This window comes from Panthera uncia, chromosome C2 (assembly GCF_023721935.1).
Source record: "Panthera uncia isolate 11264 chromosome C2, Puncia_PCG_1.0, whole genome shotgun sequence".
Lineage (NCBI taxonomy): Eukaryota > Metazoa > Chordata > Mammalia > Carnivora > Felidae > Panthera > Panthera uncia.
Window position 1 is genome coordinate 82,094,491 of NC_064810.1, and position 64,013 is coordinate 82,158,503.

The following is a 64,013-nucleotide window of genomic DNA, read 5'->3' on the forward strand; positions in this document are numbered from 1 at the left end:
TTTTAGGCCAACAAACACAACTAAGGAGAGCGCTGCGGTGCCCGCTGCCTTGCTCGGCCCTGCGGGGGACGCGACTAGTTTCCGGGCGAAAGCAGAGCAGGCGAGGGAAGGATGCCTGCGCACCCCCTCCCCCGAGAACTGACACTGGTTCTAGAACACCGCGGCTCCCCCGCTCGGCCGGGCCTCCCCACGCCGCCTCCATTCCGGGCCCGGCCTGCTGCGGACGCCGAGGGCCCGGCCCACCCTCCAGCGGGAAAGCAGCCAAGGGGCCGCCTCGGAGCCTGCGGATCTGCCACTGGGGGTGGGGGTGGGGTGAGATAGGACCGCCTTCCAGAAGCCTGAGGAAGGGCCCACGGCCTGCCCGCGGAGGCCACCCTCCCGGCGAGGGCCGCTGAGAACCTGGGAGCTGTTTCACACGCGTCAGCGTTAGCCCTGGGGACTCGGCTCAGACGCCCGCGAACCTCGGGGCTGCTCCACACGCGCCTGCGCGAGCGCCGGGACTCGGTGCAGTAGCCTTCGGGCTGTTCAGGCGCCTGCGCGAGCGCCGGGACTCGGTGCAGACGCCCGCGAACTTCAGGACTGCTCCCCACGCGCCTGCGCGAGCGCCGGGACTCCGTGCAGACACCCGCGAACCTCGGGGCTGCTTCACACGCGCCTGCGCGAGCGTCGAGACTCCGTGTGGACACCCGCGAACCTCGGGGCTGCTTCACACGCGCCTGCGCGTGCGCTGGGACTAGCTGAAGACGTCCGTGAACTTCGGGGCTGCTCCACACTGGCCTACTCGAGCGCCGGGATTTCGTGCAAACGCCCGCGACCCCCCGAGCTGCTCTACCGCTCCTGCAGAGGTTAGCGGAGCCCAGTCCTGCGGGGTCCTGCCCAAGGTTTCTCAACGTTGGCATTTAGACTTTGGGGGCTGGATAATTCTTGGGGGGGGGGGGGGGGGAGGGGGGACTGCCTTGTGCAAGTGTTTGGCAGCATCCCTGGCCTCTACCCACAGATGCCAGTAAAACCGCTCTCCCATCCACTCTCCCAAATTATGACAATCAAAAATGCCTGCAGACATCGTCAGATTTTTCCTGGGATGGGAGTGGGGAGATCCGTTGAGAATCTTCTTTGCGAACCTTGGAAGAGCAGAAACTACAGAGGCAGCCCTGTGCTCTTCTCCCTAAATCCCCAAAAGAATGTTCCTGTGGTGTTTGCGTTACTTTGTAACGGGATTGTATCCTTTCAGAGAGGGTTGGTTACAAATGTTAACGTCGGAGGTAGTTCGTTTTTAGATTTATTAGTTTTTAAATTAGTTTCAGTTATTTTTATTTTTGTTTTATTATTTTTCGTCTAATTTTACTTTTATTTATAGTTTTCTAGTTATTTAATTTTATAGCTTTAAAGTTATCTGTTTATAATTTTGTTTTCAGGGTTATTTAGTTTTTGAGTTATTTTCAGTTTCTTATATACAGTTATTTTAAGTTATACATTTCCAAATTAGCTCTAGAATTATTTTTAATTATCTTTACAATTATTAGTATTTGAGTTATTTACTTTTATAGTTATTCTTTTTTTTAGTTATTGGAATTTTCAAATTATTTTTAGTTTTTTGTTGACTGCTAAGAATTCACTAAAAGTTTTAGAATTATTTAAAATTATTTATTTCCAGACAAAGTGTCTTTAGTTATTTTAGAGGTTTTTCCCTTGTTAGTTTTAGAGTTACTTATAGTCACACTTATTTTTTTCAGTTTAGATTTGGGGTTATTTTTACATCCATTTATTTATGTTAGTTATTTGGTTTTAAATTATTTTATTTTCAGCTGTTGCATTTTTGAGCATTATATTTCCTGAATTTTTTATTTTCAGAGATTTGGACATATTTAGTTTTGATTTATTTTCGGTAACTTATTCTCTATTTCTTTTTAGTTACATCTTTGCCATTTAAAAATTTTTTTCTATTTTGTATTTTTACTTATTTTATTTTCAGATTTATTTTCAGAATTATTTACTATTAGAATTAGTCTAGGGGATCCGAACAAGAGAAAGACACAACAGCAGTTATTTTAACAGAGAGAATTTAGTATAAGGAATTGTTACCCAGTTATTGGAGATTTTAACAGGAGAAAACATGGTAATGTGAGATCATGGAGATGTTAGCCATAAGGAGCAGCTACCAGCCCACTGGCTGAAGGAGCAAAGGGAAGAGGTTGGATGGAGGTGGCCCACAGTCTGAGGGGGAGGTGCTGCCCCATGGGACAGGTGTCCCATGAGTTGGAATTTGGTCCAAGAGCTGGATGCAGAACTCTCCATAGAGGGTGCTGCCAGCTGGTGCTGGAGTCTCTGAAGGCGGGGTGATGAGGCTGCTTGTGGAAGTGTTGGGAAAATGGCAAAGGGCAGCTACTGGAACCAGCTGTTGCTCTCAGTGTGAAGAGCAGTTGCCAGGGGGAAGCTGGCAGGAGGTCAGCACACGGGGGTTGCTCTCCCCTCCTTGGTCCTCCCATCAGTCTGCCCTATTGGCCAAAGCTGACAGGGAGCAAGCTGGCAAAGGAGGTGAGTGGCCCTGGGGCCACAAAGCAGAGACTAGAAGGATGGCTGAAAGCTGAGAAATATGGCAAATAAGCAACCCACTGAGCTCTGGAGTTGTTTACTTTTAGAGTATTAGTTTTGAATTTAGTTAGTTTGGGAATTGTTGTGGTGATTTGATTTCAAGTTTTCACTGGACATGGGATCTAGCTAAGTTTTTGGTCCCCTGATTTGTTTCCAAAATGGAGTGGGAACTTTTTTCTTAAACACCTGAGGACTGTCTCCCATGTGACTTAAGAAAATAGTTCTAGAATTCAAGAAAACAAAAATAAGTGTCTCACTGTGTTCATAAAGAAGCCCTTGGACTTTTATGGCCAAAAAAGGGCAGAGACTAAGGGACAGACTATCAGGGAAAGGCTCTTCACAATTGTCCAGCAGAGTGTTCTTTGAAAGTTTTCAGAAAGTTATATTGTGGAGCTACTCTCTTGTGCCCCTTTCCTAATGACAAAGTATCTTTCTTGATGGAATGTGTTTCAAATTTGTAGACTATGGTATTCATTATTTGCACACTAAAATAAAGTTCTTCCCAAACCTATAGGAAATCTTATTTCCTTCTACTTGCATTATTTTCCAACCTACATTGTTCCATTTTGGCTATAAGAACATTTATTTATTTGTTTGTTCTTTCTACTCAACACCTATTTCCTGAGCACCCCTGTCCTCAAGAAGGTGTTGGCATCAGAAGAGACCATGGAGGTGTGAAGGTGAGTGAGAAACTCTCAGTGCAGTTGAGAGAGACAGATGTGGAAACAGATCATCACAACACAGTGTGACAAATACTATGGGGCACGGAACCCTGCCACTGACTTCCTGATGTAGTCAGGGATGGGCTGACATCTGAGCTGGTCTCCTGGAGCAAGCGTTTTCTCTAAGTGGAGAAGGAGAAGGATATCCTGGTCATGCATAGGCACGGAGGCACGGAGGCACAGAGGAGGGATGCATGGCAGAGAGAATGCATTGACAGAGGCCACTGGGCCACAGGGTTCAGAAAGTCCCTGGTGCTTGACAGGTAGGACCTCATTTGGTCCTCACAGCCAGTCTGCAAGAGAGTAGGGAGCGACATCAGGAGTCAGTGCTCTTCCTGATCTTAGGGTTCCAACCACAGCTTACAAGATCCTCTGACTTGTCATTCCTGGAATTCTTCATCTCATTCCTGGCTTTATCCTTGGTCCATTCACTCCTTCCCACTCACTCTTGGAGGTGAGTGCCTCCCTCTTCTATCTTTTGATTCCTGCTTCTTAAACATCCGTGGGGAGAGAGGAGGGTTGAGACCAGCCAGCTGTGAAGCGCAGGTGATGCCAGCTGCAGAGGAGGCAGAGCAGAGCAGAGCCCCTGCGGGGTCTCTTAGGGGAGTTCTGCAGACCAGCACCGTGGGAACTGAGCTCTTGTTGAACCAATCGTAGCCTGTAACTGCATTCAGCACCCCTTGAAAGTTTGTGGGGATGCCTTCCCAAAGTGGGGAACCTGCTTCAGATCCAGCCCAAGCTTGTGAATCAATAGAGAGCTTTTAAAGCACACAGAGCCCTTTGCTGCATTAACAGCACTGGACATGTCTACCAGGTCAAAAGAAAGTATAGTCCTTCACGATCTATGATGGCATATTTTCACACTTTTTATAGAACACATTCATTCAGTCAGTCTTGAATACGTTTCTCAGCATACTTCTCTACTTTGGTCTCTCCGATTGTCTTACCCATCACCATATCCATTTCTCCGTGAGAACATGTAAGTACTGGGGCTGGACGGAAGAATCTTCTGGATTCTGACTATTAGAATAGTCAGAAAACGCATCACCTGGATCCTCTTAAACACTTTGACTGTTGACGAGCCCACTGCAGAGACAGCCCAAAGCTCTCCCAATCCTTTGGGCCCCGATCGTTTTCTGTATCTACAAAATCAGCCACCCTCGCTGGTGCTGGCAGAGGTCAAAATGCCCAGACCTCCCAGGCCTCACGTGAAGAGCCTCTCCACAAATCCTGCATCACAGGTGGGTGACAGAGGAGCCATTTCAGTTCCGGACATCATTGCTGATGCTGCCCCCAGGTGCTCCATAGTAGCCTGCTGTGACTTTCCACTCTGGCTTCTTTGCCTAAGCCCCACACAGCTGCTCTGCTTATCGGTGTCCTCTGAGAGAAACAAGAAAAAAAGTGGCTCTTTTATGAGTGAAACTTATGTCATCTTTCTATTTGAGTCAATGGAAAAGAATTCAAAACCATCAGATAAAATCTTGCAACCACGTTCCACTAGTTATTCAATTCATTTATAGCTTTATAGTGAGTGTTGCCTGTTGCCCACGAGAGGGATGCATTTCAACTTGTTGCTGAGGTGTGGGAATGCTATAGCCCTGGAGGAAAGTGCCCTGGCTGAAACAGTTCACTAAAAGCAGTCTGAGTCTGTGAAATCTGGCTGGAGTCTGAGTCTGCACTAAACACCAGCTGTGCCTTATCAAATAATTAGACAAGTTCGAGATCCTTTAAACCAGCATTTCCCAGAGCATATTTTGCAAAGTAGGCGGAAGAGTGTAAGGGTTCAATGAGTTAATCTCACAATCAAAAAAAAATTTTTTTTATGTAGGTTTCATGCTCAGCACAGAGCCTAACGCAGGGCCTGAACTCATGATCCTGAGATCGAGACCTGAGCTGAGATCAAGAGTCAGCCACCCAACTGGCCAAGCCATTCAGGTGCCCTGAAAAAAAATTTCTCTAACCTATTTTTAAAATACTACATATTCGATTTCTCATTTGGTTGATACAAGTTAGTGAATTAAAGGAACTGAGAACTCTTTCGTGAAGGAAGTCTGTACATTTCTGTTAAACTCATGACTTCTCAGGGTGCCTCGCTGGCTCATTTGGTAGAGCATGTGACTCTTGATCTCAGCTTCATGAGTTCAAGCCCTACATTGGCCATGATGCCTACTTAAAAGCAGAAAACAAAAAACACTGCATGATTTCCCAAACTTAGCTGACCACGGAATCCTTCTCTTTGTGGAACATAACTTAAAGAATATTTATGTCTCACGAAACAGTGTGGGTTATGTGTGTAGGCTGCTCTGCTCCACACGTCATTTGGTGTCCCAGGTTCGTTCCTTCTGATGTTTCCTTGGGAACCTAGCTGGGAAGCTGTTGCCCAACCACAGCTTTTTTTTTTTTTTTTAATGTTTATTTATTTATTTTGAGAGAAAGCATGAGCGCAGGGGAGGAACAGAGAAAAGGGGAGAGAAAGAATCCCAAGCAGGCTCCACACTGACAATGCATAGCCTGACATGGGGCTGGAACTCACAAACTATGAGACCATGACCTAAGCAGAGATCGAGTCAGACGCTGAACTGATTGAGCCACCCGCGTGTCCCCCAACTACAGCTTTGACAACTTTGTGTCACTGTCACCTACCAGCCTGAAGTAAAGCAGGGACTAGAATCCATGTCCTCTAACCCCTAGGCTAGGGTTCTATTACCACACTAGCTTTTGCTTACTCAGTCGACATGTTTCAAGTGTCTCTAGTGTTCCAGGTTTACTATCAGAGACAACAGAAAACACAGCACCAATTCTCTGTAAAATATTTGTCAATTGCATCTTTAATCTGGTAGCATTCTTTATGTATGGGTAAACTTTCAAAAATGGCTATTAAAGTAGCAAAAATTGTAGGTTTATATCATAGTATTTTAATTTACCAGAGAACACATACTATGGGAATAAACAAACATTAGAAGAACAGAGTAGAGAATCTTGAAATGGACCGAGATACATCTCAGAATTTAAAGCATGAAAAAAGGCATTTCAAATTAGTTCTGAACAAAGAAGATGAATTGTGTGTGAAAGTGGTGCTGGGACCACTGTATAGCAGTTTGGGGGCGGGGGTGGGGGGGAGGGAGGATAAGCCCTTAAAACTATTCATATTGTTCAATTATGTGACTTAAAGAAATCATGCAAGTCAAAACGTTTAAAAATGATTTTGAATAGAGTAGAGCTTTTCTAGGCAAAAACAAAAACCAGAAGCTACGAAAGAAAATCTTGACAATTCAGACTACATAAGAGGCAAAAACAAATATAGAAAAAAAGAACAATTAAAGATTCAAAACAAATACATTTTCAAAACATGGGCATAAAACTAATTTTCCATGATATATAAAGAGCTTTTACAAATCAGCAACAATAATAGAAAAAATGGACAAAGGACACAAATATACACAGAAAAAGAAATTCAAGGGGCACCTGGGAGGCTCAATCGATTAAGCATCCTACTCTTTATTTGGACTCAGGTCATGATCTCCTAGATTGTTGGTTTGAGCCCCACATCTGTGCTGACAGCCAGAGCCTGCCTGGAATTCTCTGTCTCCCTCTCTCTGCCTCCTCCCCCCACCAAAATAAATAAATAAAAAAAAAAAGAAATTCAAAATCCAACAAATACATGAAAAGAAGCAAAACAATGATACTCATTTCTCGTTACCAGACTGTCCAACATTTAAAACTCTGATAATAGTATTGGAGAAGATACAAAAAAATGAGCACTCTCAGACTGTTGGTAAGAGTGTAAATTAGTACTAGCTTTTTAAAAGACAATTTTTAATAGCTTTCAACATTTTAAAATATGTATATGACTTGATCTAGCAATTCCACTTCTAGGAATTCATTTTAATGATCTATTCATACAAATGAACAAGTTGTACAGGTGTTCATTTTAACACTACTTTTAACAGGAAAACAAGCAGTGAGAGATAGGGAACACCCTAAGTGTCTGTGATAGTGTTAAAATTTATCCCCAAATTGATACTCCTGTCTTCAAAGAGCAGAGTCCAATTACCCTCCCTTTGAGTGTGGGCTGTACTAATGACCCTGATAAATAGAATGTGGTGGAAGTGGTGGTAATTGATTTTTCACACTGGGTGATAAAAAGCATTTTGGCTTCTTCCTCATTCTCTCTCTTGGATTACTCACTGTGGAAGAAGCGAGCTACCACACTGAGAGGACAGTGAGGCAGCTGTATGGAGAGACCCACGTAGCAGGAACTCAAGCCTCCTGCCAACAGTCATGAGCCACCTTGGAATTAGATCCTCCAGCCCTAGTCATGCCTTTAGATAACTGTAGCTCCATGTCTTAACTAAAACTTCATGAGAGACCCAGAGCCAGAAGAATTCAGCTAAGCTGCCCTTGAATTCATTACCAGAGGACCATGAGACAATAGTCGTTTTCAAGTGCTAAGTTTTGGAGGGTAGTTTGCAAAGCAAAAAGAGATAACAAATGTATTACATAATAAAAAGCTGGTTAATAAAGTATCATACTGGCATACGAGCAAATTCTATGCAGTTTTTAAAAATAATGTTTTCTGGGGCACCTGGGTGGCGCAGTCGGTTAAGCGTCCGACTTCAGCCAGGTCACGATCTCGCGGTCCGTGAGTTCGAGCCCCGCGTCAGGCTCTGGGCTGATGGCTCAGAGCCTGGAGCCTGTTTCCGATTCTGTGTCTCCCTCTCTCTGCCCCTCCCCAGTTCATGCTCTGTCTCTCTCTGTCCCAAAAATAAAATTAAAAAACGTTGAAAAAAAAAATAATGTTTTCTGCTTGAGATGTAGGAAACTATAAAGAGCACCATCCTGATACTTACAAGATCAAAAAATCTGGAAAATATGCAGATTCACTTTTCTTGGACCCATGAAAGAGCTCAGTTCATAGGGCAACCACATGACCTGAAATCTAAGAAAAGGCACCCACAAAGAGAGATGGGGCTCAACCACTTGCTTACCTGAAGCAGGCACTGCTATACACTAGCAGGGAGAATTTAGTTAATGGCCTAATATGAGCTTGCAAGAGAAAATGAAAACCCTGGGGCTGCAGATACCATGGAAATTTGCATCCACTTGCAAACTTTTTCCAATAACCCCAGTGGGCACTCACAAAAATGATTAGCAAAAGTCCTAAGAAAGCAACCCTCCCGTCACAGACCAGGAGAGGGGAATATCAGTTGCTGTAGAAAAGGCATGCAACTATGCTCAGAACCTATTTCCTTATCTTTCCTACAGAACAAAAGCAAAACCAAGTGCTGAAGGAAGGGCAATAAACACAGCCTTAGAAGGCTGATAAATCCAACTGGAACTGAGGAAAGACAATAGAATAAAAACCAAATCTCTGATCCTGAGGGAGAGGCAGGAATATGTGCCAGGTCCAGAACTGCTCATAGGGGGAGGAGAGAAACTTTGAAGATCACACACAGCCTCCCACTCCAAGACCTGGGGGCATAGTGCCCACATGATTGAGAATCAGAACAGAGCACTCACTCTCCAGCCCTCACCACCAGGCCGACTGACAAACATTCAAGCAACAGTGGGATACTGCAGGAAGAGCCCAAGGTGCATGCTGAGAGAGGCTTTCTGACATATACCAGGGAAGACCTAAACTGAGGGTGGAGTGGACATGTCCATACCCTAAACACAGGTAACACTTGAGGAATTGGAAGTAACTATAGCAACAGCAGATCAAGGATCTACACAGAGGAATGAAGACTACAAGAAATCATAATCACATGAGTAAGTACAAAAGCTTTTTTCCCCTATTATTTATTTCTCTTTAAATGGTGATTGATGGTTTAAATAAAAAATAACTATATGTTGTGGAGCTTATAATAAATGCAGAATTAAAATGTATGGCAACAATAGAACTGAGGCCAAGAGGGAAGAAGTTGAAGTATACTGTTGTAAGTTTTCTATATTATAGGTGAAGTGTTAAAGAATCATTTGAAGATCTGTTGTGATACCTTAAAGATATATACTGTAAACTCTAAAGCAAACACTAAAATAAACATGCAGAGTTTTAAAAAATAATCCAACAAATGAAATAAAATGGAATTTAAAATATGCAACTAATGCAAGAGTTGGTAGAGAAAGAAGAGAAATGAAACCAAGAACAGACAAGAAAAATAGAAAACAATGGCCAAGATGGTAGATATAAACCTGACCATATCAATAATCATATGGTCTTAATACCTCAGTTAAAGAGGAGTGATTATCAGGCATCTGGGCTGCTCAGTGGGTTGAGTGTCTAACTCTTGATTTCAGCCCAGGTTATTGACCCCAGGGTCTTGGGATCACACCCTACATCAGGCTCCATGCTAAGCATGGAGCCTGCTTGAGATTCGTTCCCTCTCTCTCTCTCTCTCTCTCCCTCTGCCCCTCTCCCTCACTCACTCTCTCTCTGTCTCTCAAATAAATAAGTACTTTAAGAAAAAAAAAAAGAGTGATTGTCAAATGGATATTTAAAAAACAAACAAAAACACCACCCTTGTGGCCTGCTTAAAAAAACACACTTTAAGTATTGTTAGATTAATTAAACAAGGAGCCCATTAGACTAAGGTGGCTTTAATGTCTTAGTAGCATAGGCAAGCAAACCAAAACCTATGCCTATAATGCCTCAAGATTAGGAAATTGAAACCTAAGCACAACCAATCACAAACAGCCAACTCAATTTTCTCAAATAATGCAACCAATTAGGCTATAGCCAATTCAATAATTTCCTTGCTTTGCTTCCACCTCTTCTCTATAAACATCTTTCCACTAGTTCCTGACAGTGAGCACTCCTAATCACTTCTGGTTTATCACTGCCCTACTTGAATTGATTTTTGCTCAAATAAATTTTTTTAAAATGTTTAACATTTATTTATTTTTGAGAGACAGAGCATGAGCAAAGGAGGAGCAGAGAGAGAGGGAGACACAGAATCTGAAGCAGGCTCCAGGTTCCGAGCTGTCAGCACAGAGCCCAACGAGGGGCTCGAACTCACAAACCATGAGATCATGACCGACCTGAAGTCAGATGCTTAACCGACTGAGCCACCAAGGTGCCCCTCAAATAAGCAAAAATTTTAATATGCCTCAGTTTATCTGTTAGTGGTATAAAGACACAAATAGATTAAAAGTAAAACAATGGAAAAAGTTATACTGTGTTAGCACTAATCCAAAAAACAAAAACAAAAACAAAGCTAGAATGACCATGTTAATATAAAACAAAGTAAGTCCCAGAATAAAGAATATGGCAGACTTCAAGCTGTATTACAAAGCTGTAATCATCAAGACAGAACAAAAACAGACATTCAGATCAATGAAACAGAAGAGAGAACCCAGAAATGGCCCCACAAATGTTTGGCCAACTAATATTTGACAAAGCAGGAAAGAATATTCAATGGAATAAAGACAAGTCTCTTCAGCAAGTGGTGCTGGGAAAACTGGACAGCAACATGCAGAAAAATGAAGCTGGACCACTTTCTTACACCACACACAAAAATAAACTCAAAATGGATGAAAGACCTAAATGTAACACAGGAAGCCATCAAAATCCTCAAGGAGAAAGCAGGCAAAAACCTCTTTGCGGCCACAGCAACCTCTTAGTCAACATGTCTCTGGAGGAAAGGGAAACAAAAGCAAAAATGAACTATTGGGACCTCATCAAAATAAAAAACTTCTGCACAGTGAAGGAAACAATCAGCAAAACTAAAAGGCAACCAACAGAATGGGAGAAGATATTTGCAAACGACATATCAGATAAAGGGTTAGTATCCAAAATCTATAAAGAACTTATCAAACTCAACACCCAAAAAAACATAATCCAGTGAAGAAATGCACAAAAGACATGAATAGACACTTCTCCAAAGAAGACATCCGGATGGCCAACTGACACATGAAAAAATGCTCCACATTAAGGGCACCTGGGTGGCTCAGTTGGTTGAGCGTCAGACTTCAGCTCAGGTCATGATCTCACAGCTAATGAGTTCAAGCCCTGTATCGGGTTCTGTGCTGACAGCTCAGAACCTGGAGCCTGCTTTGGATTCTGCTTTGGATTCGCTCTCTGCCCCTAACCCACTCGCATTCTGTCTCTGTCTCTCTCAAAAATAAATAAACATTAAAAAAAAATTTTTTTAATGCTCCACATCACTCATCATCGGGGAAATACAAATCAAAACCACCATGAGATACCACCTCACACCTGTCAGAATGGCTAACATTAACAACTCAGGCAACAACAGATGTTGATGAGGATGTGGAGAAAGAGGATCTCTTTTGCATGGCTGGTGGGAATGCAAACTGGTGCGTCCACTCTGGAAAACAGTATGGAGATTCCTCAAAAAATTAAAACTAGAACTACCCTACAACCCAGCAATTGCACTACTAGGTATTTATCCAAGGGATACACGTATGCTGTTTTGAAGGGGCACATGCACCTGAATGTTTACAGCAGCACTATCAACAATAGCCGAAGTATGGAAAGAGCCCAAATGTCCATCGATGGATGAATGGATAAAGAAGATGTGGTACATATATATAATGGAGTATTACTCGGCAGTCAAAAAGAATTAAATCTTGCCATTTGCAACTATGTGGATGGAACTAGAGGGTATTATGCTAAGCGAAATTAGAGAAAGACAAATATCATATGACTTCACTCATAGGAGGACTTTAAGATGAAAAACAGATGTACATAAGGGAAGGGAAGCAAAAAAAAAAACAGGGAGGGGGACAAAAACATAAGAGACTCTTAAATATGGAGAACAAACAGAGGGTTACTGGAGGGGTTGTGGGAGGGGGGATGGGCTAAGGGGGTAAGGGACATTGAGGGATCTACCCCTGAAATCATCGTTGCACTATATGCTAACTAATTTGGATGAAAATTTAAAAAATAAATAAATAATTAAAAAAAGAATAAAGAATATAACCAAAATAAAGATTATTAAAAAATGATAAGGTGGTTAATCCATCAAGAGGATATAGCAATCCTAAACATTTACCCATCATTGACAGAGCTTCAGAATACACAAAACAAAAACAGAACTGCAAAGAGAAATAAACAAATCCATAATTACAGTCAGATACTTCAACTCCTCTCTTGCAAGAATTGATACAGCAATAGAAAATCAGGAAGAATATAGAATATTTGAATAACACTATCAACCAATTTAACCTAATTAACATTTATAGAACATTGAATACAACAGAAGAATACACATATTGTTCTTAAGTGTACACGGAACATTTAACAAGACCATTGTAATGAGATGGATTGTGTTGTCCACTCCTGCCCCCCCCATGTTGTGTTGGCCTTAGCCTAGAAATGCCTGAGGCACTCACCTGAACTGCATTACTCATAGAGAGCCCCCACAAACATTTCTTCCTACAGGTGCTAATATTGTGGTTGGACAGGCCCTTGTGGTTCTTACTATGACTCCAGGATGCACTTCAGCAAGAAACCATCAGGGAACTTTGCAGATTTATTACTCACAAATTCTGGAAGGTACATGGGATACCTGAGAGCCACATGGGATACCTGAGATCATGGGTAGAGAGAGGAAGAGAGCACAAACCTGGGTCTCTGCTTGGGTTAGGGTCCATGGCTGGAATGTCTAGATTCACTCTTTATTTGCTAATTTTAAGCATAAGAGAGAGAATTAAGGAATGGGAAGGGAGAAGCCTAAACAATGTTGAATAGAACAAAGTTGGAGGGCTAACAATACCTGAAATCAAGGTTTATAAAAAAGTTACAACAATCAAGACAATTTGATCTTGACATAAAATGGTAACAGTGGAACAGATATATATGGACAACTGATATTCAACAAAAGTACAAAAGCAATAGTGTGAAGAAAGGATAATCATTTCAATAATTGGATCTGGAACAGCCAGTTTTCTCTATGCAAAGCAATGAATTTGCATCCACATCTCAAACCATATACAGCCCTCAGTAAGATTAATAGATTTCTCATGAGAAATCATTGAGGCCAAAAGGTAAGCTGATATATTTAAAGAGCTAAAAGAAAAAGATTGTCAAGTAAAAATTCTATATCCACAAAATTATTCTTCAAAAACTGAAAGAGAAATTATGACATTCCAGATAAACAAAAACTGAGCTAATTTATCACTTGGAAACCTACCCTACGAGAAATAGTAAAAGGAGTCCTTCAGGCAGAAATTCAAGGTTACTAGACAGTAACTCGAATCCATATGAAGGAATAAACCAGTAAATGTAACTACATGGGTAAATATAAAAGACCTAATAAATATATTTTTTGTTGGTTTGTCCTAGCTCTGGCTGCTATAACAAATTACCATAGACTGGATGCTTAAATAACAGATTTATTTCTCAGTTTTGGAGGCTGAGGAGTCTGAGATCAGGGAACTGGCATGGTTGGGTTCTGGTGAGGGCCTGCTTCCTGACCCGTAGACAGCTAGCTACCTTCTTGCTGTTTCCCCCCTTGGTGAAGAACAGAGTGAGGGCTAGCTCTCTTCCTCTTCCTGCAAGGACTCTAATCCAGTCAATGGCTCCACCATTGTGACCTAATTACCTCTGAAAATCCCCACCTCCAAATACCACCATATTGGGCCTCCAATATATGAATTTGGGGGGAACACAAACAAGATAGCAAGATAGTCTTTTATCTGGTGTAAAAGACAACTGCATAAAGTAGTCATTATAAACCCATGATGATGGATATACGATGTATAAAGAAGTAATTTGTATGGCAATAGCAGCAAAAACTGGAGGGAAGGCAGTGGAGCTATATACAAGCAAAGGTTTTATGTGCTATTGAAATTAAGGTGGTATTAGTACTAGAGGCTGAGATGTTCAATATAATATTCAGGGAAGCTACTAAGAAAGTAACTTTTAATATATGGTAAATAGGACAAGGGAATTAAAACCGTATACCAGAAAAATCTTTTTAATCCATAAGAAGACAGTAATGAAGGAGTGGAGGAACAAAAAAGACATAGAAAACAAAAGCAAAATGACAGGCATAAATCTTACATTTAATGTAGTCACATGAAATGTAAATGGGTCAAACACATAATTAAAATCCAGGTACTGGCAGAATGAATTAAAAAAACATGACCTCATGATATGCTGTCTGCAAAGACACACTTTAGACTCAAGGACACAAATAGATTGAAAATAAAAAGGTGGAAAAAGATATACCATGTACAGAGTAACCAAATGAGAGCTGGAGTACCTGTAGTAATATTAGACAAAATAGATTTTAAAACAAAAATTGTTAATAGAGGCAAAGAAGGACATTGTCTAATTATAAAAGGATCATTCTATCAAGAATATATAAAAATCATTAACACAGAGAAGCCTGACAACAGAGCCCCAAAATATGTTAAGGAAACACTGACAGAATTGAAGGGAGAAATAGACAATACAATAACAGTAATTGGAGTCTTCAGTACCATACTTTCAATAACGGGTAAAACAATTGGACAAAAGACCAAGCAGGAAATAGTCTTGAACACTACAGACAATGGGAATGCTCCAGCCCCAAGAAAAGCAGAATACACATTTGTCTCAAATGCACATACAACATTCTTCAGGATTGGTCATATGGTAGGCCGTAACATATTGACTTGTCTCAATAAATCTGAAGGTATTGAAGTCATAGGTATGTTCTCTAATCCTATTGGAATGAAACTAGAAATCAATAACAGAAGGAAATTTGTGGAATTTACAAATCTGTGGAAATTAAACAAATTCCTAAATAACCCTAATAATGGGTCAAAGAAGAAATCACAATGGAAATTAGGAAGTAATTTGGGATGAATGAAAATGAAGTCACAACACACCGAAATTTATGGGATGCATCTGACACAGTGCTTAGAGTTTCCAATGGCTTCTGATACACCCAGATGTGGCATCTCTTCTCTAGTTAAAAGCAGAATCCTGAAAAACAATTCCAAGACTCTGATCCTCTGATCTGCTCAGGAGATTGGTTCCAGACATCTTCCAGCAAATGTTGACTGGATCAACCATTGAGCCTTCTCCCCCAAAAGCCACAGAACCTTTACCATGTGCCAAGCTAACCCCTGTTTTCATGTACAACTTCTTCCTTCAAAATGTTCAGTGGCGCCCATGACCTCTTGGGTTGAGGCGAACTCCTCAATCTGGTGTTTTGGCCTCTCCGAAATGACACTAACTTGACATTTCAACCATACTCCCCACTGCTCCCAGTACCCTCTAGTCAGGCTCATAACCACTCAAGAGATTTTGCTCCCTGTGTGCCAGGATACAGGGCACAGATTTCAGGGCTAGGCAGGCCATAATGCAAATCTTAGCCTATTGTATGATGCTGAGTGTTTCAGTTTCCACATCAGTAAAACTGAGATTTTAAAAACCTACCTTGAAGAGTGACATATGCATTACACAGTGCCACACACACAGTAGAGGGTCCTTCTATAGAAATAAATAATAATAAAATAATAATAATTAAAATTATTAATATTAATATTTATTAATGCTATTTATTGGTTGTTATATTAATAATAATAATATAATATATTATTGGTATTATCCAACTATCCACATCCTATATGACTTTCAAGTCTCTCCAAGGTCTAACATCCACCAGGTCATCTCTGACTATTGCTTTCCTCATCTAGTGTAGCTCTAAGCAGCAAACAATTGGTCAGTCACTCTGGCTACTATTGTATATTAATAAATATTATTTCTCATCTACGTGATAAGCAACTTGAAAATTAATATCATATTCTAGTCTAGAACACCTCTTCAGCAGTAGTACGACATAGTGCTTAAAATCCTAGACTCTCAACCCAAACTGGATTCACAACCCAACTTCTTCATTTATTACCTAAGTGACTTTGGTTAACCTCTCAGTGCTCAATTTCCCCATCTGTGAAATGGGCCAGCAATGATAATTGTTCCCATATAGGGCGGCTCTAGGGCTTAAATGGAGTAAGAAGAGTGTCTGGCATATAGTATCTGCTTAATTATCGTCTGTTGAATAAATTGACTCAAAGTCCAGAATATTAGTCCAAAGTTGCTAAAATTAGATTTACTGATACATATTAATCTTCACCTTCCACCATAAAAATTTCAATTTGGAAACACACTATTCGCTTTGGTAAACTTGCTTGATTAGAGTGTTTACAGCAATATAGTAAGATCAAATCATTGTAGCCAAAGTTGTTTTTCAGGAAATTATTTGAGACTAAGCTGAAAGCCCTAAACCTAGTATTCAGGAGGGTATCCTAATATACTTCCTAAATGTGTATTCCTCACTGGGACTCACAGCCCTAAGAGATAAATCTTTGTTTTGTCTATTTAGAAGAGAAAGGAGATAGGACATGGGAAGGTTGCCTTTCCAAGATATTGAATATTTTTTGTGTCTGAGATAAAGCACCTGAGAGTAGGCAATATCATGCCTATTGTACAGCAGAAGAAACTGAGGCTCAGAGACATTACCCAAGGTCATACAACTGGTGGCCAGATTCAAACCCAGCTCTCCCTGATTCCTAAGCTTGTACTCCTTATATTCCCTACAAGGTGATGTGGCCATGGGCATAGAGCAGAGTTACCTCAGACTTTTTGTGAATACACACAGAGACAGTGCTCTAGACACGGAGTTTGAAGACTCCTGCTCACCTTCATGAATGAGGGGTTGGCTTTCTCCTGGCTGGGAAGAGTCTTTGGGTTTACAGAAATGTACTTAAGATCTTAGAGAAAAATGGAGGCCTAACTCATGAGAAAAAGAAGTTGGCACTGCCACAGGTCCTCCACGTCCTGTGGAGAAATGGTCTCAGATGCCCTTCACCTTGGCTGGAGTAGGGGGAAGGGTGTGATCCCCGCCCCTCACAAACACTAAAGGCAGAGATGAAAGTGGCTGCTTTCACACAAGGGCCACTTCTGGTTTCCTTCCCCACTCAGCGTACCACTTGGGAGGGAGTTTCAGCTGCTTCTCATAATGAAAGTGACGTTGGTTTCTCTGCCACAAGTGAATGAGGGGCAAAGAGAGGTATCTTCTTTGTTCCTGGAGCCTTCCCTGGAATTAACCTTGTACTATTCAGAAGATCAAGAAGTGCTGAGCCTGGCAGCAGTGCAGCAGCAGGGCCAGCCCTCGGCGAGGCCTCTCTCTGGCTCCCCAGTCATGCCCTGGCAGCTCTCTGCAGCGGTAGTGTTCTTCGTGTCCCTGGCTGGTGAGTGACCCCCATGGCTTTCTGTGCTGCCTCTGGTTCTATTAAGTCCTAATGCATGCTAGTGCCACTGACCAAGGTAAGACAGGAGAGACTGAGATAGCTGCATGGCTTTAGCTACTGTGGTATTTGGTGTGGGAATATCTCCTCCTCAACACAGAGCACGCTTTCATTTTTTTCCTCAAGGGCTTTCACAGCTTGGGCTTGTTGTCCGTGAGTCTAGTAGAGTAGGTGTCAACTCCAGAAGACAGTGACACTATGCCTGGGTCCCAAATGGGTTCTGGGCACCTTATCAGGGCAAGTTTGTAGAAATCACTTACAGTTAAGAGATGGAGAATTGAGCAGGGGCTTAGAGATGGGGCTGTTGCTACACTGCCTGGGAAAAGCACATTATGCCTTGCTTTTCCTGTTTATTACGAACGGAAGTGCCGTGTTTATATTATATAAACAGCAAAGTGTGAAGGTGAATGAGATGTGGTCTTACAAATTATGCCATTTCAGAGAGGTATAAACCAAGGAGTCAAGAAATTTTTTTTTAAGTACTACTATAATTCAGATCAGAGAAGCTATCTGGGAAACTGAGCTTTTTTTTTTTTAAGTTTATTTATTCTGAGAGAGACAGAGAGATCAAGTGGGGGAAGGAGAGAGAGAGGAGAGGGAGAATCCCAAGCAGGCTCAGTGCTGTCAGCGCAGAGCCCTACTCTGGGCTCCATCTCACAGAACTGTGAGATCATCACCTGAGCCGAAACCAAGAATTGGATGCTTAACTGGCTGAGCCACCCAGGCCCCCTGGGTAACTGAGCTCTTAATGATTATTTTATGTGCCCACACTCTGCTTTTATGAAGAGCATTTTGTCCCTTGGACATTGGGTCCTCTTGTGTGCTGTTATCTACTTGATGGCTAATCCACAATTTCTTCTAGAAGCACTGAGTTGAACACTTGAAGGAACCAATTCTCTCCATATGGCCCTGCTAATAACATGCTCACATGAGGGATGCAGAGGCACTTGACTACAACATGAACTGTCAGGAAAGTTGGGTGAAGAGTCAGGCCAGTGTCCTAATCCAGGCTGCTTTACTTCTGCCATGTTTTCAGAATTAGAGTGTCACATTCTTCTGGAGGCAAAAGGCAAACTCTAAGCGAATAAAAAAGCAAAAGATCTCAGTCTAGCAGTAACCCTCCATGACCTGTGTGTGAGCACCTGTTCAGAGAGTGTCAGATGACTGGCAGGGTCAGAAATATAATGAGAGCTCAATAAATTCATAGGCAGTTTCAGAGGAAGTGTCTACCCTGCCCTTTCCTCTCTGAGCTGCAAATTCTCTAGGGTGAACCTAGTGAATGAAGTGTGTGAAGGGGCCCCATTTTCCAGATGAGGGTACTGAGGCAGGTTAGGGAATTATCCATAGTCACTCAGCTAACAAGTGGCAGCCTGAGATTTGTATCCAGGAAGCCTGCTGTCAGGGTCCATGCTCTGTACCACTGCACCACGCAGCCCTGTATGCATAGGTTCAAGAGGTACTTGTTGAACTGGAGGTGAGCAAAAACCATTGGACATTTTGGTAGGAGAGACATAGCTTCCAGGTAAACTAGCTCTGTAATTTTTATCCAGTCACTTTGCTTCCCTGGTGTCAAATTCTTCCCCCATAAAATGAAGGGATTTAAGTTTGTATCAGTTGTGTTTAGATTCAGCTGCTCATAGGAGACAAAAGATAGCAAAATAAATGAGATAAATGCTTGTTTCTCCTTCATGTGAAGACAAGTCCAGAAGAATTCACACCAGGTCTGGTGAGGGGCTCATTATTATAGGCCCACCTTCCTATGTGTGATGTTCACCTGCAAGGTCTTTTCATGGTTCTAAGTGTTTGCTGCAGCTCCAACCATCACATACAAGTTGCAGGCTGGTTTGAAAAGGAAAACACAAAGGCAATAGAGAGGTATTGAAGGTGACTAAGCAAGCAGCCCTACAAGCAGCCCTCCTGGAAGGCCCATATAACCCTACAACTTCTACTGCTTTGCCTCAAATCCAGTCACATATTCCCACCAAGCAGGAAAAGAGTCTTGGAGGCAGGGTTCTCTATTTCAGGCATCAAATCCTCAGCTTGAATTTGCAGTTCTGTGACTAAGGAAAAAGGGGAGGCTGGATTGGGAGTAATTAGCCAGCAGTCTATGCCACAGGACTGGAGCCCCTTCTTTATGAGGGTCCTTTTTGAATCTCAAGTCCCACAGGAAAGTAACAGAGATAAGATTTACATCTTTTTGCTAAAACTGAAGTTTAAATCGTGCCAGAAACAGTCTTCCTGCAGCACCCAGCTGGGGCTACTTCTGCTGCCTGGGGAGGTGCCAGAGAAAGTATCTGGGGGCTAAATTCAATTCCCTGACCCTGGATATGGCCACAGGGCTCCATTTGCTTGCCAACTGTGTTCCCAACTGCAGACAAAGTGTAGCCTCCAAGACCTGCCAGGCCTGTTCCCTCCTGGCCCCTTACCTCACTTCCCTCCTTCTTATGTCCCTACCATACTTACCCCCTTGCTGTTATCCAGACATACCAGGCTCTGAAGACCCTGTGCCTTTGCACATATTTTTCATCCTGCCTGGGATACCACTTATTTTCTTAACTGCCTAAAGAATTTCCCTTGTGTTGGATTCCCCACTGCATCCCATAGCACTCAATACCTCCTTCTATAATAACTCTGGTCACCTCGAGGAGTGTGGTCCAGTTATGTGTCTGTCTCACAAGGCTTTGGGCCCCTGAGAACAAAGACCCCATGCCTGGCATGGAGCTTGGCTCAGAAGAAGCCCCTCAGATCCATTGAATTGGGTGTGGCAGGGAAACCAAACAAATGCTATCTGGGAAGGACCAGCCATCTGGAAAGTACCTAGAGAAAAAGCCCTTGCATGGTCCCTGACTTCCCCAGGGCTGGGCTGAAAAGTCATCTCTCAGCTCCTTCTGTGGTTGTAGGGGGTCCCAGCCTTCTCACACCTCTTCCGGCAGGTCATCATCTAGAGTCCAAGCAATGGGTCTCAGTCCTGGGTACCTGTTGGCTGAGACTCCTGAATCCTGGAGAGAAGATGGTGGGGGTTGGGGGTATGGGCTTCACAAATTGGCATGTGAACTCCAGAGCTGTGTTCTTCTGAGTAGAGGAAGAGTTGACACAGATTCTGAGCTTTGCCTTGCCCTCACCTCTGCCCACTGCCCTCTTGATGGGTCTCAGACAGACTGGTGAAATAAACGAAACCTTTACAGGGTCAAAGGTCCTGTTTAAGAACTGTGACCCAGTTTTGACAAAGATTGGTCATATATGTGTGGTCATATGCATAGATTTTACAAAACAGTGTATTTTCCAGAATATTATTTCTATTAAGTACCTAATAAACATTTGAACTTTCTAGAATATTTCATAGTGCACAGCATACCTACGCCTGTCAGTTATCCACCTAATTCCTGCCCATCTTTTATATCCCACAGTTCTATGGGGAAATGGGGAAGGGAGAAGCCACAGAGGGGAAGGAGAAGACTATTAGAACAATATTTCCCAGTTCTATCCAGGAACACACTCTGGTTCAATCTGTAACACATTCTGACATTTTTGGTCCAGCCACCTGCCGGCCCAGCCTTCTGCCCACCACAAAGCCACACACCATATCAAGACACCATGGACTGCCATCATCTCCAGCCACCCCACAAGTACTTCCTGCATACAAAGCACATCTTGATGGGTATCATGAGTTGTCTGGTCCTGTTTGGGATGCTGTGAATTCATGAATGACCAATGTGCTTTTCCCCCTTGTTTGAGTTCACTCATCACTACTGAGAGAGGACTTTTAATTACAGTATGAGAAAGGCTCCCCCTTTTATAGGGTGTGCTACTCAGTTGAGAAGATTTGCTTTAGCTCATAAGCATAAGCTGTGCACAGTGAGATTTTATCAAGGATCTAATATCTCCCCAAGAGAACAAAAAGCAAATGGTTTCCAGTCTCTCAGAATTCTCTGAATCAGTCTTTGCTTATCACTACAAGATATTCCTGGAAAGTACACCTGGGAGTGAATTCTCTTTCTCCATAGTAATAGTATAAACTTAATGGAGTTTCTGTTGTGGTCATGACTGAGGAACCAGCAACTCAGGTTTGGCCCAGATGAATTGTGAAAGTAAATCTTCCACAATTGTCAACCTTCATAACAACCTTGAAATGGAAAGTTTTGCTCCAAATTCTACAACGTAGGCATAAAAAATAAAGGCTTACAAAGTAAAGCTGCAGTGCATAAAATCCACAACTCTCACATTATTATACATTTCAAATTATCTAAATGAGCATTTTAGATACAAAAAAAAATACCTTTAATAATAGTCTCACATAATGTCATTAACAAGCCTTTCTAAAAGGTCATTTAAGACAATTTTAACTGATATTTTTGTCTTTCTCATTTTTCAAGCCAGCTGTGCAGAAATATTTCACAAGTGTTACTAGTAGGCTTGAAGTTAGAATTTTTCTTCTGGAAAATAATCACTATTTTAGCATCTGAGCCTTTGAAAACCTCACCACCAACCGCCATTATGAGGGTTTGGTGAATTGGGGTCACTGGAGAAACACACTGCTCTTCTTCTCTGTTTTTGTCTCTTCGCTCACCGTTCTTCCCAGTGACACACACACCATCTCCACTAATCCCAAATCCAAGGGCAGGCTTTGGGTCAGACAGGGACTCAAGTCTTGCTTCCAGAACTTACTAGGTGTCTCACCTCCACAATTTACTAGTTGTGGGATTATGGTCAAGTCGATGGGATTTTTCTAAACCTGAGTTTCCTCATCTGAAAGATGGATAAAGATAGAACCCATCAGAGGGTTTTTTGAGGAATTGGTGAAAGATGACCCTTGACCTGAGGCCTGCCACATAGTTAGTGTCCAGTAACTTGGAGATTTTATTGTTATTATTATAGGAAAAGTAACCACTTAGAAATGTAGTGAATGAAAGAGTGAGATAGTAAAGGAGTTTATGGATAATTTTGATTAGATGTGAAACACCAGCATAGAGTGATCTCCTTTTTCCTTTTCCCATGTTTTCCCAAGTCACTGGCCAGCACTGGGGAGCTCCAGCTCCAGTGAGTGTAAATACAATGAGCAAATACAATGAAACCATAGCATTGAAGAGACAAAGCCATCTCTCAGTGGACCTGATCATAAACTCACAAGGAACATCATCTGCATTGTTTTCAGTTTTCTGATTTGCTGTGTGTTTGAGAGGAGGCAAGGATAGAACTATTTGGGTTGAAAAAGAGCCAGAGGACTTCTACCCTCAAGAGATGGCCCAGGAGACACTTGTGATAAGTACTGGGTGCTGTACATAAGTGATGAATAACTGAATTCTACTCCTGAAACCAATATTGCACTGTATGTTAACTAAAATTTAAATTTAAAAAATTATATATATAATAAAAAATAAATTAAAAAAAGAGAGAGAGATGGCCCAGGAGAGAACCTGTGACAGTAACACACACTACAGGTATGCTTAATGGTCTAGGAAGACTTCACTTAAACCAACTAGTTTGAGCCTCACAATAATCCTAGAAGGTCCACAATGGTATTCAGTGCTGTTATCCTCATTTACTCATCCAGTCATCTGTTCATCCAATTCATATGAACACTTCTCATGCATAGGCACTGGTGGTAAAAAAAAAAAAAAAAAAAAAATGCACACAATTCCCACGTTGAAGTTACTTTTAATCTTGTGGGAGAGATTCACAGTCAATAAATAAACCAATAAATAAACATATAATCAGGGCTATCATTGTGCTGGTACACACTGTCTGGCCAGGCTTACTGTTAAATATGTTAATACCATCCCCTTATCCCCTTACATAATTACAGGTTGTGATTAGTCCAGTGCAGGCAATGAATATAACACTGTGATGTGGAATTGTGGGGTGGGGAGCTATTTTATGTAAGGATGACAGGGAAGACTCTGAAGAGCTAGCATTTAAGCCAAACTATGAAGGATAGCCCACCAAATACATCAGAGCAATTAGGGCTTAATTTTCTTTCCTGGTTGAGAAAGCCTGGGCCATTCAAAAGGTTAAGCAAACAATAGGAACCAGACAGAAACTGATCTATATTTACAAAAACTGGCAACAAGGGGTGCTGGGGTTAAGCACCCAACTCCTGGTTTCAGCTCAGGTCATGATCTTACAGTTCATGAGTTCGAACCCTGCATCGGGCTCCCCGTTGGCAGTACGGAGCCTGCTGAGCCTGCTTGGGATTCTCTCCCCCCCCCACCCTTTCTCTCTGTCCTTCCATCCCCCAAAATAAATATACTTAAAAATTGGCAACAAAAGCAAAAATGGAAGGGAAATGAATCTCCTATCATTGGAGGGAATCATGCTTACATTGGATGAACACATGGCAAATTCGTAGGTACAATTCACACATCAGATTAAGGTTTGGACTAGATGATTGTTAAAACTCCTTTCAAACCTGGGATTGTATGATTGTGTGTAAATAAGCATGTTTGGAAAAAATAAAAAAAATCATATTTATCTTTAAAAGATTTCAGGGATGCCTCTTGGTTTCAACTCACGTCATGATCTCACAGTTCGTGAGTTCAAGCTCTTCATTGGGCTCTTCACTGACAGTGTGGAGTCTGCTTGGTATTCTCCCTCTCTGTTCCTCCCCTGCTCAATCTGTATCTCTCTCTCAAAAATTAAAAAATAGGGGCGCCTGGGTGGCTCAGTTGGTTAAGCGTCCAACTTCAACTCAGGTCATGATCTTACAGTTCGTGGGTTCAAGCCCTGCGTCAGGCTCTGTGCTGACAGCTCAGAGCCTGGAGCTTGCTTCAGATTTTGTGTCTCCTTCTCTCTCTGCCTCTCCCCCTGCTCATGCTCTCTGTCTCTCTCTCTCTCTTTCTCTCAAAAAATAAACATTAAAATTAAAAAAAAATTTTTTTAATGTTTTTATTTATTTTTGAGACAGAGAGAGACAGGGCATGAGCAGGGGCGGGGCAGAGAGAGAGGGAGACACAGAATCCGAAGCAGGCTCCAGGCTCTGAGCTGTCAGCACAGAGCCCGACGTGGGGCTCGAACTCACACACCACGAGATCATGACCTGAGCTGAAGTCGGACGCTCAACCGACTGAGCCACCCAGGCGCCCCTAAAATTTTTTAAAAAATAAATAAATAGTGGGTGATGGGCATGGAGGAGGGCATCTGTTGGGATGAGCACTGGGTGTTGTATGGAAACCAATTTGACAACAAATTATATAAAGAAATAAAAATAAAAATAAAAAAAATAAATAATAAACTTAGAAAAGAATTCAAGGTAGAACTACCATGTGATCCAACAGTTACATTTCTGAGTATATGGATGTGAAGGCAACAGAGTCACTATCCCAAAGAGAAAAGTAAGTAAATAAATAAATAAAAGTGTTAATTTGTAGTGAAGAAACATTAAAATGCGGGTGGGGGAGGGACTCACTAATGTGAGCTATGAGTGTGGTAACACTTTTGTTTCCTAATTTGCAGTGATTTTGCATTATGGCAGTCAAATAAGAGCTAAAGTGTTCCCAGAAACTTCGGACTATCAGCCTACAACCGCAACAACAGTGCAGGCCATAGCAAAACCTTTCCTACAACCAACTAACCAAGTACCTCCCAAAACTTCAGCAGTAAGATCAACAGATCGTCATGTCACCTCTCAGAGAGCTGCCACAACCTCCAGCTCTGAACCCCCAATCACACACACAACAATAAGAACTCTAGGAACAACTTCCTTGGAAACTATAAACAGTACCCCATCTACCAGCACCACAGTCCACACCTTAGTCACAACCCCGGCCACACCCAATAACTCACACACAGCTGCTCCAGGCACTGAGGCCTCCATTGGCTCCAGGGCAGCGCCAAGTTCACTGCCAACCACCATCACCCCACCAGCCCATACAACAGGAAACAGCCCCACAACTAGGAAAACCACCCAACCCAGTAACCAGAACACCCTTCCAGCAATGTTGTCCACCTCACCACATAACAGCACAACCAGTCAGAAGTCTACTCAACCCATGCACACCTCAGGAGCCACCACAGCTGCACACAATACCACCCAAACAGCCTCACCTGCCACCATGGCTCCTGGGCCCACTCTGGCACCTCAGCCTTCATCAGCCAAGACCGGAATTTATCAAGTTCTGAATGGAAGCAGGCTCTGTATCAAAGCAGAGATGGGGATAGAGCTAACGGTTCAAGACACAGAGTCGGTAAGTTGGTGCCATAGGACTGTAACACTATCTTCAAAAAGTTTGAATGCAGTGTGTCTTGGTAAGAATAAACATCCCCCTGCATCTTGTGTCATATTTTAATGAAACAAATAGCTGCAGACTCCTCTTTCTCCAAGGTGCTCCATTAAAAGGTGAATGGGTGCCTGGGTTTTTGGGGTGCCTGGGTGGCTCAGTCGGTTGAGCGACTGACTCTTGATTTCCTCCTGGGTCGTGATCCCACAGTTCATGAATTCAAGCCCCGCGCCGGGCTTTGGGCTGGCAATAGGGTGCCTGCTTGGGATTTTCTCTGTTCCCCCCCTCACCCTCTCTCTTTCTCTCTCTCTCTCTCAAAATAAATGAATAAACCTCATATATTAAAAAACAGTGAATCTGTTTTAGAATACATATAAAAACAGAAACCAATAGTGACTGGATAGAAGAAGGCACACATCCAAATTGTAACTATGCAAACCTCTCAGTTTTAGCCAACATGGGCAGAGTGTTGGGGTAAGTTCAGTGTTGAGCCCAACCTGGCCTTACACCTCCTGATGACTTCAAGCCTCGGCAACTTTCCTGTGAAGTGAGAGATTTGGATTAGTCTCCATGTTTCTAGCCAACTGTGACATTAGTATCAAAATTCCAGATAAAAAAGATTAGAAGGAGTGGGGATAGGGCTGAGATTATTTGCTTTACTGAAGAAATCACCATTAAAGCAATACTTTCTTTTTTGCACAGGTTTTATAAAACTTCCACATTCAGGTTTTCATTTGAAACTGAAGTATATTAGACAGCAAACACTTTCTTGTAGTACCTTTTAACATATTTAACAACAATCAAATTCCATGTGGTATATTGGGAATAGACTGGCTATAAATTATCTATCAAGGAACGCTTTCTGTAGGAGAACTCCTTTAAAAACTCTTTTGAACATAAAGCAGTTTGGAAATGATAGGAGTTTTCTGGGGACTTTGAAACTTTCAAGTGAACATAAACTAGACTTGAGTTTCAGATTCACTTACTAGCCTTTGCGCCTGGTTCCCTAGCTAGAATTTTCTTCTTCATTTCATTGATCTGATCTATTTTATTTGGTTTAGGTTTTTTCAACTCAGAGATACTTCAACATCGACCCCAATGCAACGGAGTCCTCTGGGAACTGTGGCTCTCGAAAATCCAACCTTCTCTTGAATTTCCACGGTGGATTTGTGAATCTCACATTTACGAAGGTGAGGGCTGAGCTCCTTCATACCAAATGGCTCTAGCATTGCTTTCCCTTTCTTTCACCCTGGGGCCCAGTGGTGCAACCGCACACTTCACTTTCAGCTCCAAAGGAAGTAGATCTCAGAGCCTTTTGAGATATTCCCTGATAAGAGTGAGGGGTATGGAGATGGAGAAGAGGGAAGTGTCAACATCTTATGTTTGCCTCCTTCCCCCTTCAGCCTCCTCTGTGCAGTCCAAGAAGGGCTTCAATGCCTCTTAGGGGAGGCTTGGCTTTGGGGAATCCAGCCACAGGTGCCCTTTACAAACTACCCAAAGGAGGAAGCTGTACAGATCAACAGACTCATAGAAATTCCCAGTGGGCACACAGAAACAGAATTATTCTAAAACCACGATCAAATGTCACAGTGGGTTCTTTCCAACTGCAGCAGGCAAGATTTAGGTACTAACCTGGCACTGGGTTTCCCAGACCATATTATGAAAAGGGTAGACAACAGAGTGGAGTAGAAATACTATGGATGTGAGGTCAGAGAGTCTTGGGTACAAATTTGACTCTGTCACTCGCTCACCTTGTGACATTAAGCAGGCAACTTAACTTGTCTAAACTTTATTTTCACATTTGAAAAGTGGGGGAAAGGAATTAAAGATCACCTCTGTAAAGAGCATTGTCCAATACTTGGAAAGCAGATGTTCAATAGCCAGAAGCTATGATTACAATGACTGAAGTAGGCAAATGTCTTGGGGATACAATGATGGTCATCGCACTCTCAAAGGAGAGACTTGCCCCTGCTTCTCTCAAAGTGTCATTCAAACAGGCCAAGCAAGAGCCTGGGAGGAGGTGCTAAGAAAACCCTTGCTGCTGAGACTTGGTGTGGGCCTCCTTCTTAGCTATCAAATGTGACCCCTGAAATTAGAGGGGTATTGGGTAGGAGATCTTGCGGAGGAATGAGTGTAGGCTTTGACCTGAAACAAGTCAAGATTGGCTCTCAGCCACATGATCTTGGACTAGTTGGGGCATGTTTTCTCATCTATAAAATGGAAATAATTACACCTCCTTAGTGGGATCCTTGGGAGAATCAGAAATGGTAATGTGTAAATTGTCTAGCACAGTGCTTGGTACATAACAAAGTTCAATAAAGGGCTGTTGTTGTTGATGATGTTAAGTTGGCGTCAAAAGCTTTATCCTCCATTATCCTCCATGTACATACTTTTCTCCATAGGAAGAGATGCACTTGAGAAGCCAAGGGGTTCCTTTCAATACCAAATGGTAAAAACATACTCTCTCACACCAGAAGAACATTCAGGGAAGAATCCGTGCTCTACTCTGGGACAACTGAGGTTAAACCTTCAGAGGGGTCAGGAATTCTTTTAAAGTCATTTCAGCAAAAGGGCAGAGGATACAAGCACAAGCACTTATGCTTTAGCTCAAGGCTTGATTCCGCCCAGACTACTGCATGTGTGACTGATTGTCTGAGGGAAAGCATTAGAAAACTCCAGTGTTTGTAGCACTCAGTGGCCACTGCCTTAGACAGGCCATCAAGCAGGGGTTTCTTTGGCACCTTGTAATGTCTCTTTTTGCTCCTTTTTTCTGTCTCCTGATGTCCTCTATGCCTGCCTTTCTAATGCTTTGGGACTGGACTCTGATCAAACTCCACCCGAGTGTTGAGCCTCTGCCTTTCTGGAAATCTCTATGCCTCCAGAGGTGTGGACAGGAAATGAATATAGAGATAGAGCTGGAAGGACCAGCAGTGCGTTTCTCCCTCCACCCATCTCTGGAAGGAGCAAGGAAAACCCCTATCCAAGGCCCCAAGTTGGCAATAGCTGCTTTGCCAGAGTCCCTCCAACCAAATTCATTTTATTCATTTCATTCCCCAGCACCAATTTCTTAAGCAGCTGACCTTAGCTCTATAATAAGAGGAGCAAAGAGGCTTATAGAAAGTAAAGTCCCACCAGCCTTAGTCCTTCAGGAGAATTTCTGCATTTTAGAACAGAACTTGTTTAAGCCACTCGTAGCCACAAATTCAAGGATCACAGGTGCTAAACATAGAACTTAATGAGAGAATAGGCTAGGAAGAATTTTTTTCCATGAAACAGGCAGTCTTTATTTTTTTATTTTCTCGCATTTGACAAAGACTTCACTTTCCCATGAAGTCTGCATAAGGAAAATGTCGGAGTAATGAGATGACAGAGGCAAGCCTCGGGAGTGAGGTGACAAAAGGGAGAGGTAGAGAGTGCCATCTTCCCCAGAGGGGCCGCCACTCCTCAGCTCTGCCTGGTGGTGCCAGTGGCTGGGCTGGCACCTCTCCCTGGGGACTGTCACTGTCTTTTATGGTGGACATTCATTCTGGATGGTCGGGTCTACATTCTAAGTGGCTTCTGCCTTGCTATACCAGTTGTTGAATAGCTTACATACCATTTCCCTCAGGAGGTAATGAGAAACCAGTGTCATCAGATCTTCTGATTGTTCAAGACAAGGCAGAAATCCAGACTCTTTTATTTTTAAATGTTGGCAGCACACTTTTTGAAAACTTGAACAATGCTGGCCAAACGGAACACAGTTGTAAGCCAAATTTGGCCTGCGGATGCTCTGCCCTAACATGTGGACTGTGTGAAATGCATTTAGGCAGGAAGGCCATCTAGATTCTTCCACGAGAGAAATGGCCTCAACAATTCTGTTGGCCACTTTTCAAACATTGCTACCTTCTAGACCAGTGCTTCTCAACAGCGGCAGTATTAACATTTGGGGCCAGATAAGTCTGTGGTGGGGGCTGTCTTGTGCCTTGGTGGGATACTGAACAGTCTCCCTGGCCTCTACCTACTGAATGCCAGTAGCAACACCCAGCCCCATTTGTGACAACCCCAAATAACTCTAGACATTGCCAAATGTCCCCTGGAGGAAAAATCACGCCTGGTCGAGAACCACTGCTCTAGAGAAAAAGAGAGCCTTGGAAAATAGTTTATGTTCATTGTAACATAATAAAAGTTATAAATGAGAACCAAGTTGTAGAATGGCAAATGGATGCTGGTGAGCAAGGCTGAATTAACAGCCTGAGTTTACTGAGCACCTACTTTGTCCTGAACACAGAACCAGACATTATAGGAGAAAATAAAAGAAATACAGGCTATAGTTGCAGGTTTCAAAACATGTAAGATAATTCATAAGTTTTTAAATTGAAACACTGCCAATGACAGAAATGTAAAGAAAATTCTGTATCCTGAACTGTCCCTTGATGTTGTTCAATTGGGACTTAAATTATCCATGTCATTTCTACATGACCATGAACAAGTCTCTACCTCTCTTTCTGAGCCTGTTTCCTCCTATGTAAGATGGGGCCAACGAGTCCTATTTTGTTGGGCTGCTGTGAAGTTGAACGAGGTTAATATATGTGACAGTGCTGAGGGTGGCATCTGGCCCATAGTGGGGTAGGAGAGGTGGGTTTCCTTTCGCATTTCATTGTTTAAAGAACTGAAAACCTTTCCATGTCAGTGTCTCATTTGATTAAGGCGACAAAGCTGAAAGTTGTTCAGACCCTTCAGGTGCAAGGTAAATATACCTCCCTTCCCCCACTCCCCACAACTTCCTTCCTGTTAGGATAAGTTTGTCTTAGAACATCTTTCAGTAACTTTGTGTAGAGTTTATTTTTCCGTGCTCGACACTGTCCCCTTCTCATCCACCTGGTGGGCAGGGCAGCTCAAGGCTTCCAGCCCTGACTTGGAAGTGGGACATGGGAGAAATCAGTGGCCTGGGGCAGGGGTACTGAGTCAGGGAGTGTTTTGCCAGCCAAGGTCTGGAAAGTGAATGCTGTCCGCCACCCTGGTGTATACCCAGAGCCTTGCAGGGGCATTGGGAGCCCTATTAACTTACAAACTCCTGAGAACTGTTATCAGGGTTCAAATGCTAATACCCTCAGAATGCACTATTTAGAACTTCCCAAGAATGCTGTACTATTTCATGCCCTATTTTCCCTTATGCTTTTCCCTCTGCCTGGAATGCCCCTACCATCCCTCAGGCCCTTTTGCATTCATGCTTTAAGATGGCTCAGATATCTTCACCCTATGAAATCTCCTCACCCCCCCAGCCCCCACCTCCATCCCAGACAAAACTGGGAGACTTTCTTCTTTTGGTTTCCTGACCCTTCATTGGTTGTTCCCTGACCTCCATTAATGCACTTGTTGCACATTTTACTGTCTTGAAGGCATGTCTGTGATTATTCACAGTGCTCAGCCCTGACTTTATATATAGTATGTCTTTAGCAAATGTTTGATGAGGAAATAAATCAATAAAGGGGTGAATCTAAATTTCACAAAGACTCTGGGCCAAGCTGCCAAAAAGTAGATCAGCAGCTCCAAAGAAACAGCCTCTTTCGCTTCCTTTTGCTGTATACAGAGCAAAGGTTTCTTGATGTAGTCACAACAATGCTGAGCAAAAAAGGTCTGATCAATGTTGAAGACAAAATCCACATCCTGAATATCTGTGACTATGAAACTCCTACAGTGCATTTTGCTGAAGTTAAGGAGAGGACCCAGAGCCTCAAGGTCATTGATATACTGCCTTCCTGAGCAAGTTGATTGGCTAGCTTGCTCTGGACCTGGTCCTTTGCTAAGGAGGATGTTTAGGTCCCTTGAGGAATCAGGACCTCTCTAATGAGATATTGCAGAGCTCTTAGATACTGGCAATGAGGAGCCACTGTGTCAGCATCCCATTTGTTGAAGGGTGAAATGGGACTTTTGTAAGTGATCCATTCAAATGGACACACTGTAAGTACTGAAGTACCACATTTAGCTGTTAGGAGTCCTTAGCCCCCTTTTGTCAATGCTGATGGATACACAAAAGATTTTCACTTTGTTTTCAAGAATCCAGCATGGTTGATATTTGTCACTCTCCAACCTGAACCCCAAATGCAAAAAAAAAAAAAAAAAAAAAAAACCATCTGGCAGAGAATCACTTTGTGGCCATCAAAGGAGAAAGCAGATACTATGAAGTGCATGATGTATATGATGTATAACTTGTAATTTCCCCTGGACTTTGGGTTAAGTCTGCCATCTGCTTGAAGTTCCCAAGCCCTCCAGCCCCTCCTCTGTACCCACCTGACTCCCATTCCCCAGAGCTGAGGCTTCAGCTGTTTCTTTAATCAGTAGTACTGTCGAAGCTCACCTCACTTGCTTGTTCTCTATCTGTGGTAGATCTGAGATCTAGGAAATAGACAAAAAATGCTCATTGGAGCGCTATGAAAGAGGTTTACTAAGAAGGGGCAATTGAATTTATTATTACCATTGTGAATAACACTGGTTACATTTTTTATTGTTTATTTATTTGTGGGTGAGGGTGGGGGAGGGACAGAGAGGGAGAGAGAGAATCCCAAAGCAGGCTCCGCACTGCCAATGCAGAGCTTGACATGGGGCTTGATCTCATGAATCATGAGATCATGACCTGAGCTGAAATCAGGAGTCGGACACTTAACCAACTGAGCCACCTAGGCGCTCCTACACTGGTTAAAATTCGTGTGAAGACTCTGTGGTACATTTTTTACATGGATTCTTTCATTTAATCTTCACATCAAACTAAGAGGTAAATCTTGCTATAATTTTCCTCATCCTTCTGGATAAATAAAAAAAAATTTTTTGGAATGTTCACAAAGATTTGACAATTCAAGTAGCTACATGGGAACAAAAAATATTTTTAAATTAGTATTTAAAAATTATTAGCAAAGCTTTGTTCTCCTAAATAGGAGGTTAACCACTCTCTTTATAATGTTTCATTACCAACTGATTTGTTCTGCAACCTTGTTTTTCATTGATGGTGGGCACCAGGAGTTGACAAGCTGTGGCCCCCAGACCAAATTCAGGCTGCCACCAAAAAAATTTATAGTCTCCAGCCTAAGAATGGCTGTTACATTTTTCAATGGCTTGGGCAGGGGGAGGAGAATATTGCATAGCACATAAAAATCATATGAAATTCAAATTTCAGTGTCTATAAATGAAGTTCATTCGAACGTGGCCACACTCGCTTGTTTATGTGTTGTCTGTGGCTGCTTCTGGGCTACGGTAGTGGAATTGAGTGTCAGCTACACAGAACCGTGAAGTCTAAAATATTTACTGACTGGCTTTTTACATAAAAAAGAAAAAAAAAACAACAAAAAACTTGCCAACCCTTTATATAAAATAAACTTCAGGGGGACCTGCTGGCTCAGTTGGTTGGGTAAGCACCGGACTTCAGCTCAGGTCATAATCTCACGGTTCATGGATTTGAGCCCCACGTCAATCTCTGTGCTGACAGCTCAGAGCCTGGAGCCTGCTTCAGATTCTGTGTCTCCCTCTCTCTTTGCCCCTCCCCAACTCGTGCTCTGTCTTCCTCTCAAAAATAAATAAACATTAAAAAAATTTTTTAATAAACTTCAGCCCCACTACCGTTCAAATTATGCTAAATTCTGAACTTCTGAATCTAAAAATAAGTGCTTTGCTCTAGTTTAAATAAAAGACAATTTGGGGGCACATGGCTGGCTCAGTTGGTGGAGTATATTAACTCTTGATCTTGAGGTTGTGAGTTCAAGCCACGTATTGGATGTAGAGATTACTTTTAAAAAAAGACAATTTTATTTTCTTTAAGAACATCCTGTGACACCACAACTGTACAGAAAAAGTGGGCACAATTGTCTAGATAAGACTCATTTGGTATCAGTAGGATAAATTTTATAAAACTAGGAATCTCAAGGATACTAAACATCCTTCTGCCCTTTTGTTTACATGAATTCACCTAACAAATGCTTTTCCTTTATCATAACAATAGACATCAGCTCAGGCCTAGGAAACATTTGGCTAATTTTGACTCAGTCAAAATGGAAGGAAACCTGGATACCAGCTCCAGACTGTCCTGTTACATCATTAAGGTGAACTTAACAGTGAATGTGAGCACTCTGCCATCTGCTCTGGAAGATCTCACTTTTGGCATTAGCCCTATAGAGCTGGGGAGCAGGAATGGCTCCTCCTGTCAGGGCTGGCTTCATGAGCATGTGACCTGTGCAGTCAGCCGGGCCCCTGCTTGGCTTAAGATTTGCTGTCACCTCCTAAAATTCTTAAATGATTTTTGAACAAGAGATCCTACATTTCCATTTTTTACTAGGCCCCACAAACTGTGTAGCTGGTCCTACTTCCAATAGATGGCTAAATATGGACACCTGCATTTCAGGGAATGTGAAAGAAAATTCTTGCACAACGAATTTTTTTTGTCTAAACCCACATATCCCACAGAGGAAAATGTAGGGCAGGATCCTGTAGACCAGATTTTGTTTTGTCTTGCCTACAAAGAATGTGAATTAGAGGTAGATGCCTAACTCCTCTGAGCCTCTTTGTTCTCAGCTGCCAAATGGGTTGATAATATTTATTCTCTCTCAGGGGGGTGTTGTGAGGCTCAAAGGAGGCAATGTAGATGAAAGCATGCACTTAGTAAACTGTGAAGCTTTTATAGAAATACAGAGCTTTTCCTAATGTGAGAATAGATCAAGCAGATGCCACAGGAAGGGGAAGATTCCAGGAGGTCTCCTGTGGACCTCAGAGCTGGCCTCATCACTGTTCTCTTACTGTTCCTTAAAGCAATCTCACACTGCCACCTAAGCAATTTCAAAAAACAAAGTTATGCTCATGTCAATGTTCTGCTTAAATCTCTTCAAAGGATCCTTTCTGATCTTAGGATAGGGTAGGGATCTTGTAACAGTGACTTTGAGCCCTCAATTACAGGTCTCTTATATGCTAAAAAGGACCCCAAATAAAGAATAACCTGAGTAGTGGTTTGTGAAAGTGACCCAAGAAGGGCCCGGGTCACAGATGTTTTTCTCTAAAACAAATGGACGGTTCAAGCACATTGTTTACCTTGCCTTTGAGACCTAAGACTGAGTATGTAGAAGGAAGGAACCAGGTCTTCTCCTCCTCCTCTTCCTCCTCCTCCTCCTTCTTCTTCTTCTTCTTCTTCTTCTTCTTCTTCTTCTTCTTCTTCTTCTCCTCCTCCTCCTTCTTCTTCTTCTTCTTCTTCTTCTTCTTCTTCTTCTCCTTCTATGACCTAGAACAATTCCTGGTGTGGAGTGGATATAAGAGGAATTAAACACTAGACTTGGAGACAAGAAGCTTGGGGTCATATCTTCCCCTGCCACCCATTAGGGCTGTGACCTTGAGCATGTCAGTGAGCCTTTATTTCTTCTCATAGTTGTTGTGAGGATTAAATAAGGCATGGCATAGAAGTGTCTGCTCCAGTGCCTGGCATAAGGTAAGAAGCCAGTATGTGGTAGGTGTTGTTCGATGAATTATAGGATCTAGAGTTGAATGTGTCAATAGCAGCTAGCTTACCTTACTAAAACAGTTTGTATTTCTGGAAGCCTTATATTGTATAGGGAATCATCATTTCATCTACAAATAATACACAAATGGACTGTAATATAGTCAAGATTATTATTACTAATTTCTTTAATGACTAGACTTGGAACTTCTAAAGGTAACTCCATTTTGGATTCTGATTTTGGTTGCTCACTCTTACTCATGGACAGTTTTCTAATGAATGTTTACAAATAATAACTGTAAATCACCTATTTTAAATTCCCCCTCCAAAAAATAAAAAAAATAAAAAATAAGAAAACTCAAAACCTCCTTTTTAAACTTACCCTTTCATATCTCAGTTCAATTCCCTTTAATGTCATACCTTTAGTCTCTCAGGAGATTATAGGGCTATTTTGTAATGGTTCATTTTGTTTTTGAACAATTCCTAAATAAATGTGGAACATTGCCTTATGTTTCTGAACATGGTCACTTGGGGTCTTCTTCTAGAGAACACCCAGTGATCTCAGAGGAGATCATTTTTTTTCCAGAATCACTCATGGTGGCCCTATCTAGCCATTTTGGAGACATGAACCCTTTAATCTATTTAAAGCAATTGATACTCTCCCCAGGAAAATGCACGTAAAATTTTGCACACCCAAAGAGTTTATGAGCCCCATGAAGTCTACCCATGGTAGTCTTTAAGATGAGTGGTCTCAGTTTGAATCTCTACCCTAAGATATTAATTACTAGTAAAAGCTTACTGCATACCCCTCCAACCTCTCCATCTTCCAGATGTGTATGTATTTTAACAAGAAGAAACTTGGTCCAACTGAAGGGACTCTGGGCTGGTGGAATTTGAATTTTAGGCTATAGCAGCAAGTATGAAGTACAGACATTTGGGGGCAAGGGTAAGCCATTACTTATTATTTATATTTTGAATAGTTTTTTTGAAGTTTTTTTGAAGTTTTCAAACACAATTATGGCTCCATACCAACATACCCCCAAATCCCCATATCCAGGATTTAATAGTTAAAGTTTGTAAACCAGGATCGTAAACATAAAAACAGATTGCCCAAAGGTTGACACACTGCTGTTTTACAGGATGAAAACTCCTATTATATCAGTGAAGTGAGAGCCTATTTGACAGTCTCAAATCCAGGTAAGTAGTCAGAGAAGGCTATTCCACCAGCTCTGGTGCTGTGCTTCTGGTTCACTCATTTTTCAGTCCATTGAGTTTACTAATCTTTGATGCTGCTTTGGAGAAATAGACTAAAGCAGTAACCAGGTGAACTTACTACATCTTTGTTTGCTTCAGTTTGCTCATCTGCTCACGAAGGAGGTTGGACTAAATTATGTCAGATATCATTAAAGCAGAGATCATTAAAGCAACAATAAAGAGTTTAGTGACTTTTGGACAGATTTGCTATTGATGGTGCAGTTTTTTCTATACTCTTGAAATTATGTATTTATTCTACAAAAATGTAGTTAGTGCCAGCTGGGTGCCAAGCCCTCTAATAGGCAGTAGAAATCCATTTATCCAAACATATAGTCCCTGCTGTCATGGAACTTACATTCTAGAAGTGAGGAAAGGAACATAAAAAGATCATTAAATTATAATAGTTAAGTAGCATTAAGTTCTATGAGCAAACACAAGCAGGTCCTTGTGGAGCGGACTGGAAAGATATTTTAAGTGAGACCTTTAGGAAGCCCTCTAAGAAGGAAGGCCTCTCTGAAGAGGTGAGGTTTGAGCAGAGAGATACCTCATCTGGGGGCATCTGGGCCTGGGGAAGCTTTTTTCCGGTGGCGGGAACAACAGATACACAAGTCCTAAGGAATGAAGTTGCTCATGTGTTCAGGGGTCAGCAAGAGAGTGAGCAAAGCAGCAGAGAAGATCTGTGGGGCATCCAGGCCAGAGCATGTAGGTCTTGTGGGTAGGGCAAGGTAAGGACTTTGAATTTTAGTCTAAAGTGTAAAAGGATGTCATTGGAGGGTTTGGTATAGAAAAATGATATATCATGGTTTATATTTATAAAGATTCAGTCCAGTTGCTACATAGAGAATTTCCCTCAGTGGGGTCATTCGAGAGAACTCCTACAGTGTTCGTGTCTAGAAAGGTAATGCTCCCAGTCAAGTTGGGGGAATTGCTCAGAGGGATCAGACGTTTCTCTGGAAAGCCCAGACTTAGATAACAAACCACTGTTAAGCACCTCTTAGGTGCCAGGTACTGTAAAAACAGTTTTCATGTCTGTTTTCTCCTTTTTAAACTTCTATCTTTTGACTGGCTTAAACTTATCTTATTAAGGAGCTTATACTAAAGAAACTTGCCAGGAAATGAAAATGTGGAGAAATGTCTATCTAGAATAGTAGATATATGATACTGATATTGTTCAAGAGGATGTTGTCAATGATTATTGGTTAAAAGTAAGTAAGATGTCATAGTTGACAACTCACTTTCACATAGTAACTCACGTAGACAAGTAAACTCATATAGGCTGGGGAATAAATATTATGAATGCTAACATAAATTAGCTAATGTTATCACTAGGCATGGACCAAATTTTAGCCAGGAATAAGGTAGTGATGTCTCAAGAAGCAAGGGAAGGATAAGTCAGACCAGAAGCTAAGTTAGAAGCTGAGAAAGGGGATAAAAGAATTCTAGGTCCCAATAATCCAGGCTCAGCAGTAGTAGCAGGAGCTATAGTAGTCACAATAATGACAATTTGCACATCAGTGGTGATGGTGATGGTATTAGTAACAGTAGTCAGTTGTACTTACAGAGGTAGTGACTGTTGTAATGTTATTGGGAGTGATAGCAGCAGCAGTAGTAGTAGTAGACAATTACCCTGGGGTATAACACATGGTATAGTAGTACACATGGATAATTCAGTACATCATGTAGGACATTTGCATGTGCCAATGAAGAGTCTACAGTAAATAGTACAGTAATGGCAGGAGACAGCAATCGGGTAGTGGTTAAGATAAAAAGCTCTAGAGGGGTACCTGGGTGGCTCAGTGGGTTGAGCATCTGACTGTTGATTTGGGTTCAGATCATGGTCCCAGGGTTGTGGGATCAAGCCCCACATCAGGCTCCGCACTGGGCATGGAATCTGCTTAAGATTCTCTCTATCCCTATCCCTGTGCCCCTCTCCCCTGCTCATGCTCTCTCTCCCTCTCTCTTAAAAAAAAAAAAAAAAAAAGATAGCAAGCTCTACAATCAGATTGCTTGAGTCCAAATTCCACTTACTAATTGTAGAATCTTAGGCAAATGTTTTCAATTCTCCAACTCTCCATTTCCTTGTCCGTAAAATGGAGAAAGTAGAACCAGTCTCAAATGGTTGTTATGAGAATTAAACAGGAAGGTACACGTAGAGTACCTGCACAGCACCCGGCACATAGCAAGCAGACCCTTAATGTGGGATGTTACCTTAGGCACAGGCAACACATCCACAGAGACAGAAAAGGAGGGAGACTTTCAAGCTCCCTCATTAACAGCCCATGGGTATTCCCTGCAGGCACAACTTTGGTGAATTCACAAGCTCCCTTATTAATAGCCCATGGGTATTCCTTGGAGGCACACTTGGGTGAATTCACTAAGGTCCATAGTCTGGTCCTCAATCATGAGAGCTGTCAGCACCCCCTTATGTATTGTCTGTTTCTTCAAGGAGGCTGATGTTAAACCAAGGTCATGAAATTGATGCATAAAATCAGAATGCAAATTTGTGCATTTTTCATGCAACTGTTTCTTACACCGTCATGCCAAGGGGACTAGATAGTTGGGTCCTCTGGCCAGTGAACTTTCTCCCATTCAAGAAGCCAAAGTATAATCAGAAGGGTGTTTGATGAATGTAAAATTAGAGCAAATGGAGTTAATTATATGATTAAAATGTTTAGCCCCATCCACCTTGAAGCGGGCGTACCTGTCAGGAAACAAACAGGGCCAGTCCTTAAGCAGAACATTCTCTCCCCAGCAGCACTTAAATGGGCAGAGATGGGCCTCTCCCTTCTCTGTTTCCATGTGGATGGATGTAACAACCCTTCCTAATGATGGGATTAGCCTGTCCTCTTGCTGTATTAATATAATCTAGTAATATGTAAACGCTCCACTTGGAGACTTTGGATGTCTATTCTGATTCATTAAGGGTTCATGTGACTGTCACAGAGATCGATCTTCTCTTGTTTCTGAAGTTTTTCTGGGCACTTCTCTGTAGTCCCCAAACACTGACAATAGTCCCCACCACTGCCCCCAATGACTTAAAACAACTGAAGAAAAAGTCCTAAAAGTTCTCATTTCAATGTTGTCACATTCTAATTCATGTGACTTTGCCCCCACATGCTACAGAATACAGGAAGAAGTCCCCAAGAGCAGAAGAGTGGTTTTTCATGAGGACAGGGCAGAACCCCTGAAAGCCATATGTAAATGAAGGCCATTTAACTATACATGGGCCACCCAGTAACCGCTGGAACTCATTGGATATATGCCAAGATTCTGATGTGTCTATAATTCATCTTTGTGTTTTCAGAGAAAATTTACCAAGGAATGAAAAGTGCTATGGTGATGTTTGAGACTGTGGTTGGGCATTCCTTCAAGTGTGTGAGTGAGCAGAGCATCCAGCTGTCAACCCAGCTTCAACTGAAAACAATGAATGTCCAATTTCAAGCCTTTGATTTTGAAGACGACCAATTTGGAAATGGTAAGTTAAATCTTCATCATGTCACAAACATAAACTTCAGAGACCCAGGGATAGTATCAAGTTGTTTTTTGTGTGTGCAGTTGTCAAAGGGACAAGAATCACATGAGCTTCCTAGAATAGTATGATTCTATTAAGCTTTTAGGGCCAAGTTCCCCTCCTGCCATTCCTCTGAGTCAACCAACCTCAAAATCAGACACCTTAACCCACCCTTGTCCTCCCACAGCAGGATATGTTCTCTTTATATGACTAAAACATGTATTCTGACTCCTCCAACACACACACACACACACACACACACACTCACTGACTGAATCAAAAAGTCAGAAAATACCACCTACAACTTCCTCTTTACAAGCTACTGAGTACTAGTTAACTCAGGTATTTTGAGAGACTTTAAAGATCCTGAGTATTAGTAATATCTAAAATTCAAGATTTCAGAATAGATTCTTTCCCACTTGCAGAGGGAAAAGAGAAAGATGGAATATTTCAAGATAGAAATATACTCTGTTGGGCACCCTGTTTTCAATTATGAACTCAGTTCTCCTGACTAGAGCTTCCTTGTAGCTGGTCTTAGTTCCCATGCAACTTCTGCTTTGAGTTTTAACCACCACAGAGGGAAGCAGGTCCTAGGAAGAAGGCCAGGGACAGACCAGGCTGACTTTCTGAAAAAGTCCTTTTTTTCCCCGCTGGGAAAATGGGTTACAAGGATTTCTACATATGTGCAGGAATTGAATTTCAGTTTCTAAAACATTCCTTTCATAATAACTAATGACGTTATGACTACCTCTCAGTTTTCATAAACAGATTTAGCTGGAAGATTAGCTGTAACTTAAATTTCTGTAATGTGAATCCAACTTCTCTTTGAGTTCCATTATAAAATTGAAGATGTGCCTACAAAACACTTCTGACATACTTGCTGGGAAGCATTGAGCAGAAGAAGGAATAAAGTGTGGCTTGCCTCAGATCCCCTAATTTCTGTAGGTTTTGTCTGAGTCTTAAAATCTCTGCCTCCATTTTGGACCTTTACCACAGCACCAAGATAAAAATAGTAATATTTCTTAGTAGGTTGGCCCCACTCTGTCATCTTATCCGAAAACTTCCAATCTGGGGAAACTTAAAAATTCATAATGAGGATTTGAAAAGCCTCTGTTATTAATCATGTGACCTTAAATGAGGTACGCATTTGCTCTTCCTCCGGCTCAGAACCTCTGTGAAGCAGGAAGTGAGCAGGTGTATGAAACCTGGTAGTGGCAGAGATGAGAAATAACACCTTTCAGCAACATACACCTGACTTCTATTAGCAGTGCCCAAAGGGAGATGTAGAAAACTATCTTTTCATTTTTCCCCCTCCTTCCCTCACCCTCTCATCCAATTCTCAGCCTCCCACATTCTCAACCCATTTTAGGGAACTAAAATCCCAGAGCCTGAAAATGATTTCTCCAGCCCCAGACTGTCCGGCAGCCACTGTAAGAAGCAGCGTTTGAATAGAAAACTTTGGCCATGCAATTTGACACAGGTCCCTGTTTCCAGAGTTGGGAAACATGACCCCAGAACTTACTGTGGCTTACAGTTCTGATCCTGACTCTCTAGACCAAACCAAGATTTCCCAAAGTTGGATCTGCCTCCCAGCTGCATCGGAATTTCCTGGACCCCACCTCCAATCCATCAAAACTAATTTCCAGGATGTGGGGACTGGGTATCTGCAGTTTAATTTAGTCCTTAAGTGATCACAAACACTGCACATTTCAGATCATTGCGCTGACCCTATCTTCCTCGTTTTCACCTGTGTGTCTGAGGCAGCAGGTGGGAAGCCCAGCAGCTCTGTCTCTCTCTGGGTTTCCTTCTCTGTCAGGCTGAGGCAGGCAGGGGCAGTATCACTTCCCAGCATTGTGGCCAGCCTGTAACACCTGTTACTCTGACTTCAATTGCAGCGGATGAATGCTTCAGTGACAGAAACAGGAGAGAAATCCCTGTGGCCGTGGGCCTGAGTATCGCAGGACTGCTTGTCGTTTTGCTAACAGCATGCCTGGTGGCCAGAAAGAGGCCCAGTAGAGGATATGAACGCGTGTAAAGCCCCACCTTCTTCAAAGTGTGCAAGGTTAAGGCCTTGGGAATTCTGGCTTCATATTCAGCCTGAAGTGAAGGAATCAGTTCTAGTAGCCTATCCCACCCTTCCAATCTTATTAGGAAACCCAATTTTCCCCCAGGGGCCATCTGAAGGCTAATTAAAATGTAGCCACCACTTTCTCCTGTTGGCATAGGGAGGCTGTGCCATGGGCTTGAATTCCATCTTCCACACCTGGTAATAGAGGGCTGGCTTTGAGAATTAGGGATAAGAAGTAGGGACATGCTTGGGAGAGGGAGAGAGCAAATACCTAAAGGGAGAATTGTAGAACAACATTTTCAAACAGCACTGATTTTTCTTACACATTTTGAAGAGTCTCAATATCTAGTTAAAATGTATATATTACCTCTTTAAAAACCAATCCATTTCAAAATAGATTCTAAAGTCATTTAAAGCTCCTGAATTGTGCCCAATTCCTGATTTACTTGAATTACAGAATGGTGTTAATAGACTATTATTTTTAAAAAGACATTCTAGGGGCGCCTGGGTGGCTTGGTCAGTTGAGCGTCCGACTTCGGCTCAGGTCATGATCTCACGGTCCGTGAGTTTGAGCCCCGCATCGGGCTCTGTGCTGACAGCTCAGAGCCTGGAGCCTGTTTCAGATTCTGTGTCTCCCTCTCTCTCTGCTCCTCCCCTGTTCATGCTCTGTCTCTCTCTGTCTCAAAAATAAATAAACGTTAAAAAAAAAATTTAAAAAGACATTCTATGCTATTATAATGTGTTATTAGTAAAAAAAAAAAAAAAAAAAAAACAAACTAGATAGCTTCCCAACATTTCATTTTTTTAAAATGTTTATTTTTTAAGAGAGAGCGTGCGAAACACGGAAGGTGCGGGGGGGGGGGGGGGGGGGCAGGTGGCAGAGGATCCAAAGTGGGCTCTGCACTGACAGCACAGAGCCCAATGTGGGGCTCGAACTCATGAACCTTGAGATCATGACCTGAGGGGAAGTCGAATGCTCAACTGATGGAGACATTCAAGTGTCCCCCAACATTTCATTTTTTTTTTTATTTTATTTTTTTTAATTTTTTTATTTTTTTTATTTAATATATGAAATTTACTGTCAAATTGGTTTCCATACAACACCCAGTGCTCATCCCAAAAGGTGCCCTCCTCAATACCCATCACCCACCCTGCCCTCCCTCCCACCCCCCCATCAACCCTCAGTTTGTTCTCAGTTTTTAACAGTCTCCTATGCTTTGGCTCTCTCACACTCTAGCCTCTTTTTTTTTTTTCCTTCCCCTCCCCCATGGGTTTCTGTTACGTTTCTCAGGATCCACATAAGAGTGAAACCATATGGTATCTGTCTTTCTCTGTATGGCTTATTTCACTTAGCATCACACTCTCCAGTTCCATCCATGTTGCTACAAAAGGCCATATTTCATTTTTTCTCATTGCCACGTAGTATTCCATTGTGTATATAAACCACAATTTCTTTATCCATTCATCAGTTGATGGACATTTAGGCTCTTTCCATAATTTGGCTATTGTTGAGAGTGCCGCTATAAACATTGGGGTACAGGTGCCCCTATGCATCAGTACTCCTGTATCCCTTGGATAAATTCCTAGCAGTGCTATTGCTGGGTCATAGGGTAGGTCTATTTTTAATTTTCTGAGGAACCTCCACACTGCTTTCCAGAGCGGCTGCACCAATTTGCATTCCCACCAACAGTGCAAGAGGGTTCCTGTTTCTCCACATCCTCTCCAGCATCTATAGTCTCCTGATTTCTTCATTTTGGCCACTCTGACTGGCGTGAGGTGATATCTGAGTGTGGTTTTGATTTGTATTTCCCTGATAAGGAGCGACGTTGAACATCTTTTCATGTGCCTGTTGGCCATCCGGATGTCTTCTTTAGAGAAGTGTCTATTCATGTTTTCTGCCCATTTCTTCACTGGGTTATTTGTTTTTCGGGTGTGGAGTTTGATGAGCTCTTTATAGATTTTGGATACTAGCCCTTTGTCCGATGTGTCATTTGCAAATATCTTTTCCCATTCCGTTGGTTGCCTTTTAGTTTTGTTGGTTGTTTCCTTTGCTGTGCAGAAGCTTTTTATCTTCATAAGGTCCCAGTAATTCACTTTTGCTTTTAATTCCCTTGCCTTTGGGGATGTGCCGAGTAAGAGATTGCTACGGCTGAGGTCAGAGAGGTCTTTTCCTGCTTTCTCCTCTAAGGTTTTGATGGTTTCCTGTCTCACATTCAGGTCCTTTATCCATTTTGAGTTTATTTTTGTGAATGGTGTGAGAAAGTGGTCTAGTTTCAACCTTCTGCATGTTGCTGTCCAGTTCTCCCAGCACCATTTGTTAAAGAGACTGTCTTTTTTCCATTGGATGTTCTTTCCTGCTTTGTCAAAGATGAGTTGGCCATACGTTTGTGGGTCTAGTTCTGGGGTTTCTATTCTATTCCATTGGTCTATGTGTCTGTTTTTATGCCAATACCATGCTGACTTGATGATGACAGCTTTGTAGTAGAGGCTAAAGTCTGGGATTGTGATGCCTCCTGCTTTGGTCTTCTTCTTCAAAATTACTTTGGCTATTCGGGGCCTTTTGTGGTTCCATATGAATTTTAGGATTGCTTGTTCTAGTTTCGAGAAGAATGCTGGTGCAATTTTGATTGGGATTGCATTGAATGTGTAGATAGCTTTGGGTAGTATTGACATTTTGACAATATTTATTCTTCCAATCCATGAGCAGGGAATGTCTTTCCATTTCTTTATATCTTCTTCAATTACCTGCATAAGCTTTCTATAGTTTTCAGCATACAGATCTTTTACATCTTTGGTTAGATTTATTCCTAGGTATTTTATGCTTCTTGGTGCAATTGTGAATGGGATCAGTTTCTTCATTTGTCTTTCTGTTGCTTCATTGTTAGTGTATAAGAATGCAACTGATTTCTGCACATTGATTTTGTATCCTGCAACTTTGCTGAATTCATGTATCAGTTCTAGCAGACTTTTGGTGGAGTCTATCGGATTTTCCATGTATAATATCATGTCATCTGCAAAAAGCGAAAGCTTGACTTCGTCTTTGCCAATTTTGATGCCTTTGATTTCCTTTTGTTGTCTGATTGCTGATGCTAGATCTTCCAGCACTATATTAAACAACAGCGGTGACAGTGGGCATCCCTGTCGTGTTCCTGATCTCAGGGAAAAAGCTCTCAGTTTTTCCCCGTTGAGGATGATGTTAGCTGTGGGCTTTTCATAAATGGCCTTTATGATCTTTAAGTATGTTCCTTCTATCCCGACTTTCTCAAGGGTTTTTATTAAGAAAGGGTGCTGGATTTTGTCAAAGGCCTTTTCTGCATCGATTGACAGGATCATATGGTTCTTCTCTTTTTTTTTGTTAATGTGATGTATCACGTTGATCGATTTGCGAATGTTGAACCAGCCCTGCATCCCAGGAATGAATCCCACTTGATCATGGTGAATAATTCTTTTTATATGCTGTTGAATTCGATTTGCTAGTATCTTATTAAGAATTTTTGCATCCATATTCATCAGGGATATTGGCCTGTAGTTCTCTTTTTTTACTGGGTCTCTGTCTGGTTTAGGAATCAAAGTAATACTGGCTTCATAGAATGAGTCTGGAAGTTTTCCTTCCCTTTCTATTTCTTGGAATAGCTTGAGAAGGATAGGTATTATCTCTGCTTTAAATGTCTGGTAGAACTCCCCTGGGAAGCCATCTGGTCCTGGACTCTTATTTGTTGGGAGATTTTTGATAACCGATTCAATTTCTTCGCTGGTTATGGGTCTGTTCAAGCTTTCTATTTCCTCCTGATTGAGTTTTGGAAGAGTGTGGGTGTTTAGAAATTTGTCCATTTCTTCCAGGTTGTCCAATTTGCTGGCATATAATTTTTCATAGTATTCCCTGATAATTGTTTGTATCTCTGAGGGATTGGTTGTAATCATTCCATTTTCATTCATGATTTTATCTATTTGGGTCATCTCCCTTTTCTTTTTGAGAAGCCTGGCTAGAGGTTTGTCAATTTTGTTTATTTTTTCAAAAAACCAACTCTTGGTTTCGTTGATCTGCTCTACAGTTTTTTTAGATTCTATATTGTTTATTTCTGCTCTGATCTTTATTATTTCTCTTCTTCTGCTGGGTTTAGGCTGCCTTTGCTGTTCTGCTTCTATTTCCTTTAGGTGTGCTGTTAGATTTTGTATTTGGGATTTTTCTTGTTTCTTGAGATAGGCCTGGATTGCAATGTATTTTCCTCTCAGGACTGCCTTCGCTGCATCCCAAAGCGTTTGGATTGTTGTATTTTCATTTTCGTTTGTTTCCATGTATATTTTAATTTCTTCTCTAATTGCCTGGTTGACCCACTCATTCGTTAGTAGGGTGTTCTTTAACCTCCATGCTTTTGGAGGTTTTCCAGACTTTTTCCTGTGGTTGATTTCAAGCTTCATAGCATTGTGGTCTGAAAGTATGCATGGTATAATTTCAATTCTTGTAAACTTATGAAGGGCTGTTTTGTGACCCAGTATATGATCTATCTTGGAGAATGTTCCATGTGCACTCGAGAAGAAAGTATATTCTGTTGCTTTGGGATGCAGAGTTCTAAATATATCTGTCAAGTCCATCTGATCCAATGTATCATTCAGGGCCCTTGTTTCTTTATTGACTGTGTGTCTAGATGATCTATCCATTTCTGTAAGTGGGGTGTTAAAGTCCCCTGCAATGACCACATTCTTATCAATAAGGTTGCTTATGTTTATGAGTAATTGTTTTATATATCTGGGGGCTCGGGTATTTGGCGCATAGACATTTATAATAGTTAGCTCTTCCTGGTGGATAGACCCTGTGATTATTATATAATGCCCTTCTTCATCTCTTGTTACAGCCTTTAATTTAAAGTCTAGTTTGTCTGATATAAGTATGGCTACTCCAGCTTTCTTTTGGCTTCCAGGAGCATGATAAATAGTTCTCCATCCCCTCACTCTCAATCTAAAGGTGTCCTCAGATCTAAAGTGAGTCTCTTGTAGACAGCAAATAGATGGGTCTTGTTTTTTTATCCATTCTGATACCCTATGTCTTTTAGTTGGCGCATTTAATCCATTTACATTCAGTGTTATTATAGAAAGATATGGGTTTAGAGTCATTGTGATGTCTGTATGTTTTATGCTTGTAGTGATGTCTCTGGTACTTTGTCTCACAGGATCCCCCTTAGGATCTCTTGTAGGGCTGGTTTCGTGGTGACAAATTCCTTCAGTTTTTGTTTGTTTGGGAAGACCTTTATCTCTCCTTCTATTCTAAATGACAGACTTGCTGGATAAAGGATTCTCGGCTGCATATTTTTTCTGTTTAGCACACTGTAGGTATCGTGCCAAGCCTTTCTGGCCTGCCAAGTTTCAAAGGAGAGATCAGTCACGAGTCTTATAGGTCTCCCTTTATAAGTGAGGGCACGTTTATCCCTTGCTGCTTTCAGAATTTTCTCTTTATCCTTGTATTTTGCCAGTTTCACTATGATATGTCGTGCAGAAGATCGATTCAAGTTACGTCTGAAGGGAGTTCTCTGTGCCTCTTGGATTTCAATGCCTTTTTCCTTCCCCAGTTCAGGGAAGTTCTCAGCTATAATTTGTTCAAGTACCCCTTCAGCACCTTTCCCTCTCTCTTCCTCCTCTGGGATACCAATTATGCGTATATTATTTTTTTTTAGTGTATCACTTAGTTCTCTAATTTTCCCCTCATACTCCTGGATTTTTTTATCTCTCTTTCTTTCAGCTTCCTCTTTCTCCATAACTTTATCTTCTAGTTCACCTATTCTCTCCTCTGCCTCTTCAAGCCGAGCCATCGTGGATTCCATTTTGTTTTGCATTTCGTTTAAAGCGTTTTTCAACTCCTCGTGACTGTTCCTTAGTCCCTCGATCTTTGTGGCAAGAGATTCTCTGCTGTCCTGTATACTGTTTTCAAGCCCAGCGATTAATTTTATGACTATTATTCTAAATTCACTTTCTGTTATATTATTTAAATCCTTTTTGATCAGTTCATTAGCTGTTGTTATTTCCTGGAGATTCTTCTGAGGGGAATTCTTCCGTTTGGTCATTTTGGAGAGTCCCTTGCGTGGTGAGGACCTGCAGTGCACTTCCCCTGTGCTGTGGTGTATAACTGGAGTTGGTGGGCGGGGCCGCAGTCCGACCTGATGTCTGCCCCCAGCCCACTGCTGGGGCCACAGTCAGAGTGGTGTGTGCCTTCTCTTCCCCTCTCCTAGGGGCGGGATTCACTGTGGGGTGGCGTGTCCCGTCTGGGCTACTCGCACACTGCCAGGCTTGTGTTGCTGGGGATCTGGCGTATTAGCTGGGGTGGGTAGGCAAGGTGCACGGGGGCTGGAGGGGCAGGCTTAGCTGGCTTCTCCTTAGGTGATCCACTCCAGGAGGAGCCCTGTGGCAGCGGGAGGGAGTCAGATCCGCTGCCGGAGGTTTGGCTCCGCAGAAGCACAGAGTTGGGTGTTTGTGCGGAGCGAGCAAGTTCCCTGGCAGGAACTGGTTCCCTTTGGGATTTTGGCTGGGGGATGGGCGGGGGAGATGGCGCTGGCGCCTTTGTTCCCCGCCAAGCTGAGCTCTGCCGTCCGGGGGCTCAGCAGCTCTCCCTCCCTTTGTCCTCCAGCCTTCCCGCTTTCCGAGCAGAGCTGTTAACTTATGACCTCCCAAACGCTAAGTCGCGCTTGCTGTTGGAACACAGTCTGTCAGGCCCCTCCGCTTTTGCCAGCCAGACTCGGGGGCTCTGCTTGGCTGGCGAGCCGCCCCTCCGCCCCGGCTCCCTCCAGCCAGTCCGTGGAGCGCGCACCGCCTCGCCGCCCTTCCTACCCTCTTCCGTGGGCCTCTAGTCTGCGCTTGACTCCGGAGACTCCCTTCTGCTAATCCTCTGGCGGTTTTCTGGGTTCTTTAGGCAGGTGTAGGTGGAATCTAAGTGATCGGCAGGACGCGTTGTGAGCCCCGCGTCCTCCTACGCCGCCATCTTCCCCTCAACATTTCATTTTTTAAAAATAGAAAGGACATATCAAAGATCTTGCCAAACGAAAGAAGATCCAAATTCTTCACCTTCATTTGTTGTCTGCCTTCTTAACGCTTTTTTTCTCTGCTTTGTCTTTATTTTCTTTGATTCTAGTCTATACTTGTACATTTGTTAATTTGGGCCACAGTAGGGAGGGGATGCAGGCTAAGCATCAAAAATGATCAGGAATGGCAAGCAGAACAGGTAGATCTACGCCAGATTATCACACACTTTTCCTTTTAAGCAAAGCTTTACCAAGAACATCATAAACCAGGAGGTTCCTGACCGGACGGGGAAGAAAAAGTCTATCAAATATGGCTTGGAATGTTACTTGTGCTTTTCTATTACATTGTTTAAATGGGAGAATCTAGGTTTTCATTCCAGAGACAAGGGGGAGGAATGGGCTTCTGGATGTTTTCAACTGCTTTTCCTAACAGGTAGTTTTGTTTTTCTGTATTTGCCAGAGGTGCCATTCATTGTTTTGAACAGGAAGTGTATGAAGGTTGGCAACAGCTGTATAACCACTGTTTACCTAGGGCATGTACTGGCTTTCCCTGGAAGGATTTTAGCTGTCTCCACTTTCTCAGAAGTGAGGGTGGGGAGGGCAGAGGTTCAAGAGAGCTTCAAGAGCCCCTGACGACGTTTACAGTGTCAGGACATTCCTGTTTCCTTCTTATAACAGTTGATGTTGATGAAAATCTGGGATGGGAGGACCTGGTGTTTCCCAAAGTAACTGTTTTACCAGCGAGGGCTTGCCTTTGGAGAGATGCTCTCTCTCTCCATCTCCAGCCGGTCCCTCCAGCAGGCATCAACAAGTACCCCGTTCCTGACTCCCGTACTTGAAAGGTTCTATACTGCAGAGCACAAGCTGCTTATTCACCATGCTCCTCACCATCCTGTAGAATGACTAAAGGAACGTTCCTCTTCTAGTGTGTGGACATTTCCCCCACAGCACACGGGAAAGAAGCGGAATTAAAATCAAGGAGAGGGGGATAAGGCGGTTCACTTAAGTTCAATTTTCCTTTCTACCATCTTCGGTGAGTTCTTTAGAGTGGCTGCTGCTTTAGAGTCCTGTTGTGTACCCCCTCACACACACCCGCCAATTATCTTTTAATTTACCGTGAACTAACATTCTAGTAAGCAAAAAGAGCAAAGCTGTCCTTTGAAAGACTGCTAAATAAAGCCCGGATGCGTTCCGGCCTCTCAGTTCTGCCCACTTTCTGCGTGAGTTCCGGGGAGGGTCTCGGATTGAGAATGCGGCCAGCTACCTGTTGGAAAGAGGCTCTTTCTCCGCCCCTGGATCCCTCTGGAGCTGCCTCCGAGTCTGCCTATTGCGGCTGCAGGTCCAGGGGCCCGAGGCTTCCTTGCAGAGCGCTGCTTGTCGCTTTCTGGCGTCCGGGCAGGAGGCTGCTATGCGCACCCCGGGAAGCCCTGCCGGGGCGGGGGGTGGGGGGGCGGGACGGGGCTGGCAGGCGCTTGACCCTTGCCTTTAGTGAGTGTACCTGCTGCTTGCCTGTCCGGCGAGTTTCAACTCCATTTTCTCTTCTGCTGAGGATAGGGCATCCTGAATTCGCCCCTCCCTCTGCAACCCACCTAGAGATAATAGAAACCTTCACTAATGCCCACCTGGAAATAACCATCCATTGTTCATATTGATGTATTTCCCTCTCATGAGTATTGTTTTGCTAACTGGAAGCATACAGAGTACACAATTTGAAATCCTTTGTTACCTGTGCATCATAAGCATTTCTCTATGCTATTAAATTTGCAAAGTGTCATTATTATGGCTGCTATCATGAATATGCTATCAACATTATATAATAATTTACTTAATTATGTTTAGAATTGTTATTGTTTTTAGGTTTTCCACAAATATGTGATTAAAGAATTACATAAACAGACAAGACATTGATTAACAAATGTGTAGAAATGTCTGCCCAATTTTGGTTTTGCCCCATACAGTAAATTGGTTAAAATGGTTATAATTTATTCTGCAGTACTGATTCTTAATTTTTAAGAAAAAAAATGGAAACAAAAGATATATGTAGATGATTTAAAATTTGAATACTTAAACAAGTATTTAAATTAAATTCTGTTAAATTTTTAAATTTGTTTTAAGTATTACAGAAATACATAAAATGAAAAAGTAGAGTTAAAATAGTGACTAAATTTTCCCCACAGAATTTTCCTTCCTCATTATCTAGTAGATGGGTGGAAGGGGAAAGGGTGTTTAAAAATCACCAGTAGCAGTGGAAATATAAGCTAATGCAATACACTTTGAAAACTGGTGAACAAAAAAGAAACAAGATTCAGAGGAAGAGTTGAGAGCTCAGCAGGACACCTGCTTCCCTAGCACACACACCAAGAAGCCATATGAGAGAAAAAAAAAATCCTGTGAACACATACTACCATTCCTAAAACTGGAGAGAAAAAGCTTGGTCATTTTATCTCTTCTCATCTAGGAGTAGTGAAAATGGCTACTGGGAAAAGGAAGCAGGGTAAACACAGAGACTTATAGAAGTGAACTGGGGAACCAACCCCAAATCCCAGGGTACCCCCAGACTATAGCTAATTCCCAAGGTACAGAAAAGAAGAAAGAATCCAAATAGGTAGTTCAATGGGAAACATTAACTGATCTCACAATGGGAAGAAATATCCTAGTTTACCCAGATGATATTAAAGGAAATTCAATGTCATGGATGAAATGCCCAAGCATAAGCAAGATGAAACAAGGTGCATGACCACTATGCAAAATTATTGCAGCAAAAGAATGTAAGAATAAGATTAGATTAAAATATGGCTACAGAGTTTTAGTTTGGCAAGATGAAAAATGTTCTGGAAATGGATAGTGGTGATGGTTGCACAAACTGTGAATTTACTTAATGTCACTGAAGTGTACACTTGAAAACAGTTAAGGGACACCTGGGTGGCTCAGTCAGTTAAGCGTCCCACTTTGGCTCAGGTCATGATCTCACAGTTCGTGGGTTCAAGCTCCTCATTAGGCTCTGTGCTGACAATTCAGAGCCTGTAGTCTGCTTTGGATAATGCATCTCCCTATCGCTCTGCCTCCCCCCCCCCCCCCCCCCCCCCCCCCCCCCCCCCCGCCAAAGTAAATAAAACATTAAAAAAACAGTTAATTTTATGTTATGTATATTTTACCACAATTAAAGGAGGGAGAGTTAGAAAGGAATATAGTTGATAAAATACAAAGAAAACGTAACTCAAGAAACAGAAATCCCTGACAATTGATTTTGCTGAGAATCACTTAATAAGAGTGTGAATTCCATATAACCAGAACTCAGGGGTGAAATGTTATAATGAAAGAGTGAGGTGAATGGGAGAGTTCATTCCTATGAGTGAACAAATTGAGTATCAAAGCAATGCACAGTAACAAATAGTAAGAGGCAAAATAGAGCTGAAAAATGAGTTATCTTCAAGAGAAAAGAACTGAAATAAGCATTTAATGCAGATAAAAAATAAGATCATACCATGATAGGGCAGCTGCTAGGTATGGGAGATATTCAGATTGTCTAAAATAAGGATAATTGGTGCCTCTGAAGTAGAGAGTTCAAAAATAGGAAGAAGATAAATTTGATGGTTTTAGAGATTTTGCTTAAGATAAATGTTTGAAGTTGCAGATTGCAAGAGCACAGTGTATCCCAGGAAAAAATAGACACAGAAAGCTTAACATTGGGCACCTGGGTGGCTCAGTCGGTTGAGTGTCCAACTCTTGATGTCTGCTCAGGTCATGGTCTCACAGTTGGGATTGAGTCCTGCATAGGGCTCTGTGCTGACAGTGAGGAGCCTGCTTGGGATTCTCTCTCTCCCTCTCTCAGCTCCTTCCCCACTTGTGTGTGCATGCATGTAGAACACACAAGCGCTGCACTCTCTCTGTCTCTCAAAATAAATATTTTCTTAAAAGAAAGCTTAACATTAAGATACAGCCAAACTAAGCTATAGAACTTTAAAGATAAAGAATTCTTTAGACATACAAATTCTCCCTCTCCATTAAAAAACCAAATCACCTATAACATTTAAAGCCAGCAAACAACACCTACAAAATCCTAAGGGAAAGAAAGTGTGACTCCGAAATATCATTTACTAAGATAATAGGCAGGTATCCTCAAACATGAAATAATTCAAGAGATATAACACCAAGGAGATTTTCTTAAAGATAGTGTTTGACAACGAAATTTGGTAAGATCAGAGAGAAGCCACATTATAAACAAGAACATAAGCAAATATCTCTCTGGAATAGAGAAGCCACAGTTTTTTTTAAAAAAACATTTTATCGGGGCGCCTGGGTGGCTTGGTCGGTTAAGCGTCCAACTTCAGCTCAGGTCATGATCTCACGGTCCGTGAGTTCAAGCCCCGCTTCGGGCTCTGTGCTGACAGCTCAGAGCCTGGAGCCTGTTTCAGATTCTGTGTCTCCCTCTCTCTCTGCCCCTCCCCTGTTCATGCTCTGTCTCTCTCTGTCTCAAAAATAAATAAACGTTAAAAAAATTTTTTTTTAAAAAAACACAAAAAACACAAAAAAACATTTTATCTATTTAAATAGATAAATGGAAAAAGCATTAAACAACTATGGGTCTGAAAATTTATCATACAGATACATCTTGTATATGAAAACCATGTACATGGTTTTTCATTACAACATTATTTGTAATAGTAAAATTTTGAAACAAGCGAAGTGTCCATCAGTCTGGAACAGATACATCCCACAACAGAATATAGTTATAAGCAAGAATGAGAACATACATTTTTATGTATGTATAGGAAAGTTACCCAAAATATATTGTTAAATGAAAAAACATAATGCATAATAGTGAAAAAAGGAGGAAATAAAATATATTTTCATTTTTGCTTATACCTGAAACATTGGAAATGTATATAGAAAACCAGTGGTTAAGACAGGGGTAACAAAAACGATGAGACAAAGGTGAAAGTGGAACTTCTCAACGTACAGCATTTTGTATTATTTTGACTTTGAATCAGGAATGTGTGTTATATATTTGAAACATATTTTTTTAAACTATTGGAATGATAGTTATCAAATAGAATTGAAATGTTATAAACCAGAACAATGATTTAAAAAATAATATATCTATTCAGGGGCACCTGGGTGGCTCAGTCAGTTAAGCATCTGACTTTGGCTCAGGTCATGATCTCATGGTTGGGGGTGGGGTGCGGGGTCCTGAGATGGAGCCCCTTGTTGGGCTCTGTGCTGACAGCTGGGAACCTGGAGCCTGCTTCCCTCGCTTTCTGCCCCTCCCCCACTTGTGCTCTGTCTTTCTCTCTCTCTCTCTCTCAAAAATAAACATTAAAAATTTTGTAAAAAAATAATACATTTATTCAAAATTTGAGTTGGGAATAAGAGAGAGAGAAGGGAATCTGTTAGCGCTAATCTTTCAAAACATTATCAATAGATAATGTCTACATTGGAAACACAGAGTTTAGAAAATGCATACTGTCTCTCACTTATTTCATAACCTCTTAATGCACTTCATAACCCTTTAGGGTGTATTTATAGTCTCTTTTTTGAACCTTAAAGAGATCTTTTATGAAACAATACTTCCTGTGACAAAGTTACATTTATTTGAAGTTCGGTAGCTTTCCCAGTTTTGTTTTAGCTTTTTTCTTCTGTGAAATCAATTAAATTAAAATAAGCAATTTTGGTAAAATAGCATTTGTATGATCCTATTTTAATAAAAGTATGTGTATATATTTTTCTACCCATGTCCTTATAGTTGTAAAGAAAGATGCCTGAAATTATATTTGTCCATGTTTTCGCAAGGATAATTTCTGGGTGGGTGGTTTTCAGGTGATTGGTTTTGTAAGGGTTCCGGGGGAGGCTGGCCCAAAACGTACCACAATGGCATACTGATTATTTTGAGTCGAAGCTACTTGGGAAACGGCCAGTGCAAGGACATTCAGACCCTCCTCGGTCACCCTGAAAGCAGGAAATCTCCCATATGAAAGGTACCCTCCCTGTAAAACACACAGTAAAAACACATCCTGTCACCAGAGAGAGGAACATTAAAGCGAAGAAAGCTATAGAAACAAACCTGTTACTTTTTATTGATCTGCTATCTCAGCCCAAATTCCACTTAGAATTCCTTACTAATTGAAGCTCCCAAACATCTGTTCTCTTTATCCTGTCAAATCCTCACAAATGCAGTATCTCTTTGTTTAAAATGCATAGAAACTGCCTGCATTGGTCATTTCTTTGGGTATCAATTTCATTACTGATGAATTACTGTGCACATATAATAAAACTTAGGGTTTTTTTCCTCCTTTTAATCTGTAATTCTTAAACCAGCTGGAAGAATCTTGGAGGAAAGAAGAAATTTCTTCCTCTCCTACAGTTTTTATTTTTTTATTTGTGCTTTTCTAAATCATCTTAATTATTTGTAAAGAGAAAAATATCATTTTTTGAAAATTGAATGATGTTTTGTCAGGCATACACATGAGCACACACACACACTCATCTATATACAGAGGAAGCAATTGCCTTCCTAGGTTTGCAGTGATTCATTGAAATGGAAGAATTGTGGTGATCAGATCATTGTTTTCTTTGTGTACTTTTCTGCATTTTATTATTATTATTATTATTGTTGTTTTATTTTAGAGAGAGCATGTGCATGCACATGTGAACAGGGGAGGGGCAGAGGGCGAGGGAATCTCAAACAGGCTCCACACTCAGCACCGAGTCTGCTGGGGGGGCTCAAGGAGGCTCCACACTCAGCACGGAGTCTGATGGGGGGCTCAATCTCATGACTCTGGGATCATGACCTGAGCAGAAATCAAGAGTCAGTCGCTCAACCGACTGAGCCACCCGGGTGCCCCACTTTTCTGCATTTTAACAACATTTAAGCTATGTGATATTAAATAGTGTTAAATTATATGGAAAGTGAAGGCTGCTGTCTACTCCCATCCCAGCCCTTCCCCAGCATCTTGTCTATCTTTTCACTTCCGGCATACCTGTAGTTTTTTGGGGGTTCATGCAATGCTCCATGATTCTAGGGAACTTCTCTGTCAGCACACTGAGATCCACCACATTCTTTTTAGTGGCCACAATATCTTCTATTGTATGGATATACCATTTAACATTTTTGATGGATATCTGGATTGCCCATTTTGCTCTCATAAAATGAGATTATTGTATGGGGTGCCTGGGTGGCTCAGTCAGTTGGGCGGCCGACTTCAGCTCAGGTCATGATCTCGCAGTCCGTGAGTTTGAGCCCCCCGTCAGGCTCTGTGCTGACAGCTCAGAGCCTGGAGCCTGTTTTGGATTCTGTGTCTTCCTCTCTCTGACCCTCCCCCGTTCATGCTCTGTCTCTCTCTGTCTCAAAAATAAATAAACGTTAAAAAAAATTTTTTTTAAATGAGATTATTGTAACATACCTTTGTGTACTTACATAAATAGATCTTTATAATACCCTATGGTGGAATTATTTTAGCATATGTGTTTCACATTTTGGTCAATAGGTAGGTGCTTTGCATTTTGTTTTAACATTTTTGTATCTTTTCCCAAATCATTCTAATCAAATTAACTTCTTATTTTGTCAACATTCTTTTTTACCTAAGAAATACATATTTACTAATATACTAAATAACAAAATTGTGTACTCCAAAAGGGCTTATCATGAAAAGTAACATTTCCCTGCCCTTCCTCTAAGAGACAAAGTACTTTTAACTAATTTTAATAATTTCTTATGGTAACTATCTCAATAATTCTTTTTTTAATTTTTTTAAAGTTTATGTATTATTGAGAAACAGAAAGAGAGCATGAACATGGGAGGGACAGAGAGAAGGAAGACACAGAATCTGAATCAGGCTCTAGGCTCTGAGCTGTCAGCAGAGAGCGCGAAGCAGGGCTTGAACTCACAAATGGCGAGATTTTGACCTGAGCCGAAATTGGACGCTTCATCGACTGAGCCACCTAGACATCCCTCAATAATTCTTTTAAAAAATGTTAAAAAGCTTTTCTATTTCTCAATTTATTAGCTTTAAACTTCTTATTATGGCAGATAAGGATTTCATACTCTTAACATCCCTTCTATTGTTATATCACTGTTTTTTGTTAAATCAATAAGGTATGTATTATCATCGTTATGTAAATATTGTCCACTGCCAAATGAAATAGTATAGGACAAGCACACTGCGTGTCTTGTACAGATTTGTTGAGTCTCTATCGTTCTCTCTCCCTTGTCCCTCCTGATCCTTTTTTGTCTGACCTCAGGTGAGAATTGATCCTTGGTTTGTTTTGATATTGGTTCATGCGACAATCTCATGAATATATTCTCATATCTATTCTTTTTATTTTTCATGATCTTATGAGATATTTATTCAAATATTTGAAATTTTCATTACAATTTTTCTTTGCATTTGTCTTAAACTAAGATGATATGACGTTTTACCTTACAAACCCTTGCCCTCACCTTGTTCTTCTTCATCCCGTTCTCCCCTTAGCCATCTACAGGCCATTACTTTTATTGGTTTATCATGCATTTATCCTTCCAGGTCTTCTTTAAGTAAATGCAAGAAATATATCTTCATTTCCTCTTTACTTACATAAAACATTGTAGTACTATATGCATTTTTCTCTGCGTTACTTTTTTCCCCTTAACATATGCTGGAGATTTTTCTTCTTTACTTTTTTTTTTTATTTGAGTACAGCTGACACACGGTGTTACATTAGTTTCAGGTGGACAAAGTAGTGATTCAACTTCCCTATAGGTTATTATGTTCACCACAAGTGTAGCTACACCTGTCACCATGCACCGCTATTATAATATCATTGACTATATTCCCTATGCTGTACCTTTCATCCCTGTGACTTATTCGTTCCATAACTGGAAGCCTGTGTCTCCTACTCCTCTTCACTCATTTTACCCATTCCCCTATTCCCCTTTCCTCCCCATCAGTTTTTTTTTAATGTATTTATAGACCTGATTCTGCTTTTTGTTTGTTTATTCTTGTGTTTTCGTTTTTTAGATTCCACATATGTGTGGAAATGATATGGTATTTGTCTTCCTCAATCTGACTTATTTCACTGAGCATAATACCCTATAGGTCCATCCAGGTTGTTTCAAATGCAAGATCTCATTCTTTTTATGGCTGCATTATATTCGATTGTGCGTATATGTGTGTATATACATACATATATCACATCTTCTTTAACCATTCATCTATTGCCTTTTCTCTATCCTTGAATAAGATATAGTTCTCTATACTTACTTGTATTCAATCAAGTTCCCTTTTATCCTCATGGCTCTCCATCTTTCTCCAGTTGAGACTGACTACATTTTAAACAAACAGAATAAATACTCTCTAATTAAATAAAGAAAAAATTTTTTATTTTCAAAGTTTATTCATTTATTTTGAGACAGAATGTGCGTGTGCGCACAAGCGGGGTGGGGGGGTGGGCGGGCGCAGAGAGAGAGAAATGGAGAGAGAGAAACCTAAGCAGGCCCTGCGCTGACAGCTTGAACCCACGAACCATGAGATCATGACCCAAGGGCTTGAACCCATGAACCACGAGATCATGACCTGAGCTGAAACCAAGGGTCGGATGCCTAACCAACTGAGCCACCCAGATGCCTCTAAAGAAAAAAGTTTTGACAAATTTACAAATGTTCATTTTTAAGCTCTCATAAATAATTAGAACTTTAAGTGTAGCAAAAAAATATTTTACAAAGTAGATAAACATCACATGTTTTCAAGAGATCAGGTATAATCTAACAACAATCTCTTGTATGTAAGCACATTCTACTTTTCAGAGAACACACCTGGAAGAAAACATGTCTAACGATTATTAAGTATCTATTAATTGCTGGGGGTGCCTAGGTAGCTCAGTTGGTTAGGAGTCAGACTCTTGATCTCAGCTCAATTCCTGATCTCAGGATCCTGAGTTCGAGCCCTGCATTAGACTCCATGTTGGGCATGGAGCCTTAAAAAACAAAAAAAAAACAAAAAACAAAAAAAAAAACTATTATTTGCTGCAAAGATAAGGGTATCTTGTTTAATCCCCCAAGAATCTTATACATTATTTGCTTATTTTATAAATGAGGAAATTGCAAGGTTCAATAACTCATCCAAGTTCACACAGTTAGTGGTGAAATTAAAAGTCAAGCTTGGTGGCATATCAATTATACTTCAATTTAAAAAAAAAAGTCAAGCTTGGATTGGACTCAAAAGTTCATATTCTTCCCACTCTAGTCTGCTTTCTCGACTGTCCTCACCAAACCTTACCTGCTATATTGTATTTTTTTCTTTCTCCCTCTCTTAGTTGACGAATGTTCATCTGACTACACAATTGTGCTTCCTGTGATTGGGGCCATTGTGCTTGGTCTCTGCGCTGTGGGTTTGATTGTCTATGGAATCCGCCTAAGACGTGAATCATCTGGATACCAGAGAATCTAATTGGTTCCCAGAGGAAAAGAAAATAATGGAGTTTAGAGAATTCTTTCATCATTTCCAGAATGTTGGGGACTTCCCTTAGAGTGAGTCCTTCTGACAATATAAACCACTATCTTTCACAAAAACTAAGTCATTTCTGATTTAAGTTCAAGCAACAAATCAATTTCTACATATTTTTTGTTTATTTTATGAAAGATATAGTGATCTGCTTGAGTATTTTCCAGTTTCCTTCAAAATATTTTAACCATTCAAATCAACATTTGAGATATGTTATAATGCATGTAAAGTGGTATATGCTCCCAAATTATAAACTAAAATGTTAATTGTAACTAATGCTACCTGTGCACATTGGAATTTTATTTTATCCTTCATCTTTCCCAATAAAAAAAAAATGCCTCTTCTTTGTCTATAAAATGGACTTCCAGAACTTTTCTTATCCATGTTTTATATGATATACATGTCTGATGATCTGCTTACCTCCTTTCCACTTTAATTTGTTTTTAATCATCAAAAATCCCACTATATCACAGTTTGTCTAGGTTTGATGTGACGCCAACAAGAGGAACAAATTAGCTTATACTTTTAATCTTGATGACTCCTCCTGCAGAATCACTAAAGGCTAAGAATTAGGTGGCTACAGACAACAGAATTAAATAATAAGCAAGAAACATAATCCTTAATAGTTGAACACATATATGCCAGACACTTGGCTAAGTTTAGATACATTCCATTTAATCCTCCCAACTTATAGATGAGTAAACTCAGACTTAAGGAAATTGATCACCTCCATGTCACCCAGCTAACAAATGGCAGAGCCAAAATTTGACTGCCAGTTGGTCTGGTGCCAACGTCTATGGACTTCACTACATCAACTTGGCTACAAGAACAATGACACTGAATTCTGCCTGAAGCCTCACACCAGCAAGTGCTCCTTTTTTCACAGAGAAAAGGAATTTCTCCAGAATCATAAGAGATAAGGGGACATGAAAGGACTTGATAGATAATGAAATAGGAGATCTTTAATAAAGTTCTCTGCCTCCTTGAAGGACACTAAGGGGCTCTGCAAAACATCAGTTTCTCATTTTTATGGGACTGTGCAGCTGTGGATCTAAAGATAAAGGAATGGAGTAAACATCTCAACTCATTTTTTATTTCTTTGAAAACAGAAATCTAACCTCCAGCCAACTTTTCTTTGTTGAAGGTAGATCCCCCCCTTGTGGTAACTTGCTTCTTCTGCTCTGTTAGAACCACATTTTCTATTCTAGGACACTTTATTCTGTAGAGCAGCCTGCCAAGAATTGTATTCACTGCTTGTTCTTACAACTAAACAAACGAACTAAGTATACTAACAGAAAAGACCACATACCCCTAGAATTCTTTAGGAAAGGAATAATTTGGGTCACCCCAGAGTACATAATGACTTTCCTGATTTGTTCTCTTATGAGTCAGTAGGCTTGGCAAGGTCCTCAGTTTAGTCTTAATGGAATATGAGTTGAATTAGAAGTTTTTGTAATAAAAACTTATTTTGGAGGTTAATTTATGTCTTTCATTTCTGATAACTCAATTTTCATGCTATAAAAACTTTTTACTATGGTAGTGGAGAGTTTTGCTTGAATCAGTAAGTTAAATCATCTTTCTATAATTTGTTTTGTTTTATTCTCTACTACCACTTTATTACCAGGTAGGAAGACCTATTTGAAAGAATCTGAATTTTTAAAAAAATTTTTTTTTCAACGTTTTTTATTTTTATTTTTGGGACAGAGAGAGACAGAGCATGAACGGGGGAGGGGCAGAGAGAGAGGGAGACACAGAATCGGAAACAGGCTCCAGGCTCCGAGCCATCAGCCCAGAGCCTGACGCGGGGCTCGAACTCACGGACCGCGAGATCGTGACCTGGCTGAAGTCGGACGCCCAACCGACTGCGCCACCCAGGCGCCCCTGAAAGAATCTGAATTTTTGAGAAGTGAACCATATTAAAGTTATAAGTTAAATCTCTCAACTCTTAGACCAGACTAACAGACTGGATTACTGGTTTACTTAAGTGCTGCCACGAATTCATCCATCAATTTATTCACTCATTCAACCAACACTGAATAAGGACTTTCTAAATACCATACACTCTGTTGTGGATTGAGATAAATAAGAAGTCCTGTATTAGGTGTATTAGTCCTGTATATCTACTTAACAAGTTAACTCAAAACTTAGCACCTTAAAACAACAAACATTTATTTTCTCACAGTTTCTGAGGGTCAGAAATCTGACAGCAGCTTACCTGGGTGGTTCTGGCTCAGGGTCTCTTACCAGGTGGCATTTAAACTGCTGACCAGAGCTACAGTCATCTGAAAGTTCAACTGGGGCTGAAGGATCTGCTTCCAAGTTCACACCATGTGGCATATCTATAAGAATGCTCACATCATGACAGCTGACTTTCCCCAGGTGAGTGATTCAAGAGAGAGACACTGACCACCTATTCCCAAAAGTTACATACCATCACCTGTGCTGTATTCTATTGGTCACACCAACCATCTCTGGTACAATGTGGGAGTAAAGACCAGGAGAGGTGGAAATCAATGGTGACCATCTTGGATGCTGGCTATTCCAGGTCCATTTTCAAGGTTCAATTACTGGTACTTTCTGGGGGGGAATTCAGGTAAATAAATTCCAGTATTTACACTAATAATAATGGCTTAATAGGAAACTATACAAAGGGTAATGAGGGCATGGCCCTTTCCAGCCCGCTACCAACTCTATCCCAGGTGTAGCACCTCCCCAGGAGAGAAGCCTCTCGGGCTCCGGTGCTAACAGTGTACGGACCAGCCGCTGCTCAGGCAGATTTGCCTTTTCACAAAGGCTGGTAGTTGGCCCATTGCTCTACGACATTAACTGATAGCTTTGCCTCAGGGATGTGTTAACTCTCCGTCATAATATAATCCAAAGAGATCTGGACCACACAGATATCCCACAGGACATCACACTGAACCATTATTTTGATGACATTATGCTAATTAGACAAGCACAAAGCGATTATTATGTTGGAGGTCTTGGTAAGAAATATGTATTCCAGGAAGCAGGAGACAAACCCTATGAGGATTCAGGGACTGACTAGTTCATTGAAATTTTTAGGGAGCCAGGGGGTCAGGGCCATGCCATATATCCACTTCAAAATAAAATGCAGATGTTTTGCATGTTGCATCCTTTCTACAAAGAAGAAACCATAGGTTCTTAGGTTCTGGAGGCAACATTCCACAGCTAGGAAAAGTCGTCTGCTCATTTACCAGGTGACATAGAAAGTTATCAGTTTTGAGTGGGGCCAGAACAGGAGAGGGCAGTACAGCAACTAGGCCGTAATGCAATCAGCCCTACTGCTTGAGCTCTACAATCAGGCAGACCTTAGGGTGTTGGAGATATCAGTGGTGAAAAAGGGACAGTATGGAATTTTTGGCAACCTCCAGCGGGAGAATCATAACACAGGTCCTGGGTGTTCTGGAGTAAGGCCGAGGCCATGCCATTTGCTGCAGAGAAATAGATGCCCTTTAAGAGTCAGCTCTTGGCATGTTACTGGGTCCTAGAACACTTGACTTTGGGACACCAACTTACCCTATATCCAGAATAGCCCATTTTGAGCTGGATTCTGTCATATCCACTAAGCAATAAAGTCAGATGGATCTAGCAGTAATCAGTTGTAAAATGGGTAATATGACAGAGGTCAATAAACTATAGCTCATGGTTTGGACATCTGTTTTTGTAAATAAAGTTTTGTGGAGTATAGCTATCCGGGCCCTTTTGTTTACATGTTGTCTATGGCTGCTTTACAACAGCAGAGTTGAATAGTTGTGATAGAAACTGGTCCACAAAATCTACGTGGGGCTGGATCTCACAAACTGGGAGATCACAACCTGAGCCAAAACCAAAAGCTAGAGGCTTAACCACTGAGCCACCCTGGTGCCCCTCATTGTGGTTTTGATTTGTATTTCCCTCATGATTAGAAATGTTGAGCACCTTTTGACACAGGTGTTGGCTATTTGTATGTCTTCTTTGTAAAAGTGGCTATTCCAATCCTTTGATCATTTTTAAGTTGGATTATTTGGGTTTTTTTTGCTATTGAGTTGAATGAATTCTTTGTATGTTGTAGGTATTGACCTGTTGGCTTGTAACCCTCCTGGGAGCTTCCCAGGTGTAATCTAAATTTAGCCCCAATACAAGGAGGGCAAGGAGAGACCAAAGGAAGGGGCACGTCACTCCAGGTTGGTAAGGTGGCAGTTTTAATAAGCAAGGAGAACTTACATATGAAGCTTGTCTTGGGCAGCAGCAAGACAATTGGATCCCCACACCTGCCTGCTAGATCTTAAAAGTTTATAAAGAGGTCCTAATTGGATTCAGTCACATATACCCTCCAGTCGTTTTCAACACCACATCACCATCTCAAGGCTGTGTCCTTGGAGCAGCCTCTGGGAGTGGGAAAGGCAAGCAGAACCCACATTCTAAGGATAGGGGAGGGAGTGAAGAGCCTTTGAGCAC

General features: G+C 41.5%; 2 protein-coding genes across 4 annotated transcripts in view; both read left to right on the forward strand.

The window, feature by feature from the left end:
• The window catches only part of MCF2L2 (MCF.2 cell line derived transforming sequence-like 2), a 258,201-nt gene extending 257,982 nt beyond the window's left edge, over positions 1-219 (forward strand). The window contains exon 27 of the mRNA XM_049628514.1: positions 1-219. This exon is cut by the window's left edge and continues 183 nt beyond it. The gene's annotated coding sequence lies outside the window, so the exon portion shown is untranslated.
• Positions 220-17,288: 17,069 nt separating this feature from the next.
• On the forward strand, positions 17,289-59,936 carry LAMP3 (lysosomal associated membrane protein 3). Of its 3 annotated transcripts, none has more exons than XM_049628508.1 (6): positions 17,289-17,519; positions 25,026-25,756; positions 26,851-26,979; positions 36,377-36,434; positions 39,796-39,966; positions 41,898-42,783. In XM_049628508.1, the coding sequence occupies exons 1-6, from the start codon at positions 17,471-17,473 to the stop codon at positions 42,035-42,037; spliced, it is 1,278 nt and encodes a 425-aa protein (XP_049484465.1). In that variant the 5' UTR covers positions 17,289-17,470; the 3' UTR covers positions 42,038-42,783. The 3 variants fall into 3 exon arrangements, with proteins under 3 accessions (XP_049484465.1, XP_049484467.1, XP_049484466.1); XM_049628510.1 differs by lacking the exon at positions 41,898-42,783 and adding an exon at positions 50,004-50,273 and having other exon boundaries at positions 17,290-17,519; XM_049628509.1 differs by lacking the exon at positions 41,898-42,783 and adding an exon at positions 59,365-59,936 and having other exon boundaries at positions 17,291-17,519.
• The last annotated feature ends 4,077 nt before the right edge of the window (positions 59,937-64,013 follow it).

Bases quoted from the DNA above. Each gene is read 5' to 3' on its own strand.
- LAMP3 (XM_049628508.1), top strand. From the start codon at position 17,471: ATGCCCTGGCAGCTCTCTGCAGCGGTAGTGTTCTTCGTGTCCCTGGCT. The intron at 17,520-25,025 runs GTGAGTGACCCC...CCTAATTTGCAG, and splicing joins GTTCTTCGTGTCCCTGGCTG to TGATTTTGCATTATGGCAGT. The intron at 26,980-36,376 runs GTGAGGGCTGAG...GCTGTTTTACAG, and splicing joins TGAATCTCACATTTACGAAG to GATGAAAACTCCTATTATAT.